The sequence below is a fragment of the Antechinus flavipes genome, chromosome 2 (assembly GCF_016432865.1).
Source record: "Antechinus flavipes isolate AdamAnt ecotype Samford, QLD, Australia chromosome 2, AdamAnt_v2, whole genome shotgun sequence".
Classification (NCBI taxonomy): Eukaryota; Metazoa; Chordata; class Mammalia; order Dasyuromorphia; family Dasyuridae; genus Antechinus; species Antechinus flavipes.
In genome coordinates this window covers 441162204-441223151 of record NC_067399.1, presented here as the reverse complement: position 1 = coordinate 441223151, position 60948 = coordinate 441162204, and the positions used below count along the sequence as shown (strand labels likewise).

The following is a 60948-nucleotide window of genomic DNA, read 5'->3' as shown; positions in this document are numbered from 1 at the left end:
AATGGTATGCTTCAATCTGCATTTAGACTTCAAAGTTCTTTCTCTTTATATGGATAGATTTTCCATCACAAGCCTCTTAGAATTGTCTCAGATCATTATATTGCTGAGAAGAGCAAAGTCTTATCAAAATTGATAATTACACAATGCTTCTGTTACTATGTACTAGTTCTGCTCACTTAACTCAAAATCAGTTCATGTAAGAAAGACTGTCCAGGATTTTCTGAAATGGGCCTGCTCATCATTTCTTAGAGCACAATAGTACTCCATTACATTCATATAACACACCTTGTTCAGCCATTCATTTTTATATACAAGGGTCCTTTTACCTTTTTATGAATATATATATACTTTTTTATTATTTTATATATATGTACATATATATACACACACACACACCTTTGAATGTATATAGCTTTATTTACTGTTATCTCATTTGTTCTATACAACAACTCTTTAATAAAGGTTAGGTGACTTGCCCAGTCTCACAATTAGTAATAGGTCTGAGGTAGAATTTGAATCCAGGGCTCTCTGATTCCAAGAACATCTTTCTCTCCACTATACCACCTAGTTTCCAGTAATACTATATGGTATATACAAGATTTTGAAGGGTGCATGTTGAAAATTATCTTTGCATATATTTTGAAAATAAAAGGCTATTCTTTAAAAAAAAATAGTATATAGACAGGAATAAAAATTATTTTTGTTTTGAGACCTAAAAAGGTTTATATTTTTATTTTATGTTGGCCAAAACTAAAGTCTGGTGTCCCAATTCTTACAATTGTGCTTTTTTCCTTTAGGCAATATTGCTTTCTAGCTTAATTATGTTCTCCTAAAAGAGACTAGTCTAAAATAATGAAATAAGTTGCTTTGGGCTAAGACAAGAATGATGCTTTCTCCTCTAGAACAGGAACTTGTTGGTGCTTTTTACACTGTGTGCTGTCGTCAGAGGAAACCAGTGGTTCTAAGAACCACCAAGTCTGCAATGTCAACTAAAGACTCAAAGGAATCCTCCACCATTTCCTATCATACATCTTGAGAGTTTTAGGGGTTTACACAAGGTCTTGGGCTCCCAGACCAGAAGGATCAGGCTTAAAGGGTCTTCCCAGACTAGATCCACAAGAAGCCATCAGGACACGGGGAGTGCCACAAACTCTCCCAGTGTGGGGCACCCCAGACATGTTCCAGCGGACTAGCAAAATCTGACAATCCAGGGTAGAGACCCTGAAGGTTCACCCAGCCCTGTGGGAGGAACAGGCCCACCCACACCCTCTAGCACCTGGTTGAGAGCTTCTTGACACTCTGACAATGAAATCCTGGTAAGTGCATTTGTTTTGGTCAAAATGAGGAGGGGTGGAAAGGCATTGATTCCCTAGAATAGCCACATTTGATTTAAATAATGGTATCTAGTTTCCTATGGAGGGCTGAAGGAAGAAGTCACTTCTCCAGACTTCAACAGATGGACTAGCCACGGAGTCCCTGCCATGGGGAACACCAGGGAGGTGTGTGATGGAGGTCCCCGAATCCAAGTTCCGAGGTTTCCTAGGGATTATGGTCTAGGACAGCAATCCCCAGGAGGCTTGTGAATTATTTTTTGACAACAGCAAACATTTGAGTGTCCGCTGTGTGTGGGACTGTTTGCATGCTGGGGGAAGTACAAAATTCCCTAAGGCTTGCTCCCTGCCTTCATGGAACTTACAATCTAAAAGGAGCTAAGATAAGCAGTAACAGTAGACAAAATGGCCCAAATGCACCTGTAATTTGCAAAGTAACACACAGTGAGATCTATGGGAAGAGTCATTAATAGAGAGGATCAGGAAAGATTTCTTGAAGGGGGTGGTATAATTTTGATTTCAAATTCAGTCAGAGAGATGAATACATGGAGATTGCCTAGCGGACACAGGGTACAGCGTGAGCAAAAGCTCAGAGGGCCTAGTTAGGAATTAGTTACCTGTTTTGGGTGGGTGGGTGACTAGAAAGGAAACATAACCCCAGATTATGGAGAGTCTCAGTCACAGAAATGTGAAATTTGCTGATAAAATTAATTGTAAGGCAATAGACTAGAAAGAACCACTGACGATTTTTGAGTTTTTTGAACAGATGTATGCATAAGAATGCTTATTCTGGCAGCATTAGCAAATATGGAATAAAGAAGAGAAAAAGAAAAATATTAGTCTGGGCTATGTTGAATCATTCTGGGATACAAGTGGGCTTGGAAGGTATGAATTCAAACTGTAGAATCAACAGGATTTGGTAACTAGATTTGATTCAATTCCGCTAAACATTTATTAAGCACCTACTGTGTGCTGGGTATTGTACCAGGTAGAAGGGTTACAAACAAAAAACAACTACTCCCCGTCCTTAGAAAGTCTATTTGTAACAATACATACAAAAATAAAAATTAAATACTAAAACATGTACAACGTAAATACTCAATGGGTTTTGTTTTTGGAGAGGCAAGTATAGTAGCTGCTAAGAGGCTAAGGAAAGGAACTGACACTTGAGTTAAGCTTTAAAGGGATCTTGGAATTTCAGGAGCCAGGTGAGAAGGAAGCAGCCCGGGCAAAGCCTACCCAGAGACAAGAGGGGCAGTATCATGCACAGGAATAGTTAAGTTCCAGTCTGGTTAAAACATAAATAAAAAAGCTAGAAGGAAACAGCAATCACTCCAGCTTCTCTGGCAGGAAAACCGTTGAAATGGGAGCAAGAGCAGGACACAACTGAAACAACTCTTGAAATAGAAAAATCGGAAGAGGGACGACCAAAGGGACAGGTCCCATGGGAGATTGGAGGGAATGGGATCAAGGATGCACATAAAAAACCACCCCCTCTTCGTAAAGTGGAGGAGAAGAGAGAATGAGGGATGGTAAGGACACGAGGCGGAGAAGGGATAAATCGAGCTAAGCTTCCACTTTGTGGTGGAGAGAGGAGATTTGAAGTAACAGGTATAGGAAGCAATTGGAATACAAACAATCGGGTGAAACAAGGAATCAAAGATAAGCCCGTGGCAATTGTCATGGAAGACCAGGTGAATCATATTGTCTTAAAGAAAAATAGCAAAGTCAAAAGGAAGAGGAATTTCAAGGGGAGAAAGTGAGTTCCATTCTGGATTTCTTGAGTTTGACATTGAGAGACAGCTTGGTTCTTTGGAAAGCATGGTTAAGAGGAAGCTGTGGAGGAAAAGGTATGTGGAGTCAGAGGACCCACATTCAAATTTCAGCTCCTATGTGTCCCTGAAGAAATATAATTATCCCTTCCATATCATGGGAGTTAGGGGCACAGCACCCCCGAGATCTGGAAAATCCAGGTAAAAACTTTGAGCCTCCCTTTATGCCAGAGACAAAGTCTGATATTCTTTTTTTTATGGGATATTTATGGTATCTTAGTGTAAAATTTGGGTTAAGTTATTTGATCATAAGCTTTATGTCATTTCTGGCTTCTATAAACTCCAAAAAAATTCCCATTTAATTTATGATAACCTGCAATGTGGAAAGTCTTGATGTGGAAGCAATAACTGTAGTCATTCTACTTCTCCATGTTTATCTATAAAATGAGAGAACTGAATAAATGGCTTTATAGGACCCATCTACCTCTTAATTTATGATCCTAAAACCCGAGAGATTCAAGTGAAAATAGGAGCACACAAAATATTCCTGACCCTTCTTTAGGGGTCTTAACTTTGAAGAGGTTTGGTGGCAAGAACAGAGGAGCTCAACCTGGCAGCAAAAATGAGTACTCACATTTTGTGTATCCTCCAGAAAAAAATGAATTACTTGTCCCTCCTAAGATCATGAGCAGCCAGGTGGTGCAATGGATAGAACCCTGGGCCTGAGTCATGATTTCAAATCCAGCCTCAGACACTATCTGTGAGACCCCAGGCAAGATACTTTACCTTGTTTGTCTCAATTTCCTCATCTGTAAAATGAGCTGAAAAATGAAATGGCAAACTACTCCAATGTCTTTGCCAAGAAAATAGCAAATGAGGTTATGAAGAGTCAGATATGATTGAATGACTGAACTATAAAATAGCAAAGGATCTTACTTTCTATGAGTCTGAACTCAACTATTTTTAAAAATTATTTTATGTATTATTTATTATGATGATGATATATCATTTTCTTTTTTTTAATTTAAATTTTATTTTATTTAATAATAACTTTGTATTGACAGAATCCATGCCAAGGTAATTTTTTACAATATTATCCCTTGCACTCGCTTATGTTTCGATTTTTCCCCTCCTTCCCTCCACCACCACTCCCCAAAATGGCAAGCAGTCCTATATATGTTAAATATGTTGCAGTATATCCTAGATACAATATATGTTTGCAGAACTGAACAGTTCTCTTGTTGCACAGGGAGAATTGGATTCAGAAGGTATAAATAACCCGGGAAGAAAATCAAAAATGCAGATAGTTCACATTCGTTCCCCAGTGTTCCTTCTTTGGGTGTAGCTGTTTCTGTCCATCATTTATCCATTGAAACTCAGTTAGGTCTCTTTGTCATAGAAATCAACTTCCATCAGAATACATCCTCATACAATATCGTTGTCGAAGTGTATAATGATCTCCTGGTTCTGCCCATTTCACTTAGCATCAGTCCCATGTAGGTCTCTCCAAGCCTCTCTGTATTCATCCTGCTGGTCATTCCTTACAGAGCAATAATATTCCATAACGTTCATATACCACAATTTACCCAGCCATTCTCCAATTGATGGGCATCCATTCATTTTCCAGTTTCTAGCCACTACAAACAGGGCTGCTACAAACATTTTGGCACATACAGGTCCCTTTCCCTTGATATATCATTTTAATACACGCTGTTTTATGAATCATGTTAGGAGAGAAAAATCAGAGCAAAAGGAAAAACCATAGAAGAGGAAAAAAAATCAAAAAGAAGTGAACATAGCATGTATTGATTTACATTGAGTCTCAGTTCTTTTTCTGGATGCAGATGGCATTGTCTGTCCAAAGTCTACTGAGATTGCTTGGGATCACTGAGCCACTGAGAACAACCAAGTCTTTCACCGCTGATCATCTTGCTTTTATTTTGTACAATGTGTTCCTGGTTCTGCTTGTTTCACTCAGTATCAGTTTGTATAAATCTTTCCAGGACTTTATAAAATAATTAATTTGTTCATCACTTTTTAATAGAACAACAATATTCCATTATCTCCATATACTACAACTTGGTCAGCCTTTCCCCAGTTGATGGGCATGGACTCATTTTCCAATTCTTTGCCACCACAAAAAGAGCTGCTACAAACATTTTTGCACATGTGGGTCCTTTCCCTTCCTTTATGATTTCCTTGGGATACACACCCAGTAATAGCACTGCTGGGTCAAAGGGTAGGAACAGTTTTATAGCCCTTTGGGCATATGAATTCAACAATTTTTGAAACTGTCTACATACAACAACACGATAAAACACAAATCCCTACAAAGTATCAGTGTGGATAGAGAAAAGCAAACTGTAAAATAATAAGTTCTAAGGATACTCCATTCTTCTGTACATAAAAGGCTACAGTTGGGGTTGGAGTTGAGGGCTTGTAGGAAGGATAAAAAAGAGGGAAAGAGAGAAGGCAAAGGAAGCGTTTATTGAACACCAACTATGTGCCAGGCTCTGTGCTAAGCCCTTTATCACTATGATCCCCTTTGGAGGGAACTGGTCTCTAAGGTCCTTTCCAGCCCTATGAGTTTTGAATCTTGCTGTTTTCCTAGCCCAATCACTCCACTTTTCTGTGCCCCAGTTTCCTAGAAAGGTCATACATGCAATAATAAGGATTAGGCTGGAACAGGAAGAACTCCCTGACCCAGCCCTGATATGGTTCTGGTGGTTTGTACTTCAAGGTTGCCTCTTCCCCAGCTGACCAACCTTTCTGTCTTAAAAACAAGTTGTTATTGATGTCTGCTGGTTTTTTATATCACCATGATTTCCCCCAGTATTCCCCTCCCTGTCCTAGACTGCCATCCCATATAACAACCACAACAACAAAAATTAAAGAAGGAGAAGGAGGGGAAATCGGCATAACTGATGGAGCAACCATTTTAAGTGCTACAAATTGCTTCTGAAATATGTTTAGTTTGAGAGGAAGGGAGTGAACAGTCTACAAGGAGGACGCAGAGCACATTTAAATTAAATTAAATTTTTTGAGACATGGATCTTTTTGGCAGTCTGAAAAAAATCTATGAAGTCCTCAGAACAACTCTTTAAGAAATCATGATGATGTAGAGTACATGATACAAAAAAGAAGTTTTTTTTATTTTTTTTATTTTTTTACTTTATTGTAAAGTTTGGGTTAAATATTTGATCATAGGCTTTGTGTCATCTGCTGGCCTTTGAGTATCATCTGCGGCTTTCACAAAACTCTCCCAGAATAACCATTTAGCTTCTTATGCTGACCTGCAATATATTGAAATTGCAATGCAGAAAAGTCTTGATAAAAAATCTTTTATTAGCACCCAATATATATACACCCCATGTAGTAAAAAGAGCAACAATAACATAGTGGTCCTAAAGAAAGAGTATGGCAAAATGTTTGTAGCAGCCCTGTTTGTAGTGGCTAGAAACTGGAAAATGAATGGATGCCCATCAATTGGAGAATGGCTGGGTAAATTGTGGTATATGAATGTTATGGAATATTATTGTTCTGTAAGAAATGACCAGCAGGATGAATACAGAGAGGACTGGCGAGACTTACATGAACTGATGCTAAGTGAAATGAGCAGAACCAGGAGATCATTATACACTTCGACAACGATATTGTATGAGGACATATTTTGATGGAAGTGGATTTCTTTGACAAAGAGACCTGAGTTTCAATTGATAAATGACGGACAAAAACAGCTACTCCCAAAGAAAGAACACTGGGAAACGAATGTAAACTATCTGCATTTTTGTTTTTCTTCCCGGGTTATTTATACCTTCTGAATCCAATTCTCCCTAAGCAACAAGAGAACTGTTCGGTTCTGCAAACATATATTGTATCTAGGATATACTGCAACATATCCAACATATAAAGGACTGCTTGCCATCTAGGGGAGGGGGTGGAGAGAGGGAGGGGGGAAAAAAATCGGAACAGAAACGAGTGTCAATATAAAGTAATTATTAAATAAAAAATTAAAAAAAAATAAAACTTATTTTTAAAACATAAAAAAAAAAAAGAAAGAGTATGGCAGAAAATGATCTGTAAGCACAGTTTTATTTTGTTGCTGTTGCTGTCCAGAATAATAATTCTTCTTTAGCCTCCCAGAAATTGGAAGCTAAATATTTAAAGTTTCCTTTTTAAAAAATCATACCTGAAAAGAATATAAAACTTCAGTTAGGCGTTAGTGAAAATAAAGATGTAATTTTTTCCACTTTTAAGTTCAAGGGTTCCCCCGAAATCTACTCTGATCTATGCTATTGCTTCTTCTTTACAAAAGAGAAAACTGAGGCCCTCAGAGGAAAATTATTTGCCCACACACTGTTATTCACAGAATGGGGTCAAGAACTCAAATTTCCTGAAGCTCAGCTCAAGACTCTATGTAAAACAATGTTTTGGGTGTCTCTGTTCCCTTTAGTATTTCTCCAGTCTTATCTCCTTTTCCAAATACTTAAAATCCACCAGTCACCTCTGATCTCTCTGGACAGCTCCTCATGCTTTCTCTCTATCACAACTTAACCATTAACCAATTAACCAAATTAATCATTAACCAACCTTCTCTCCTAACCTAAGTTCCTGTATTTATCAGATACTGAAATCCAAGACAAAATTTAATGAGGTTGAACGTGAAGTCTTGCATTTGGTTTAAAAAACTATCTGTATCTATCTATGCATATTTGTGTGTGTATATATATGCATGTGTATTGTGCATACATATATGCATATACATAAGTATACACACAGATCAAGGAGGTTTGGGTAGGAAGAAATGTGGCCAGATCAGAATGGTGAGGAAAAATACCCCGAGGCTGAGGTTTTAGTGGACTGGAAACTGTGAGTCAACAGAATAAATTGGAAGCCAAAAAAAAAAACAAAAAAAAAAACGTTAATTTCGATTTTCACTTCAGGAGTTCCCCACCTGAGAAACATGTATCCTCAAAGAGTATAAGAATTTTTTCAAAGGGCATGGAGAATATGGGGTAAATAATTATGTTTTTTCAGTTGTGTAATGGTTTGCCATTTTCTTCTCTAATTACTTTTACAACCGAGAAAATTGAGGCAAACAGAGTGAAGTGACTTGTTCAGGGTCACACAGTATTTCAGATCAGGTTTAAACTCAGGAAGATAAATCTTCCTGATTCCAGGGCCAGCACTGTATCCACTGTTACACCTAACTGACCTAAATAACTATATTATCCTATTGAAATATTCCAAAAGTAGTAATGTTAGTGAAAAATATTACGGGCCCAAAAAAGTTTTCTTTATGAAAAATTAATCTATTTTCTTTCTGACAAATAATTTCTAGAATTTGTTTCCTTTAATGTAAAATAGGGGGAGTTTATTAAAAGCCAAGAGATATAGGAACCAAATAAATAAACAAATAAAATAAATAATAGTTGAGAATCCCTGCTATATATAGCACTAATTATCTTTATGCAGATGATTCCAAGATCCATATATGCAGACCTAATGTTTCTGAAGCTGAAGCCTAGTTCTGCAAAATGCCTATTAGATTTTGGTGTCCCAAAACAGAACTAATTATCCTCCCACATTACCACCAAACTTTCCCCTTAACCCTTCTCTATTGTTAAGAGAACCACTGTCATCCCAACCATCCAGTCTTGAAATCTCAATTTCAGCCTTGATTCGTCCCTCTCCCCCACATGCACAATCGTGTCATTCCTTTCATGCCCTTTCTCTTTATTCCCTTCTGGATCTTCACACAGTTACAACCCTGTGTAGACTCTCATCACCTCCAGCCTGGACTGTTGTAATAGCCTCCTAATTGCTTATCTATTCCAAGACTTTCTTCATCCCGATCCATCCTTCACTCTGTTGTCAAAGGGATTTTCCTCAAGAGAAGGCCTGACCCCAACATGCCTCTGCTCAGTAAACTCTATGGCTCCCTATTACCTTCAGGATCAACTACAGCCTTTCTGTTTGATACTCAGCAAATATGGATGCAATAGACATTAACTAAACACTGTGCTTGGGCAAAGGATCAGAAGAGGTTACCAAGTTAATATGAGAATAAGACACCAACAAAGAGCACTACGGTACATCCTTTTACATGATAATTGTGAAACAGAAGTACAAGCAAAGTGCTTTATGAGGTCCAGGGGGGAACAAATTACTGAAAGGGAGAAATGAGAGAAGGCTTCAAAGGGAAGGCAGAATTAAGGATGAGTAGGCACTTGTAGGGAAGGGAAAGAATTCCAGGCATTGCTAATACAGACAGGAGAACACAAGGCGTTTTCAGGAGACATAGAGGAAGGAGGACCTGAATTCAAATCCAGTCTCAGACACTTACTCGTTGTGTGACCCTGGGCAAGTCATTTAAGCCTATTTTCATCAATTTCCTCAATTGTAAAATAGCTAAAGAAGGAAATAGCAAAGCTCAAAACAATCTCTGTCCTGAAGAAGTTTGCTTCCTTCTAGGGTAGAGGAAAGTGATAGTCCCCCTGCTCTTCTCTCCTAGTCACAGCTCATCTAGAGTGTCTTCCCTTCCACAGTCTCATTTTAGAAGTGGCAGAGACCAGCCAGATTGTACTGAAGAGTGCAGAGACTGGAGACTATATAGAAAGGATGCAAAAAACTCAGATATATTTAGCCTGGAGAGAGAGGTTCCAGGTATACATGAAGCTTATTTCCAAATATCAGAAGTTCCCTTCTTCCTGGTGGGATCTCGCTTGTACAAGGCAAATGACTCCCAAGCTAACCCAGGTGGTGGTTGACAGAGGTAAAATTTGAACAAAGGTCTTCTGACCTCAAGTTCAACATTCTTCCACTGTTCCCCACTGCTCTGGCAAAATAATCTCCTCGAGGACTAGACTGGAGGGTTAGGTGGTGGTTGGGGCAGAAGAACAAGCCACGTTAGGAGCTGGATATCGATGATCCAAGTTTCTCTTTCAGATTCCTCCTCATGGCATGTTTCAGAGCCATCTGCCAAAGTACCATGGGAAGTTTGCCCAGCCGAAGGAGAACAAACCTACATCTTCCTGGGCTCTCTGCCAGAGGCCAGAGATCCGGGCTTTTACAGGAAGGTAAAATGCAGTCCTGCTTGGGCATCTCACTCCAGCTCCTCCTTAGTTAGTGGGGCTTTGGAAGGTATGGATCTAGAGGAAATCTCCAAACCTCGTTTTACCCGGTGATTCTCAACAACTTCCCCAGCTTTTTCTGGATTCAGGGTTTGCAATAAGGGGGCAGCTAGGTGCAGTAGTAGATAGAGCAATTGGATCTGGAATCAGCAGGACATGAATTCAAATGTGATCTCAAACACTTAAGGGCTGTGTGACCCTGGACAAAACATTTAAACTTGATTGTAAGTAAGTAAATAAATTTATCAATAAGATCTTTGCCATTTACTAACATCTGTTTGATTTTAGACAAATAATCTGACTTATCTGACCTCAGTAAAATGAAAGGGTTAGCCTCATTCCCTCTCTAGCTCCAAATTAATGATGCTATATTAGGTGCTGAGGAGACAATGACAAACCAAAATAATTCCCTGCCAAGGGATTTATGTTCTATCAAATCTTAGGAGAGCTTCATGTGGATAGTTTACCTCAGTGATTTCTTACACTTTTTTTTAAATAGCTTTTTATTTACAAGTTATATGTATGGATAATCTTACAACATTGACAATTTCCAAACCTTTTGTTCCAATTTTTCCCCTCCTTCCCTCCACCCCCTCCCCTAGATGGCAGGGTGACCAGTAGATGTTAAATATATTAAAGTATAAATTAGATACACAATAAGTATACATGACCAAACCGTTATTTTGCAGTACAAAAAGAATCGGACTCTGAAATATTGTACAATTAGCCTGTGAAGGAAATCCAAAATGCAGGCAGGCAAAAATAGAGGGATTGGGAATTCAATGTAATGGTTCTTAGTCATCTCCTAGAGTTCTTTCGCTGGGTATAGCTGGTTCAGTTCATTACTGCAGTATTGGAACTGATTTGGTTCATCTCACTGCTGAGGATGGCCAGGTCCATCAGAATTGGTCATCATATAGTATTGTTGTTGAAGTATATAATGATCTCCTGGCCCTGCTCGTTTCACTCAGCATCAGTTCGTGTAAGTCTCTCCAGGCCTTTCTGAAATCATTCTGTTTACACTTCTTTTTGTAAATTTTTTTATTTTAAACTTAAATCCAAAGTGAGAAAAATATATATATACAACAGGTCACAGGGATTCCACATAAAACAGTAGATTTCCATTTCAAGAAAACCTATATAATAAATACTACACATTGTTTTCAAATTTGCCCAGATTTTCTTTGCTTTCTTGGTTTTCTTTTGTTTCTGCTGTGTACTTTTTGCTTTATTTTTTCTCCCTCCCTCCCCTTCCTATAAAGAAGGGTACAATTAAGCATGGATAGATACATAGATATCTATTTATACAAATCTATACTCACACTATTTATAAGACCATTCTAGGCTTATTTCCTCCTATCATCATTACTCTGAAAGTGAACGGTATTTTGCTTCATAAGTTCATATCTTTTCATGTTTTTCTAAATCAACTAGGTCATTTCTTATACCACAGTTATGTTCCAACCCAACTGTCTATGAAAGTTTTCTCCCAATTTTCTGCTTTCCTTCTGTTCTTGACTATATAGATTTATCCTTTTTATACTTCAATAATGCTTTCGCCTTACAATATAGCATAACATCTGATACTGCTGGATCTACTTCCTTTACAGTTTTTTCCCCTGGTTTCTTTGAAGTTCCTTTTTTCTTTTGTTCTTCTAAATGAACTTCATTATTATTTTTTCTAATTCAGTAAAATAAATTTTTAGTAATTCAATTTGGATAACAATGAATATTTAGATTGGTTAAGTAAAATTGTCATTGAAAAATATGTTGATTGTATCTACTTATGAACAATAAATATTATTTCAGTGAATTAGAGCTGAGTTTATTTTATAAAAAGTATTTTGTGTTTATGTTCTTACAGTTTCTGTGTCTGTTTTGGCAGGTAAGCATTCAAGTATTTTAAATCTGTCTAGATATTTTAAATGGTCTAAAACAATATCGAACAATATTGCTGACATATTGTGTGGTTTCTCTACTTTTCCCTTTTGATTAAATCTGTTTTAACTTTAACTTTGTCTGAGATCATTATTTCTATCTCTGGTTTTTTTTCATATACTAAATTCTACTCCTGCTCTTTATTTTATTCTTCTGTGTAACTCTCATTTTTATAATGTTTCCTGAAGGCAACATAATTGTTGAATTACAATTTTTAATCTGCTATCCATTTCCATTTTGTGGGTAAATTCATTCCATACACATTCTAAGCAACAATTATTTGTGTATTTTCCTCCTTCCTATTTTTTCTTTCAATGTTTCTCACTCCATTCCTATGCCTCTTCACTCCTCTGCTTTACTTTTACTCCCTCCTCTCCCCACTTATTCCTTAATATATTCACCTCTCTAAGAGTCCTTCATTGTACTTGTGCCCCCAACCTCTTTGTCCTCTTATTTCTTTCTAAATTTAGATGATTTATGCCCTTCTAGTGGTTCCCTCTTTAATCTATTCTTGATAAAAGTAAGGTTCCAGTACTACTTGCCCTCCTCCCTACTAGCTTCTTTTGTATCAATTTTTCCTTTTATGCTTCATTTGTGTAAGATAATTGCCCCTTTTTATCTCTCTCTTTTTTTTTTTAAAGAATCACATAGGTCGGCCCATGGCTTTCTTTCAAACTACTCAAAAAATGCATTCATAAGGGTATTGCTCATCTTTCACATGTATGAATTAAAGTTTGACATTATTGAATTCCTTATAATTGGCCTTTAATATTTACATTATATTTCTTCTGGATGTTATATGTCAAATTTTCCCTTCAGTTCTAAGAGTTTTGTCACAAAAACTTGGATTTTTAACTCTGAGATTGAATTGGCCTCTGGGAAGAACATCCCTCCTCAGTTCAGGATACCCAAAGCACTACTATCCCTGAACTATAGCTTCTAGAGCAGATGTCAAACACAAAGTCTATTAAGTCACATGTAAGTCACAACATTCCCAAGTGCAACCTGAACTAGATTAACCTTTAATCTAGTTTTAGCCAACCTAGATTGTAAAGTGATATCTCAAGGTTATTTTAATTTGCATTTCTTTAAAGAACAATAATTTACAGCATTTTTTTCATATTACTATGTGTAGCTTTGATTTCTTCATCCAGAAACTTCCTGTTCATATCCTTTGCCTATTTATCAATTAGGAAATAACTTGTATTCTTACAAACTTGACAAAATTCTTTCTAACCCTTTACCTGAGAAACTGTCTCTATATAAAATTTCCTCCACGATTTTCTGCTTTCCTTCTTATCTTGGCTACATTGGTTTTATTTGTATAAAAACTTTTAAACTTAATATGATTAAAATTTTCAATTTTTATGCTTCACAATGCTCTCTATTTCTTATTAATTCATGAATTGTTCCCCAGGCATGAGTTTGATAGGCAGCTGTTTTAGTATGTTTTTATAGTAATAAATGTATGGATAATATAGACACAAACATAAACTATATACATATGTGGTTTTCAAATTAGAAGTGCCAAACAAAAAGCTGAACTCCTAAGTTGGCTGAACCAAATAAAAATGTAATTGGGAAAATTTTAACAAAATAAATACAATAGAACTTAGATTACAAGTGGTTTCCTAAGCCAAGATGCGGCTTGCCAGCATCCTTATATATGCTCATGTGCCCTTCCTGGTTTCTCTTTGAATTCTGGAAGACAAACCTTGCAATTATAATAAACTCAGTTCTATAACACAGGGCCTTCAACCTCCTCCCAGACTTCAGGAAGTTGAAGTTCTGGGCACTTTGTTGCTGAGAAATATAGTATTTGTACTTTGAGAACAAAGATTGTTTCATTTTTGTTTGTGCATCTCTAGGGCCTAGTATAGTGCCTGGAGCATAGTAGGACTTAATAAATGCTTCTTCATCGATTGATTGATTGATTGAAGTAGCCCAGATTGAGAAAAAAGGAGAAATAAATTTCTTCATGAATAATTTGGGTCACCACCTTCTAAATAAGAGAGAAAAGGCAGTCTCACTGCACTGAAATCAGTTTCCTAGTGATAAATATTATCTCACACAAAAATTCTGGGAGGTGAGTACTATCCTTATTTTATAGTGAGAAAACTGAGGCAAAAAGAAGTGATTTATCTAGAGCCATGCAGCAAATAAGTCTGAAGCTAGATTTGAAATAAGTTCTTTTTGACTCCAAGCTCAGTCTTCTATTCATATATTAATAATAATAAAGCTGACTTTTAGGGATGGGGTTGGGGATAGGGATTTGACCTGTGATTTTATCAGAGTATGGAGCTCCAATTTAAAAATTCATACTAACACAGGTTGGTAGGGAATAATGTAGGTTGGTATGGAATAATGAAAACCATTACAAACTCACCACCAAAAGAGCAAACACAAAATAATCCATTCTGATATCCAGGACTGGAGCACCACATAGCTCCAAGAGCTTTCCCCTACTCATAAAATTTCAGTTTTTGAAAGAACTTCTCAGGTGAATCTCATCTCTTCAATCACCGGCTCATCAGTTAAAGCTGGAGGAAGCACTCTCAACAGGAGTCATGGCAGCGTACACTGAGTGTGAAGTCACCTAGTCTTGGTGACCAGTTAGAATGAGGCATAAAGTCCCCCAGCACTACACAGCGGGAATAAGAAGGAACGGCAGAATCAAAGCTGGAAGGAGGCTAGTCTAACCATTACCTGAAGAAAAATACCTTTGGAGAAGCTGCCTAATAGAAAGTATTCTAGGCTTAGAAAGAAAAAAGACTCGCTTCAAATCCTCCCTAACTACATTTGTGGGTCATTCCATTTAATATTCCTTCCCTAGATCTTGATTTCCTTACCTGTAACATATTTGTAGTTTTTTGTTTTTGGTTGGTGAGGCACTCAGGATTAAGTGACTTGCCTGGAGTCACACAGCTAGTGTCAAGTGGTTAAGACCAAATTTGAACTCAGGCAGGGCCAGTGCTCTGTTCACTGTACCACCCGGCTGCCCCTCTAGTACCTTCTTCATAGGTTGCCACAAGAATCAGATAGTCCATGTAAAGTGCTTCTCTCCCTGATATCTGCCCACTCATTACTTTTGCAAATATTAAAGTACCACATGAGAAGCTTGGCAAAATGGATTCAGATCCTGACTCTGCTATTTTAGAACCTGTGGTATTTTGAGCAAGTGAGCTCTCAGGAGGGACCTCAATGTCCTCATCTGTGGAGTGAAGTTAAACTGAACGATGTTCAAGTTTCCTTTCTGCTCCAAATCAGTACCTGATAATTTCTTCAATGTCTAAAATGTTCTAGGACTGTGATTTACAACTATCAGTCCTCAGCAATTCCATTTTAAGGATAAGGAAACTGAGATTTATCAGAAGGAAGGGATCAGTCCAAGGTTATACCGTCAATCGATGGCAGGGCTTGGACTAGAATCCAGGTCTCTCTTTTTTCTCTTCCAGAACTCTTGACTGTTCCTGACCCTCCAGATGAAAGCAAGGCTATGGCTGTGGCTTTGGACAGTTTCCCAGCTGGGGAACATGGGGAGCTGGTGCTGAGACTTGGGGAGCCGCTGACCATCATCTCTGAGTAAGTCTGTCGGTAAGACTGGGACACAGAGAGCTAAACCAGCGCCATCCATCCCTGGCTGCCTGGGCCAAGCACAAAGCAAGCCACGCTTTGGACAGCAGATCCCAGGAATCCAGGGTGACTCTGTCGCCCGGCAGAGGCAGCTCACACCAGACCAAGCCCTGACTCCCAGAGCCCGTGCTCCCTCCACTACTTCATTAGGCTGTTCCTTGTTGCTCAGGCGGGATCGATGGGAACCCCCAAACCCTGCCCAGGATCCCTCACCTCCCTGGAGCTTCACACCCTTGAAAAAAGTCTCAAGAGCTAATGAGCGAGTTCTCCACCTCTTGAGATATTTCAACAGAGGCTAGACAGACTCCTTGCTATTAGGGAGGTTGTAGAAGGAGTTTCTGCCCAGAAGAGAGCCAGAATCTGAACAGCAGCATCCTTCTACCATTAGCAACCTGCCCCGCCAGCAGAGCTGGAGCATCAGGAGGCTCCACACAAACTGAGAAGCAGGCAGACGATCTTCAAAATGCCTTTCACCATCTGCTTTCTCATCCCCTCTCCCCAAAGCTAATTCTCCAGCGGGGAGGCACCCTGCCTCCCAGGGACCAAAGTGCTCCACTCTTCGGATGGCTGGGGGCCTTTGGAGGTGACTCCTTTCCTCTCCCCTCAGTAATTTGTGCTCATAGCAAAGAGGGCCTTTCAGAAAGGATGTCTTGATTTTCTGGTTTATCCTCTCAAGGACTGTGATAATAAGTCTGGCCACTCAGCAGTGGCACCGCAGTCAGGCTACTCCTTCCTGTTTCTAAGGCTGTTTGTGTCTGAGAGCCACGGAATCTGGCTAGGAAGAAGACCCGTTGTCACTCATTCCAGCTCGTGCCTGAGCAGGAACTCTCTCTACAACTTCCCTAACAACAAGGGGTCAAACCGGAATCCACTGATGGAGAACTCACTCATTAACTCCTGAGACTTTTTTTCGGGGTGGGGGAGGTGCTAGGGAAGTGAGGTTTGGGGGATTCCCATCAATCTCAATTTAGCAACAAGGAGCAACAGAATGAAGTAGTGGAGGGGACACAAACTCGGAATCAGACACGCGTGGGTTCAAATCCCATCTAAGACACTATGTATGACGCTAGGTCAGTGATTTAATCTCAAAATGAGGAGAATTTGGACTCAAGGGCCTCTGAAGTCTCAGCTCTAGATATATAGTCTTCTTAGCTTTTTTTTTTGCCTCAGTCTCCAAATCTTGCTCAGGCTAACAGAGCATTGGCTACTTACATCAAGTCAGCTGGTATTTATTAAGCTCCCACAATGTCCCAGGTACTGTGCGAATCCCTGGATGCTCTGCTCATCCTCCTACTGATCATCTACTCTGCTTTCATTATGGATCAGTTTGCCTCTCCTTTAGCAACCTGAGGCCCCTCACTCCTGGAGGGATCCCCACTCCTGGAGAGGTTCCCAAATTTAGCTGGCTTAGTGCCCTGTAGCTCAGAACTCCAGACATAAAGCAGTTCACTAATAGCCTAAATTCCAATGTGTGCCCAAACCATGATGTTCTGGTAATGAGGCTGCTCCTACTGCTCTGCGGATCATTCCCACTCTCCACTCCTGGTTCCAAGAAAGGCTTTATGGCCCAGGACACAATGATCCTCTAAGTCTATGCATATCATGAGAAGGACCCATCTTAATCAACAAGCACTTACTAAGTGCCTACTTTATGCCATGTCCCTTGTGTCGGGCACAAAAGGATACCCAAAAAAGAGAAAGAAACAAGTTCCTGTCCTCAGAAAATTTGCATTCTAATCGAAGGAGACAAGAAGTTCACATACAAATTTAGATAGAATAAATATATTTAGCTCTGAACTCTTGAGGAAAGAAGAGCTCGAGGAGTAAAGAAGAGAGAGTTTCAGGGGTCATTTTCCTGCTTTAGCAATTGCCCCTACTTTGGAGAAGGGAGTTTGATGGACTTCTTTGGGTTGCAGCAACGGAGACTGGTGGAGAGTTATGTCTGAAGCCACTAACCAGGAGTTCAGTATTCCCAGCAGCCACGTGGCCAAAATCTCTCATGGGTAAGTTTTTCTCAATCTCTTAGAAAATCCCGTCCTAGAAATTATGCTCACTTTCCTGGGAGGAGAAGACAGGAAATCAAGCTGTAGTTCTGACATCAATGGGACCCTGGGCAAGACCATTCTGCTCCTCGGGGCTGCCATTTCCTGTGTAGGGAGGATGTGGACTAGATGGTCTTTAAAGTATTTCCAGCTTTGAAATTATGTGGTCTAATGTCCCTTCCTGATGTGACATTCTATAGTTCTTTGGTGTCTTCCCCAGAGGTCTTCCCCTTAAGGAAACTTCCAGGGATGGTGATAGAGGTTTAAAATTTACAAAGTCATTTTCTCAATATAACCCTACAAAGCAGATAAGACATATCTTGTCATGATTCAGCTATGATATCAGACCACAAAGAGAAAGCCCAACCCTGCCCCCTCTTTATTTGTGTCTTGGATCTTATCTCCTTCTATCTCCTCCAGGAATTTGTCATTCTCTCATTCTCATTCACCTTCAATCTCTACTTTTCTAATGGCTTACAAATATAGTTAAGTTCCCTACTGATCCTTTAAGAAGCTTCCCTTGAATCTGCCATCTCCTCTAGCCACTGTCATCCATCCTTAGAAATAATCACTATAAGCACTCACTTCACTTCGTCATCACTCACTCAGTCCTTGACCCCTTACAATCTACTCTCCTGAAACTACTCTTTCAAAAATCACCAGTGATTTACTGATCAAGCTGAAGACTTATCTTCCTTGATGTCTACACAGCATTTGATACAGTTGATCGTCCCCTCTTCCTGAATATGCTTTCCTTTCTTGGATATTGCACCATTGTTCTCTCTTGTTTTTCCTCTCTGCCTCCCTCGCTGGGTCTTTCCCCATCTTCTACCCCTTAATAGCTGACATCTCTTTTTTCCTGGATCTTCTCTTCTTTTCTTTGCATTCCCCCTTGGAGTGCCCATAAGTTCTATGGATTCTCCTGTTATCTCTGAATTTGACTTGCACGTTTCTATTGCCAATCATCTTTTTTCTGACTTCTCATCTTACACCTCCAGTTGTTTGATGAATAGCTCCATCTGGATGCCCCATAAGGATAGGGATCTATCCTGTGATCTCATTGGCATTTTTTGATCCATTTTCTATTTATTTTTGCATTAATTGCTAGTTTGAATAGGTCAGGTAGTATTTGCTTTAATTGAACACGATATCTTATCATCTTTAATTTTTCTTCTAATTTGGTACTGATTTTGTTCTCCGTTCTAAGAAAGCAGTAGTCTAAATATCCAAAGACAGCTGATTAGAAATGACTCCCACATTGATATCTAGTTGTTAAATGACAAGATTCTATTAAGTTTGAGTAAGACAACTTTAGGCTCAAAATCCATGATGCTATATGATTAACATCATTTCCAAAAAGGGTATTAGATTTTTCACTACATCCAATGCCCTCTAACTCTTTCTTTTATTTATTTATTTTTAAATTGCCCTTTTTAAATTAAAGCTTTTTATTTTCAAATTATATGCATGAATAATTTTTCAATATTAATCCATGCAAAACCTTGTCTTCCAGTTTTTCCCTCTTTCTCCCCCACTCCCCTTCCCTAGATGGCAAATAATCCAATATATGTTTTATCAACATTGTCAAAATATATGTTAAATCCAATATATGCATACATATTTATACAATTATCTTGCTGCATAAGAAAAATCAAATCAAAAAGGAAAAAAATGAGAAAAAAAATGCAAGCAAACAACAATAAAAAGAGTGAAAATTCTATGTTGCGATCCACACTCAGTTCCCCCAGTCCTCTCTCTGGGTATAGATGGCTTTCTTCATCACAAGATCATTGGAACTGACCTGAATCATCTCACTGCTCCAACTTTCTTTTTAAAGAAAGTATTTATTTTATACAGGTATAAAAGCTTCATTGTGCGTTAGGTATAAATCTGAGTCTCTTCTGCTTACTGGTCCTGAACTGTATGTGTTCCAGCTTATTTTTCACTATATCTCCCTATGGACTTTTGTACTGAAGCCACAGAATTTTATAAGATATATTCATTTCATCTGGAGGGCTTATAGAATTTCTCTCTCACATTATCCTCTGCAACAATTACTAGTGGCCAAAATTGCATTTACTTTCATGGTGGTTTTTTTTTTTTTTTTTTTTTTACTTATCCTCATGATCAATGCAGGATGAGGTAGCTAAGCATCCCATGTTTCTTGTTACCTGTTAGACTTTCAGTGAGACCAGCTCTGCCAACTCCTTTACTTCTCTAAAGAAAATATGCACATTGGATTCAACTTCCTCATTTCTTGGGGTTTCCTATAGTAAGAATATCAGTAAGGATGTGATATAGTTCCTCCAATACCATGTTGACTCATTGGTCAGTGGAAAAGGACCTTTAGAGGGCCAGTGGCTGAATTAATATTTTCTTTTTTTTTTTTAAGATTTTTAATAGTATTTTATTTTTCCAAATACATGTAATACATTGTAACATTCATTTTTACAAAATCTTGTGTTCAAAATTTCTTTCTGTCTCCTTCCCCTTCTCAGCTTCCCAAGACAGCAAGCAATCTGATATAGGTTAAATATACACATGAATTATTATTTTCAGGTGTCTAAAAACTATGTAATTACTAACATTGACTGGCCCTTTTTTTTTAAATCCTCTGTTCATTGTCAGGGCAAAAGTATTAGGGGATGAAGTATTTTTCTTTACTTCTTGGGTTGCCATGATCAAAAATTCATAAAATCATAAATTGATTTTGAGCTGGAAGGCAAGTTAGAGGTCATTGAGTCTAATCATTTTCTTTTTTAAGTGAGGAAAAGAGGCTGAAAAGTTTAGTGACTTGTTCAATGTCATATAAAATAATAATAATAACAATTATAAATATTAACTAATATTTACACAGCATTTACTTTGTACCAGGCACTGTGCTAAGCACTTTACAATTATTATCTCATTCAATCTTTACAACAAACTTAGGAGATAGGTGCAATATTATTTCCATTTTACAGAGAGGGAGCCTAAAGCAAACAGAGCTAAATGATTTACCCAACATCACACAACTAGTAAGCTAGGAAGGAAGGATTTGAATTCCAAGCAGTCCCAACTCAGTGTTCTGTCCATAGCCGTTACCAAGTATCCAGCCTGCTGGCAATGAAGCTCTCCATCCTTAGTCAAGCTATCCTCAGAAAATAGAATTTTGTTAAGACCACAGTGAAATATTTTTTCCAGCATGGCAAAAGCTACTGAATGGGGACATTCAGGTCCTATGAGTGTACAGAAGAATATTTCTTTTGAAATCTATAGTCAACCCTCAACTTTCCCAATCTCGAGAATTCAAATGGTTTTATTAGTAACCTTATTTTCACTTTCCCACTGGTACCATTGCACAATCTTGACTAGTTAAGGTAGAGAAAAGAATGAGGAACATGATGTGTGCAAGTGTGTGGAACAGTTGGTAGTGCTTGGTATCCTATTACTGGTCTTGTTCACCCTCTCCTTGTAAAAAGCTCCCTATGCATTTGTTGCATATTTTCATCTGTTTGCCTTTAAAACTCAACTTTTTTGTTGCAATTGTATTCCCAAAATGTAGTGCAAATTCTTTGAGCTCTAAGTCCAAGTGGGCAAAGTCAGTGATTCAACTTAGAGAGAAAATAGAATAATTTGTTACTCAGAAAATAGGTGTGAACAAATGATTTATTAATCTGCAAAAAGGAAAGTATTTATAATACTAGAGTTCACTTGTTATAAAATGATTATATTGTTTGAAATCAATGTGTTGGGTTTTTTTTTTTTCTTTTTGAAATGTTAACATCAAAAATCCTGGGGAAAAATTCTAGAAAATTCTAGGAAATAAGAACCAAAAAAAATGTTTTCCATGTTACAAGTTTTATTTTGCATAACACATTTATTTCATCATTACTATATTAGGAAAAATGCATATTATCAGAATTAATGTTTTGTTATAACAGTTAAATTAATTAATGTTTTGTTATACAGTTAAAGAACTGTATGCAGAAAAGTATATTTTTAGCAACTTCTAGCAAAAGATTATGGTTTGTTGTGGTTGTAGGAACTTAACCGCCTATTTCCCAAGTTTGATGTATAATATTTGTGTTTTTAACTCTGTTTTCTAGGAATGTTACCCCCAGGAAAATCTAAGATTGACTCTACTTACAATAAGCCCTTTCTAAGCTGAAAGTCATTATCCTAAGGAGTTTATGGCCTAAATAACTAACCCAGATGAACCTAGGGATTCAGGGGTGTCATAGTCCACTTATGAGTTAATTTAGGCTTTCCTTTCTAAAGGCTGTAATTCTCAGAATCATGGAACCGTAGAACATCAGAGCTTTAAAAGGGACCATAGTTCCCTATTTCACAACTCTATTGTAAACCATTTTACAGCTCTGAAAAATGACGCTTGGAAGTGCTATCCCCTGTTCCACATAGATGCCCCACTGGCTCGGATTTGTTGTCCTGGGCCCATATCCTGTGAGGGAAGCAGATAAGGATAGGAAGGGAAAGGGAGCAGGGAAGGCTGCCAAGGTACGCCAAGTATGGTAGACTCACCCTCTGAATGGATATTTGACTTTCCTTCCTCTTTTCCCAGCTGGCTCTATGAAGGCCTGAATCGAGAGAAAGCAGAGGATCTTCTGCTTCTCCCCAGCAACCACGGAGGATCCTTCCTGATCCGGGATAGTCAGACCAGGAGAGGTACAGACTATAGAGACTGGGACTGGGCAGGACGGGTGCCCTAGTGTGGAAGCTGGTTTGGATTGGGCTGCAGGAGCTGAGTTTTTAAAGAAAACTTCCCTAGCGTCCAGAATTTGACAAAGAATTCATTTTGATTTAGTGAACATTTCTTAAGTGCCTACTATGTGCCAGGGATTGTGCTAGACCTTGGGGATATAGCGAACAAATAAAAGAGAAATAACCATTGCCCTCGAAGAAACAATAATTAGAGGGAACAAGAAGTAAACGAAATGATGACAATTCCAGGTTCAATCATTGTGTGGGTCAGTTTTCTTGTCTTTCTTATATGATCATAGATGCTGATCATTACCCTAGTAACCTAAACTTATATGGATTCATAGCTTTGGCTAAAAGAGATCCTGATCACAGGTTATGGATGATTCAATGAAAATCCATCTGACCATAGTGGGGAAGCCATGACATTAGTTCTACTGAGAGTAATTAGTATAGCAACTTTGAAATCAAGATATAAGCATTTATTAAGTGCCTACTGTGTGTCCAACACTGTGCTATAGCTACAACCAATAAAAATGGAAGTATTTCTATCTTCAAGGAGAAAGAGAACATTTACATTAATAAATGTAACCCTGTTTTAAAGAGCCAGTTGTATCGGACTGTCCTCATTGCTTTGCATCTGCAGAAGGGGCAGGACAGACTTGAAGAAGCAGGAGTTAGAGAAAATCTCTTTTAAGTCTCTTCAATTGCTTCTGGCTTCCAGCTTTAAAAAAAAAAAAAAAGATAAAGTAAATGGGGGAAAGGGAAGAAGGAAGGCACTAGTCCTTGAGGAAAAGACGGATTCTAGGAGGCAGAAGTGATGAGGGAATGTATTCCAGTCAGGGATTACAGGCCAAAGATATGGATGGAGATGGGAGATAGAGTGCTGTATTTAGGAGATAGCAAGAAAGTTGTATTAACTACACTAAAGATTGTGAAAAGGAGAATACCTATATAACAAGGGTACAAAAGTAATTGTTTATATTTGATCTAAGATGTTTAGGAGTTTTGGGGGAGAGAACACATGAAGTGATTAGAACACTTTTAGGATCTCCAAGATCTCAGAAAGAAAGCTCAGAAACCTAGCACCATGGTGATAGTAGAAGAAACACTGGACCTAGATTTGAATCTAGGCTATGATTTTGTTGTTGTTGGTATGTTCTGTTTTTCTGTCATCTAGATTTCTTCCTATATCTATTTTTCTTTTCCCTCTTTGAAAGCGCTTTCTAACAAAAGGACTTTTTTTTTAAACAGAGAAAAAAAATCATTAGAACCCATCAACACAATGAAGGAAAAAATATGATATGTGCAGTGTTCCATAATTGTGGATTATTGTGACCAGTAGTCCCCTTTACTCAGCCCCTTTACAATCAGAGGAAGGGTTGTCTTATCTCTTCTTTGGAGCCACTTGGAAACAATCTGTTTTGATCCATTCATATTGCTGTAGATATTGTGTAGCCTGGTTTTTCTTACTTTACATCAGTTCATATGAATCTTTCCATGATTTTCCCTAATCATCATGTTTGTTGTTTCTTATAACAGTAATATTCCATTACATTAATGAACTGTAACTTATTTAGTCATGCCCTGATTGACTTCAGCTTTGATTCCATTTCTTTGCTACAGCAAAAAGTGCTGCTATATTTTGATGTATACTGAGGGAAGGAGGGACAGCTTGCTTTCTTTTTGTCAGTGACCTTCTTGAATATCTAGCTCCGATTTTAATGTCTAATGTGATTTTAAGTCTTTTCATCTTTCTGTTTCTGTTCTCCCATCTGTAGGATAAGAATAGATAAGACTAGATGAGCCTACCCAGATTTAAGGATCTTCTGCTGCAATTGTCCCCACACCACGTCAGTACCAAAGAGCCTGAGCCCAGTTAAGCCACCATGATTTGAGGTTGTAAAGGTCAAATCTCAATTATCCTGGCTCCTTCCTTCTCTCTCATAAGAGAGCAAAGATGAAATTCCGTGTTTCCCTTGGAGTAGTACAGGAGGATGAAGTTGAAGTCCTACCTAATGTGGATTTGAGATTTCATTGTTGATTTTTTTTAAGTGAACCTTTAGAAAGATCCAGAACCATCCCCCCCTTTTTTTTAACAAGTAAACTTTTCACAGGATAAAAAGGAAATCATGAATAGAGGGAAGATACTGGAATTGAGAGCTGGGAAAAGCTTCTAGCAGAAGATAAGATTTTAGTTGGGGAAGCCAGAGGGCAGAGATAAAAAGAGCATTCTAGACATGGGGGACACTAGAGAAAATGCCTGGAGCCAAAGATGGAGTACAGAGAAGAATGGGAATTGGGGGGGGGGGTATAGGAGAGATGCTGCAAAGGTAAAATCAACAGGCCTTGATGGAGGCTAAGAGGCAGTGAGGAGCCCAGAATGACTCTTAGGTTTCAAGCCTGAGAAACTGGAAGGATGATGTCCTCTAGAGTAATAAGAAAAGTGGGGAGGGCTTAGGGAAAATTTAATGAGTTGTTTTGGACATATAGAGTTTAAGGTCTCTGCTGGACAGCTGGATTGAGATGTCTAAAAGGCAATTGGATACGTGAGTTTGGAGACGAGCAGAGAGGTCGGGGCAGGAAAGGTAGATTTGAGAATCATCAGCACAAAGTAAACCCAAGGGGAGCTGAGACCTCCAAGTGAAATAGAATGGCCAGAGAAGAACAGGCCCGTGAAGAACCTCTATGATTAGAGAAGGCTAGGATATAGCCAAGGACACAAAGAAGGAGGAGAACCAGGGGCGGGGGAAGTCCTGAAGACCTAGAAAGGAGAGAGTAAGCAAGGTGTCAAAGGACATCAAAGGGGTCAAGGAGAATGAAGATGGAGAAAACTGGTGGAAGAAGCTTCTACCTACAAAGTTCCCTAGACTAATGAAATCATAGATCCAGCTCCCCTCTCAATCCCCCTAAAAATCATAATGCCTTTTTTATTTTTTAAGCTGCTATATCACTTTAGCTACGCCTAGGGCCTTTTTAACTGGCTATTCTAAACCTGTACTTGTTTGATTTTTTAAATCTATGTGCAAGACATTTATCTTTGCCTCCAGATTTAAAAAGTCTACTTTCCTGAGCTATTTGTATTCTAATGGAGAACTGGAGAGCCTAAAGTTTCCTGACCCAAAAAGAATGATTCTCTAAGAAATCTGAAGTTCCAGGAGAGGATGGGGCAGAAAGAGCTAGTTGGCACTGAGCTTGGAGTCAGGAAGATCTGAATTCAAATCCACCCTCAGACATTGATTAGCCATGTGACCCCTGGCAAAGCATTTAACTTATGTTTGTCCTAATTTTCCCAAGAGTAAAATAGACATAATAGTATGGATTTCCTAAGTTCATTGTTATTATGAGATAATATTTACAAAATGCCCAGTACATAGCAAGCATATAAATGCTAGCTATATTAGTTTTTTATATTTGGGAGTTGGGGCACTTTAGATTACATCACTTACTTTGCCATAGAAAGCCAATCCTTCTTTGATAAATTGACTTTTCTGCTTCAATTCCATCCCTCACCCCACCAGATCTTTTTTTTTTTTTTTAAGCTGCTGTTTTACAGTTCAGGTATAGGAGGAGGATCCTTGTCTATTTAGACATCCACAACAACAACTTTCTTGCCAGGTTAGGGGCCCTGGAGGAGATGGGACTGTGCAGCTAGGGGAGTGGGGGCGGAGGCCGGGGAGAGAAGTAAGAAAGCGTGTGCGCCTGGGGACCAATCACTATACAAACAGGAAACCGCAGGGCTCCTCTAGCTGAGATCCCAGGTGACACTAAAGAGAGATAAGGGCCCACAGATGGTCCCCAGGCAGAGACGGTGCCCCTGGAAGGGGAGATGAGAAACTAGAGAAAGTCCCCTAGCTTGGACACGCACGGAGTTCAGAACCCTGGCTTGCTTCACTTTGTTAGCATGTCAGAAGCGCGTCCTGGGTCCCTGCCTTGGTCCGGGACACTGCGGGGACAATTCCCAGAAGCTTGCCCTTGTCACCCTCTCCCCGGTGACCTCAGAATTTAGAGCCGGCCCCCTGTGCCATCAGTACCACAAGCAGATTCAGCCCAGACTGCTGCAAGGTCCTGCGGGCTATAATCCCGGCCCTCACAAGCTAGAGACAGGAAAGAAACATGAAATCCTATTGGATCTGGGAAAACTTAGATGGAGAATTGCAGAGTGAAGTACACAGAGCTGGGACAATAATGTGTCGTGACCCCTATGATGTAAGTGGAAAAAACAGCAACAGTAAAACAATTAAAACTGGATGCATCTTAAGGGTCAAGCTCAGACCCCTGTCCAACAAAACCATGATCTTTTTGTCCTTTTTGACTTCTTTGTAGCCTTCAGGGACTATGGCTATGGAATATTGCCTGTGATGTTAGATTTTGTTTTAGTGCTTTTCCTTTTGTTTTGTTTTATTCCTTGTTTTAAGGGATGGCTCTCTTGGAGGAAGCAAAAGGGAGTATTAGGAAATGTAAGTGATGAAAGATAGCAATACAAATTCTTTTCTTCTTCTTTCCTTTTTTTTTAAAACATGCCAGGCTCTCCCCAGCATAAATGCCACAGGAATGAAAGGGGAGGGTTGCTTAGAGCTCAGGAAAGGTTTCATGGAAAGGACAGGATTGGGCCTCAAAAGGGGTGGCCACTAAAAGAGTTAATAAGAACTTGAGAGGCAGCCGGTTCAGGAATAAGGAAGTGGTAGACCTCCTGTACTATTTCCTCGTTAGACCACATCTGTTCACAGACCCAGAGCTAAAATGGATCTTAGAGGCTACCTAGTCCAACACTTCTCATTTTACAGATGAAGAATGATGAGGTTTTGTAATACTGCTACGAATGAGTTCAACATGATTGTAGGTGTATAACCTATATCAAGTGGCTTCCTTTCTAAGGCAGTGGGGAGGGGAAGGAGGAAAAGAGGAAAAAATGGAAGTCAAAATCTTACAAAGATAAATTTGGGTCTCCTTGAAATAAATGACCTGCAGGGGGATCTTAGAGTTAAAATATAACTTTAACCAATTTGACTTCAAATTATTGTTATGAGCGATTGGAATAATTCACAACTCCACCAATAATGTATTAGTATATTTGTCTTCCTGAAAATGAATATTTTTAGAAATGAAGGGCTATAGGCAGCTAGATTTTTACAGTGGATAAAGTACCAGCCCTGAAGTCAGGAAGACTTGAGTTCAAAATTGGTCTCAGACACTAGCTGTGTGACCCTGGGCAAATAACTTAACCCTAATTGCCCCTCAAAAATAAATAAGATTGAGAAATGAAAGTACAGCTCTTTTCCAACCACAAGTTACTGTGCCCAATTGATCACCTATTGCTAAAAGAATACTTTTAAAAATTCAAAGTTGTCAATTCAATTTAATCATAGAAAATTAAAAAGTATTTGTTGAATCAAGTTAGCCCTGACAATTTGAAAGTTTAAGCAAGACAAACCAAATTGAAAAAAATCAATTTTTTTCCTAAAATTGAAACCAGTCTTTTACTCAGAATTTTATGAAGCCACACAATGGAAAATCTGAAAGGGCAATCTGAAAATGAAGAGGTAATATATTTTTAAAATAATAGTATTTTTCCTGAATTATTTATCTTTGTAAGATTTTGACTTCCATTTTTTCTCCTTCCTTTCTTCCCCTCCCCATTGCCTTAGAAAGGAAATCATTTGATATAGATTATATACATAAAATCGTGTTAAACTCATTTGGTGTAGTATTACAAAAAAGAATTGTAATGACCAGCACTGGCTCAGGAATAACTCAGAATAGTAACTATAGCTCCCTCTCTGATAGAGAAGTGGTGGACTAGCCTGTCAGAAGAGGGTCACTGTTTTGATTTTTTTGAGTTTTACTAGGTTCATTCAATGGAGAGAGTGTACATCAGAAAGTGAATAAAAACAGAAGGTACGAATAAAACTTTTAAAAGGGGGTTGGGGAGGAAGGAAGCTTTGGTAGGTACTGAATTAACCTTTCAGAAGCTTTACAACCACCAAGTACTTACTGGACCTACTTGAGTGACCATCCCAGATCTATGCTGGGAAAAGCAGGAAAATCTTAAGAACATGGCCTCATTTTCTCCATGGGGGTTGGCGTTAAGCTTTAGGATAATGTTTTCTTCTTTATAATACCACTGGGGAGTTCATTTTGAGGGGCTTCTTATAGAACATAGACTTTCAGAGCTAGGAGAGATCTTAGAGATCAAGTCCAATTCCCTTCACTTTACAAATAAAGCGAGGGCCAAAGAAGTCCAGTGACCACCAAACAATGTTCACAACGCCTAGGACTAGAACACAGGTTTGTCTCCCAGGATAATTTTCTACTTCTTTGTATCATGTAACAAAATTGACAAAGAGAATCTGGACTGAATCATCGTCTTTCCTGCCCTAAAGAAGCACCTTACATTGACCCGGTAGTTAGCACTTGTCAGGATCCAGCTGGGAAGGGAACTACAGACACAGGAAGTGTTCAGGAAGCTTAGGTCTCTGTAAAGATATGACTCCTCCTTGGAGAACAGATGTCTCTTCTCCCAGTTAGCCAGTCTTGGTGGGGATGTTCAATAACTTTCCTCAAAAATACTTTATATCGGAAAGTTTTCCGCAAAAATTTCTTTCATTCAGCAGATTGTTTTTTGTTTTTGCATAGCTTTGTATGCCCAGAACTTAGCACAATCTCTGGCACATAAGGTGCTTAATAAATTCAAGTTGACTAACAAAAGTTTTAGTGCAACCTTTTCCCCATAATGATAACTGATTCTTCATGGTTTTCAACTGGTTCAGGGACCAACCTATGGCTCCTTCCCTGACCCTCGCCTCCTGACCCTCTGTACCCAAAATCAGCAGTCCCTGTGCTATCCATCAGGGGTTGAAGGCATTTTTATGGAGCCTCAGACTCAACCCCAACCCCAAGGACCTCAAGGGTTTCCTCCTTCATCTTCCTTCCTATAGGTGCTTACTCCCTTTCAGTGAGGTTGAGCCGCCCTACCTCTCGGGATGTAGTCAGACACTACAGGATTCATCGCTTGGAGAATGGATGGTTCTACATTTCTCCCCGGTTCACCTTCCCCTCACTCCAAGCACTGGTGGACCATTATACAGGTAAGGGGCTGTATCCAGTGTTTGGTCAAGACATCTTGGGTATAGAAAAGGAGACCTGGGACACCATCCTGACCAGATGGAGTCAGTCCCTCTCTCTTTTTACGGCTTGTCCTCCAGAAAAATATAATGCTGGACAGTCCTAGATTTGGGATTCTAGATACCTTAGTTCTAATCTTGGGTCTGATAGTTAATGGCACCTACAGCTAAGGAATATCTGAGTTCAAATATTATCTTAAGACACTTGGTAGCTTATTTTCTTCATTTATCTCATAGATTTCATTTGTGAACAAGTGAAATTACATAAATCTTTTTTTGTAAAAAAATTTTTTGCAAATCTGAAAGTGCTCTATAGATGCCGTTTATTATTACCTTAATTGATCTTGAGCAATTTTCTTCTCCTTTCCGACTTCAGTTTACTCCTCTGTAGACTGAGAGGTTAGACTGGTAGACCTATAAGGGTCCTACTAATTCACATTCTGTTACTATTGACTTCCCAGCTCTGACCACCCCAATGGCAAGGCGATTTAGTTCCATGGAATTGGTTTTTGCAGACTTCTTTTTCCAGTAGTTACCCATTTCAAAGGAGGATCCCTCTGACACTGCCCTAAATGTTTTTTGTGAGTGCCATCATCCCCTAGGGCAGGAGGAAGACCAGTGAGGTGGTAGTCTAACCCCAAGTTGCCTTAATATATCCAACACGTAAGAGTAATTGATAATAATCATTAGTTTTATTGTCAGATCTGAAAAGGAACCTTTAAAATCAACTTACCTTTCAAATGTCTCACAGTGAAATCAGTGACAAAACCAGAATTACAAACCTGACTCCGAGGCTGGGTCTCTTTCAACACCATTAACATTATTACTCAGATTCCTTATCCTAGGGGACCCGAAAATGATGCCAACAGGCCCAGCTGGTCTGGCCCTGAAAGCAGGAAAGGCTTCTTCCTGGAGTAGGGAGTGGATGGTGGATAGTGGCTAAGCTAGGTGGGGAAGCAGGATCTGAGTGACATGGGATAGCTCTTCCACAGAGATGGCAGATGATCTCTGCTCCTTGCTTAAGGAGCCCTGTGCCTTTTATCGAGTGGACCCGCTTCCTTCAAAGAACATCCCACCACCAGTGTCTGTACAGAAACCAGCTCTCAACTGGGAAGAAGTAGACAGGTAAGAGGCATTCCTGATTGCAAGGCTATCTCTGAGGCTGGAGGAGAGGTGCTAAACCCTGGGAAAATTCAGAATCTAGATGGGGAAATTGAGTTTACATGCAAGAAACTATCCAATAGGATAGAATCAATGCTAAAAACTATGAGGTGCCGGGTTAGGGAAGACTTATTGGAAGTGGGCTTTGACCTGAGCCTTCAGGGGTAGACAGGAATGTAATAGGTAGGGAAGGAAGAATTTCAAATCTGGGACGGCACAAGTAGAGCAAAGTGATGAGACATTGTATAGCTTAAGGAACAAAGTAGGTACTTAGTTAATGCGTGTTGATTAGCCTGAATAAGGGCCAAGTTGAAGAACCAGGGATTAGACTATGTATATATAAAGGGAAGACCAGATAGTGGAAGGCATTTGGACAGTGGGGAACCACAGTAGGTTTCTAAGCTTTAATGAAAAGAACAAAATTTGAGTGACATGAAATGTTAAGCATGTGGAAGACATCAAATGATCTCTGATCTCATTCTGTTCTTCCTCCATACAGCTCACTCTTGTTCTCTGAGGTGTCCGCCTCAGGTGACACAAGTCCCATTAGTGTGGGGCTCCGAGAGGCAATTGGCACCTATATCAGCATGACTGAGGATCCATCACTGGACATCAGCGGCCAGAGAAGACACAAGAAGGGGAATAAGGATAAAGCACTTTGAAGAGATTTTCCTAGTCTTTTCCTCTGCTGACTCTGGGGAGGTGATATGCAAGGACTCTCAGGGCAGATCTTCCTTTAAGGACATTTCCTTCTCCCATTTGTCTTAGGCTGGTAATGCCTCCCAAAATGGGACCTAGGATTTGCCCAGTCAGTACTCTGCAGCCTTTTCCTGGCCATGGTTACTGGAATAGTACCAAAGTCCAAGACAGAAGGGCTTGGGCCTTTCCCTGGGTGGAATAGCCAGTAGCCAGTTCCCCACAGGGTTCCAGACTTGAGACAAATACCAAAAAGGCTGTCTTAAAATCACAGGGGACAAGTCTCAATACAACTTAAAAACTGGCTCTGATGTTAACGGTGAAAATCTTCAGCTTCCTGGCCCTGTAACTTCTCCTACTCTGCATCAGCAGATGGGTGCTTTCCACATCCTCCCTTCTGAGCTGCTCCATCTGGCCTGTCCCTGCCCTTTTGGTCACCGTCCCATCTTTGTGAGTCACCTAGCATCTCTGCCTTGCTTCCTTCTCCCTCTGGGACAGTTTCCACCAGTGTCTTCTGAGATGGGGGAGATGGAGATCTAGCACAGTCTTACCACAGGCTCTTCTGCCATCTTGTGGGTAGAAATGCAATTGCTACTATCTGAACCTTCATCCAGGCTTTTGAAGGTCACTACTTCTAGGACTTCATAACCTGAAGGCAAGAACCTGGCTTCTCATTAATCTATTCTACCCAAAAGCTAGCCTGAAGCTCACATTAGGAATGTGCAGATGAGAAAAAGGCAAGCAAACTGGGTTCCAATCCTCCTCTTCCACTAACTGGCACTATGACCCTAAGCAAGTCATTTGTCTGAACTTCAGTTTCCTCCTGCATAACATGAAGGGCTGGATAAAACAGTGCTTCTGTTCCCACTACATAACACTTCAGAGAGAGGCCCGAATGGAGGCAGAGGTCAAGTCATCTGGGCAATCTTGGGCCAGGAATGCTTCCTGCAGACATAAGTAGACCCCTTCTTGAATAGCTACTTTGGTAGCTCCTCAAACTTTCAATCAAGGCTTAGGAGATCTGTTAATAAGATTCGATTTATTCAAGTTATCTTAAAACATTCTACAATGGAAACTATCATTAGACAAGTACTGTATTATGAACCACATACATTCTGCCATGCTTTGTCCAAGAACAACTCAAAACACCATAAAATGCCATTTATATCTTTAAAATTGTGTGCCTGATGGACAACTGAGGAAGACGAGACAATTTAACATTCATTCAGATCCTAAGTTAAATGAAATTACTAGATCCATTCAGCCAACAGGTATTAGTGATGGGTAGTCGATAAAGGCATGGAAAATGGTCGTGATGGAACAGTTCAGTAATGCTTTCAAAATAGGGATGGCTTGTTTAAAAGTTCCAAGAAACGACACTGGTATAAAACACTGGTGGACCAACACGCGGATTCTCAGTTTAGGAGAATAGGACATCACATTCTCCTTGTGGCCGAAATGCCCCTGACCACTGGCACATTTCTGGCCTGTGATTAGAATGTCCTTTTGAATGAACAGGGCTAGCAAGTGTGGGATGCAGCCTGTCAGTCGTAGTGGATGGCAGTGTAAAAGATGATCCAAACAACCTAAAGGAGACACAAGGAACAGAAATTAACCAACAGAAAATCTTGAGGTCATTTTCAGGAGTGGTGGAAACAGGCTGTAGGCAATCTCCTAGTTCCCTGTAGAGCCTCAGTACCAGTAAGGAAAACTCCTGCGAAGGCTGCTTCTCAGGGATCACAGCAAGACATGCGTCAGGGACTCTAATGTTGCTAAATGGCTAGAGGAAACAGTTTTGCTACACAAATCAAGCTACTGAAAGAAGGTTGTTTGTAATAAGCTCTTGTTGTGTCTGAAAATATCACTTTAAATCATAATCTTCTTACATAGGATTCAAGCCCAGGCTAGCCTCGCTAAGACTTACGCGGAGAAGTGAAGATACTCCCTTGAGCCACATACTTCTAAGTGACCAAGACAGACACCAAAGTGAGATGCTAGGACTCCAAATTCAGCATATCCTTTCCACACATTAAGATAGTTTAAGTGTATAAGAGAGAATTATGAATATGATATGATGAGATAAGAGATACATCGATTCTGACACACTGAAAAAAGCACTGGATTTAGAGTATAAGGCTCACTTCCTGTGTGTTTGAACTCTCTGAACCTTGGGCTTACACCAGAAGATTTAGCACAAAGTCTTTAAGTCTATAATGAGTTTTTAAAGAAATTGTTTTCATTAGATCTCCATCTAATGATGGATAATAATTGTTCTAATGATGCAGATAACCCCCTAAATGACTCTCAATTCTGGAGCCATAGATATCACTGAACCACAAGAACTGGATAGGACAATTAGATCTAGCTTCCTCTAGTCTTCTTTTTCAGATTCACCTTTTAATCATGTGATATTCAGGCAAATTTTAAAAAAATCCTAGTAGCTGATGCAGTATCTAGTAGCAAATTGAGCAAACATCTGGGATCAAAATATCTACTGTAAGTACTATAGATAATCAAATGCTATTAGCATAGTCAGAGAATCACAGGTATCAGCAAACATATTACAAGGGGAGGTCAAGAAGATTGATGGAGACTATCCCCAGAAGCTAACATCTGGGATCCTACAGATTAAAGATGAGGGCAACCCTCAAGTCTAATCTGTGCCAAGCTCATGTCACCAGTATGCTCAAGAGCCAAGATTTGAACCAAGGGCAAAATAGGTCTCTCTAAGAACCTGAAATAGGTGGAAATCAGAAGCACTCAAACAGACAACTTGAATGTAAGCATCTTGAGGAAAGGCTCTCATTTTATATTTGTATCCCAGTATAAATATATTTATATTTATATTTGAGATGGTATATAACTTGTAAATCAGTCCCTATAGTGGGCTCCTACCATAGTAGGATGTGGTATTCCAAACCTGATAGAACCTCAGGTGACAGTAGCAGGAGTTTAATGTTTAGAAAAGATAACACTCCTATTGTTCTCTATTCTAGTCAACTTAATCTGGAATATACTATTTATAAATCTGGGTCTCACTTTAGGATAGACATAGAAAAACTTAAATAATATATGCAGGGGAGGATGATGCTAGAAACCATGTCATTAGAATAAACTCTGCTTGTGGAGTCTGATGAAGAGAAGACCTAGGGGAGATAAGAGCATAAGGTCTTTAGATACTTAAAGAGAAGAGAGATTAACATTGCTGAAGGCAGACTTCATTCTAATATGTAGAGGAAATTTTAAAAACAGCTGGACAATGGAATGAGCTCACTTCTAAGGCAGTGAGTTCACTGGAGGTGTTTAATAAGAAGATGGACCCATTACTTTGGCAAGGACTCCTCTTAGAAGAGTTTTATCCATCAGGAAGGTAGGGTTGGTCTAGATCAGTGCTTCTTTTTAATTTTTTTCACTTGCGAGCCCCAAGAAGTTTGTATCTGATCCTGGGTGTAAATACATATAAAACAGGCATATAAATCAAACATTTAACATAAATCACAATTTCACAACACCTCCCTCCCCCCACAGTCAGTTCCCAGAAACGAATTGGGATAGTGACCACTTAAGAAACCCTGGTCTAGATGACCTTTGAAGTCCTTTCCAAGCTTGAGAATAAAGAATTTTAATTATAACCAGAATCTACTACTGTTTGAAGAAAAAAAATAATTACCATAAACAGTGCAAAAGATGTCATAAAACCTTCTTTTGTGAGCTCCCATGTCCCACCATAATCTTCCTCATCAATTTGTTGGAAGCTGCTGAAGTAGAGGTACAAGATTCCAGCATTGATCAGGCAGAATCTGAAAAGGGGAGATGTATTAAGCCTCATTACAATTTGGAAAATTAAGAACATGCTATAAAATTTAGGGTAAAAAAAAAAAAAGTCCCTTTGTCCCCAGATTAGAGATTGCCTTTACAACAAGACGTGCCACTTGAGGTACAACTCAAGAAGGTCAACTCTTGCTAAGATTCTAGGATTTTACTTACAGAATATGAATAAGAGTAAAACATACCTAGTTAGCTTTTACCATTTTCACCCCTGGGGGCTAATACAAAGAGCACAAGTTCTACACTATAAATCTTGGCACTATTAAAAAGGGCTGATCTTTTCCTTACCAGTGCTGATCAGCGAATGGCCTAATTCTTTTAGAATTTTCCTTGCTGCTCAGCAGCAGCAGGGTAGAAAGTACCTTGACCCCTATCTCTTAGTTCATCCCTCAGAATGACTAATGGAAACAGTGTCTGAAAAGGGTTGTCTAATACCTTCACCAAAACAGACCTGAGGCACCAATGTTGGGTTTTCTGCAGGCTTATGACAAAACCACCAAATACTCAGGTGTCCTATATCATGCATGTCTACTGAAAAAAAAGCAACTGGAGACTATTTAGGGAGTAGAGTCAGGTCATATTTCCTAGATTCAAAATGACTCAAAGCTAAGTTTTATGGCTCCTAGTCCATCTAATTTTTGTTGACTGATCAGGGGCAGGGAATTGCAAGATAGATAAACATTCATGTCTTAATTATTTACCTTAAGTGGAAAATGGGAGAGATTATCCAATCAATCAATAAATGGCTATTAAAAATATTCAAATTCTTTTATAATCTCTCTAGGCTTCAGCAACAGGATGCACTTCAGGTAATTAAGGTTTATTATGTGCCAAGTCCTATGTTATATATGCTATATCCAGAACACATGGAAAATGACAATGTTTCTGCCCTCAAAGAGCTAAATCTGCATGGAAACAGGAATTAAATATATAAAATTGCTAAATAATGAAACAAGGCCAGGATTCATGGAGAGAGGGAAGGGAACTATTCATGAAGGAAGGACAATGGACAATTCCAATGAGAATGAAAATTCAATAATAAATCTAACATGTTCAAGAAGCATAAGGCGACTCTGACTTTGGAATGACTTTTGACTGGTCACTATTTTAAGAGCGACCATTCCAAAAACAAAATCAAGCCCAGCAGAGAAGCTAGAGCTAGAGAGTAACAGCAGCAGTCACTATGCCACTAAACTAAATCTCCAAATTCGGGAAATAGACAAGATCTAACGAGTAGACATACATCCCCCCACAGTAACAGTAGCTCTTAATTGATTAAAGGGAATTGAGATGATTTCCACTTAAAACCATTTTAATGATGTGATGGGTGAGAAATACCAGGAGATTTTGACCTAAAAGGCAATTTTTATGAGCTCAACCCTTCACTTAACCCAAAATTAATCCAGGCAAAGAGGTAAAGTGATAAGCAGGAAGTAAAAGCCAAGCCAAGTATAATTAAAAAAACATTTTTGTATAAACTACAGAACAGTCCCTATAGTCTTTCCTGAGAATTTCAAACAAGGTGCATACCAAAAGAGTGAAAAAGCCTATTCTGGAGGCAAGTCAGTCTTCTGTAAGCTTAGAGTATAGTATACTGGCAGAACAGTGTGGGAGCAAAGACTCAAGGTAAGGCTATCTTGGGTTAAAGCAACACAATATTATTTCATTAGGTCTATCCAAAGTCAAGGAAAGGCCTGTTTTCTACACAGCTAGTTCTTTCCACTCATCAGGGCTATTTCTTATCACTTGTTTGAAAGAAAAAGTAATTGTTCTAGTAGCTAAATTCACTCCTTAAGATATAACACTGGAATCATTAAACATCAGAAGACAAGGTTCTAGTCAGAAGACAGAGTTCCAGTCCTCTGTTTATACTTGCTAACCATGAAACTTCGGTAAAATACTTTATGTCTTGGAGGTGGGGGGTGGTCTGTTTTGTCAAATTTCTATTTAATAGGGATAATAATGTCCGTTCAATAATATTAATCGTTGTACATATCCAACCCATATTAGATTGCTTGCTGTCCTGAGGAGGGGAGGAAAGGAGAAACATTTGGAACTCAAATTTTACAAAGATGAATATTGAAAACATGTAATTGGAAAAAAAAATCCTAACCACATTAATATATGTAGTCCTTTATATTTGCAAAATGCTTTCTGTACACATTGATTTGGTTCTCATAGCAACAGAGCAAAGATTACTATCCCCATTTTACAGATAAGGAAACAAGCTCAGTGACCTCTCTAAGGTAACGGAATAGAAATCAGTGAAGGCAAGACTTAAAGCTAGGTTGTAAGAATATGAGATAATACAAAGTGCCTGTCAGTCAGAAAGTGCTACATAAATATCTGGTGACATTTTTTATACAGAATCTGGATTAACACTAGAGTTATCTCCTTTCCTAGAGACCTGACCTCACACAGCTGAAGATCAGCCACTTCCTCTTGTTCTGAGATTCTCCTTGCTCCTCTCTTCCAAGGCTGGGCTCAGGGCCAATTCACTGCTCATTAGCATTTTCACTCATCTGGTTTTGCTTTCTCTCCCTCAGAAAGCCTAAATGGGGCAAGGAGACTGAAAGTGAGGGGTTGGAGTATTTGAAGAATTAATTTGTACCTTCCATATTTTTTAAAAAGAGTATTTAATACCAACCTCAGACTCGAAAGATGCTATATATATTTACTGGTAACATAAGTTACCAAGCAATATGGCACAACAGATCAAGAATTAGCCTCAGAGTCAAGAAGACCTAGATTCAAGTACTGCCTCTAACACACTGGCTCTGTGATCCTGGTGGTCTTCTGGCCTCTCCTCAGGCAACCCCTTAAGCCTATAAATTGCAGAACAGTTGCAGATGGCCTTGATAGAGAAAATTTCTTCCCTGAGATTTCTTGTATCAATGAAGTCACAAGTCCAAATTCAAAAATAAAATTGTTAGTTCCCTCGGGCAGCAGTCAGTTACTGGGAAGGAAGGCTCTACAATGTAACAAAGCATGGGACTGGGAACACAGTATGTGCTAAGGAAACACTTGCCCTAAGAAGAATGCAAGTTAAAAGAAGGATCTTGATCAACAAGTATCCATAACTGAAAATACACTTTTTTGAGGAAGAGGAAGGGAGCATTTGAAGTTTATCTTCCTTCCCCTCAGCTCCTATTGTGATGCCTCATCTTCACATGGAAGTGCCCTGGGTCCTTGAAGGCAAGGAGACATGCAATAGAGATCGAGTTTGGTCAACTTCTATCAAGCTGGAAAGATTTCAAGAACAGAGAGCAGTAACACTGTACATCTGCTGTCTGGGACCCAACTAACTAGGCTGGCTACAGGGCAATTCATTTTTCTGCCACAGCAATTGTTGAAGACCATCTATCAATCACAGCAGGTTTTTGATCCGCGTCACTGAGAAAATGACAAGATCCTTAACAAATGATACAATGATGACACTGGACTTATCATTCTGATAAGACACCTCTTTCATTTAGTCTGGTGGACTAAATATGTCCACATGGACGTAGTCTTAAAACCTCATGAATTAACTGAGCCACTCACATGAGGACCAGTCCTCTTTATTCACGAGTCCCTTGAGAGGCAGAGGTTGTCATCATCAGGCCTGCCACCAACTTTTCTTCAACTAACAAAGGATGACAACACAGTTATAGACATCCTAAGGGCACAATGTTTTCCACCTAGAGTCCCTTGAGAGGCAAGGACTTAAAGGAACCCTGGCTAAGGCAAAAATTCAGCTGCCCAGAGTTGATACCATAACATAATAACCATAACAAAACTCTATAGAGTTTTAAAATTGACAAACTGCTTTTCTCAAAACAATCCTGTGAGATGTAGTGTGTGTTATTCTCATTTTATAGATTAGGTAAATGAGTCTTGAGGAAATAAGCAGTTTACATGTGATCACAGAGCTACCCCAAGCAGAACAGCTAGGACTCAATCTCAGATCTTCTGACTTTGTGCTTTCACCATACTACCTCTTCTTTCTCTACTCAACAAATACTTTCAGACAGAATTTTGAAACTTCTGAGAGTTCAACTCCCAATGGCAAGGAATTGCTTTAGTGCATTCTTCTATACTCTAAAAGCAAAGCACAAACACTGTAAAATAAAACAATTCTCTGAAGAATCAATGTTCTATGTTTCAGTGGAAGGAAAGATCTTTATTTTACCTTACAATAAGAGAGGTTATGACTTACACTGCTATTCCCACGAAGCCCTTCAGAGGCACCACTCCCCAAATGACGCCCAGGACAACTGCAATGATCTGTCGGAACCAGTAGATCACATCTAAAAACTCATCCTGTAGAAAAGGAAAATAGAGTTAGAGCTTGAATATGCTTGACCTGCAATAAGTCAGATAGGCAGCTTGGAGAGAATGAGAGACAACCTAGCTTCCAATGCTGCCTCTGTAGGTTCCACAACTTGGGGTCAAGAAAGGTACCAGTTTTCTCATCTGTAGTGTAAGAGGACTGCTATATCAGATAGCTTGTTGTCTTGGGGAGGGAAGAGAATGGAAGACAAAAAGTTGGAGCTTAAAATCTTATGAAAATGAATGCTGAAAATTGTATTTGCATGTAATTGGAAAAAAATAAATGCTAATAAGTGCAAAAACAGCCCCCCAAGGTTAAATAAATGAAAATAAACAAAAAACCCAAGGAAGTTGGTCTTTCCAAGTTCTAAATCCTATGAAGATCATATATCTCAAGGCATCCTACTGTGGAGAGGAGGGAACAAATTTCAAACCTGGGAATATTGGGGTTGTATAACTATTCCTCCAAGAGAGTTGGTACAAATGAAAGCAAAAAAATCAAAATTTTAAGTAGTTTATTAAGACTATTTATAAAGTTTACAAAAAGAATGTAGTGAACAGTTCTAGTAGCTGAGGTAAATTTTATAAGGCATATAAGAAACATTTTTAAGGATAGTAGCTAATCTGGATTTCACGGATATATCTCATGCTACTCATTTTACATAAATCAGGAACTGAATGGGGAGATCTAGGTAGATTCAATTCAACATTTATTACTGTCATCTATGTGGAAGGCATTGGGTTACGTATAGGAAATACAAAGATGTCCTGTCCTCAAGGAGCTTACATTCCATAAGTGGAATATAACTATAACTATATATATGTAAATAAAAAGTATATGCAAAATAATTTTGAGATACAGTGTTAATGAGAAAGAGATGTCAAAAGATTAAAAAGGGCCTTGTATAGGAGGTGTTCTCTGAGCTGGAGGATGAGAGAAGCTAAAAATTCTATAAGGCAGAGGTGAGGAGAGAATACCTTCCAGGTATGGGATATCGATTGTGTGAATCTGGGACACCCTTAAGGGGAATGAACACTTAGCAGGCCAATTTGGAGTAGAGTATATGTAAAGAGAGTAATATTAAATAAAATGAGAAAGGCAAGAAGGAGTCAAATTGTGGAGAGCTTTAAGTCAGGCTGATAAATTTATATTCCTGAGACTCATATGTGTGCACTCACTCCAAGGAGACAAGTTTTCCTCAAAACACACATCCACCTACACCCATATCCACGCACACGAATTATTTACTACATTCCTTTTGTGATCTTTATAAGTAGCTTCTATGTATTCTTTCCCCCCTCAATTACATGTAAAAATTATTTTTTATACTTTTTAAAAATTTTGAGTTTTAAATTCTTTCCCTTCCTTGAAAAGACAAGCAATTTGCCATGGATTATACAGATGATTACAGAATACAGAATATGTAGTCATATTTCCATATTAGTCATGTTGTAAAAAAGAGCAGACCAAAAAAAAACCCCTAAAAACCAAAACCCCAAGAAAAATAAAGGAAAAAAGCATGCTTTGCTTGCATTCAGCCTTTACCAGTTCTTTCTGCAGTGAGGGATAGCATTTTTCACTATAAGTCCTTGAGAACTACCTTGGATCATTGTAATACTGAGAAAAGACATTCACAGTTAATCATAGTATAATACTGCTGTTACTAGTAACATTATCTTTTTTTTTTCCTAGTTTATTTGAAGCACTTTTATTTATTTTTACACAATGACAGGTTGAGCATTACAATTCTCAACTCTTAGGATGACTTACAAATTTTGGTATTCTACTGGTCATATGAGAACATTAAGGCAATGTATAAAAATCTTACATAAATTAACCAGATGCAGAAATTTACAGGTTGTAAATGCCAACATTTTTGTAATTCAAGATTGAGTAACAGCCCCATGACTTTGGGGGAAAACAGTGGATTAAGAAAAACAAACAAAACTGGTTCCTAAGGTTTAGATTCAATATAAACTCCTGCTAGGATAGTAGCAACACATTTAATAAACTCTTGCCAGACTTAGGAGAGAAATTCTGCAAGTTAGTTCTTTTAGATGCTGGAAATGTGACTTTTAGATCTCTTGTACATATCTGAAGCTTTATAAAACTAAATTTTACAGCTGAATGTCAAACAACAAGATATTATATTCTCATATTATCGAATTAATTCTCTATAGAAGTTAATTCAACTTTACCTGTCAAAATGAAGTGATTTCCATCAGGGTTTATATCAAAGATATGCACAAGGTAGGCTAAAATATACACCAAAGGAACAACTGTTAAACTTAAATATGAGGTCAAATCAGTAAGGGTTCCACATTATAAAAAGTATTGATATTTGTTTAATATCAGATACAAAATTCCCCAAGGATAAGTTCTTTTTCAAAAAAGGTTTATTCCAGTTTCACGAAGCTAACATGAGGTATGTATTTGCCAGGAAAAATTTTTACTTTTTGAAAATTCATGCAGTAAATGTTATTTTGCCAGCAGTCTATTTAGAAGTAATTGCAGTGGACGATGGATGAGCCAGATTCATCTTTATTCCTGATCATCTTATTACTTCTTAAAAATTTGCTCTTTGGTGCTTTTCACTGATACCAACGAACATTGATATTAAGTAACAATATAATCCCAAATTTCCAAGTTTTAAAATATTTGTTACCTCTCCTCCCCACTCTGAGATGCCCTAGGATATCGGATCATTATAGGATTATAACATTAGAGCTGGAAAGATAGCAATAAGAAGTCGTCACAGATTTTTGAGCAAAGGAGTGAAATGTTCAAATTTGCATTTTAGAAATTTTAATTTGATAACTTCACAGATGCATTAGAGAAGGAAGAGAATAGAAGCTGGAAAACCAATGAGGGGAGACTAATGAAAAAGTATAAAGATAAAGAGGGTAAGCAGAGGATATTCTCAGAGGACTAATTAAAGAAGACGTAACAACTAACTAGTTGGTGCCTAAGATGGAAGCTCTTCCTGGTATATACTCAATCACTCTTTCCCTTGGAAATCATTCTTTCCCTTGGACGATACATACATGTTGAAGAGGAAAGAAAGACACCGGAGAAAGATGCCAGCACATAAATAAAAGGAACTCAACATGTCAAAAGACATGAGAGTTCTGATATAGAAGAATATAAAAATTTCTAGCTTCTTATCTGTACTTGGGTCCAAAAGCCACTTCTTGCATTGAACTAACTAAAAATTTGGCAATGGCTTTACAGAGGTGATAAGAAACAAATGGTTCCTGATTTTGCAAGAGGTGAGCATAATCCTACAAGTTAGTAATGAAAGACTGAACTGCTTGTCACCTCATGTCTAAAAACCAGGGCAAAAGCAGATATACAGCGACTGTGAAACCTAGGCTAGTGGCCAGCATGGCAGGGCTGTGGAGCCCTGGGAGAGTCAGAAATGAAGACTAAACAAAGAAGAGGAACCTGCCATTATTGGAAAATCAAGAGAACATGGATATAAAAATCAAAATGGCACAGCCCAGACCTGAAAGTTCCAGACATAGTAAAGGAAATGAAGTCAGAACATACTCCTGCCCCAATCCTAACCTTGTTAGGTTTGGGGAATGGACAAAGAGAGAAATAGTAACCTAACCTCAACATATTCAACTGCTGATTCTCAATATTGTCTCTAGATCCATCTCTTTCTTTGATGACAAATATGGTCCTGCTCACCTTCTACCTTGGATGATACACAATGTGGGGGGAGAGGGAGATAAAAGGAGGGAGAAAGGTATATGAAATAAAAAGATTAGGGATATATCCTTTGAGATTCTTGTCTCACACATACAGAATCACAAAGTGTCAGAGATTGAAGGGGTTTGTAGAGATTATCTAATTCAGCTCCTGCATTTTACATATTTACTGCAGTTCAGAAATAGCTCTTTCAAGTCACTGATGGACAGGCCTAGACCTAAATTGTCCTGACATCCTCCCTAGCCCAGGAATCATTCCATTATATTATGCCATGCTGCATCTCCTCTCCCACAACTCCTTAGGTTCAGAACCCCTCTTCTTACACTTTCAATCTGCACCCACGCTCCCAAGTCTTCCTATACATACATTATCTTTCACATATTCCTGGACCTTAGACATGAAATAACTCCTCACTGTCAAGGTAACAATCTTCTTTCCCAGTTTCTCCTCCCTCATAAAAATATCTATTCATAATTGGCTCTTTATCTAATGCTTAAAAGCTGATAAAATTCTATCTCTCCTATATCCAATCTCACACTCAAATGTCTCACATACACAAGTATTACAGGTGATACAGTTTAAAGGCACCTAGAGAGTCCAGAGAGCAGGAACCAGGATAGTAAAAGGCTTCAAGTTCATGGCATATGAGGGAAGGAACTAGGGATTTCTTTTTTAACTGAAGGAGAAAAAACGCAGAGAGAGAAAGATAACTGTTCAAGAAAACAGATTAGAATTATTTTGGTTTTGTTCCTTCATCCTGCTCCTTCAAAGAGGCAACTTTAGTCTTAATGTCAGACAAAACCTTCTAACAATTAGTGTTGTCTGATTGGTAGGGAAGGTTGTGAGATTTAACCCCCCCACCCCCATCCCCACTCCCCAGGGCTACAAAATAATTCTAATGCTGAAATTCTGTGAGAAAAGTTGACACATGCAAACACATCCACATTTACCACAGGTAACAAGCATTCTCACCTTCCTCATTCATACAACAGAGAACAGGATGAGAGATTTAGAATTTTAAGAAATGTGAGAGGCCACTTAGTGCTACCTCCACATTTCAAAATGCAAAATCTCCCTCTCCCTTCTCATCTTTCTCACTATCTCCTTCCAAAGCTCTTCCCTTCCTAGCTGTGGGATCCTTGGAAAGTCATTTATCTCTCTTCCCAACTGTCCTTCTCGGTGAAATAGGGATAATAATAGCATCCTTCTCAGGATTGTTGTATGGATAAAATGAAATAATCTATGTAAAGCACTTTACAAACTTTAAGCGCTATAAGAATACTAGCAATTATTAATCGTCAGCCATAATTATCAAGCACAGTCACTTATCCAGGCCTACTTCATTGGACAAAGGGGAAACCGAGGTCCTGAAGAGGGATGTGAGTCGTCCAATAGGAATTTTACTCCCCTTTCTCCCCCACAACATGCAAATAAATAAATCCTTCTACTTTTTCATCAAGGTGACAAGTCACCTCACATAAAGCACACGCGAACTCTGCCGTCGTGTGACAGGTCAGCGTTACACACGTACGTGCACGATGCCCTCACTCCCCCTCGCCTACATATAAACACGCATTAACTCCTTACACAAGCAGAAAAATCTTCCTTCACACAAGCACGTGGGCTCTTCCCCTCCACCTCCAGATGACAGGTTCTCACACCTGCACGCGCGCGCGCGCACACACACATACACGCTTTCTGCCCTGGGCACTAGGGTGACAGACTCCCCATTCATGTGTGCGCACACACGCACACGCGTTCTTAGCCCGGTGTGACAGGCTCCCCCAACGCGCGGACACTCCTACTCCCCCGGCTCCCCGCCGACTCCGCACCTTGTCCTCCCAGGCCGCGTCGCTCCGCAGCGCTTTGCTCCAGGCCGAGCCCTTCGGGGCGCCGTTGGCCAGGTGCGGCTGCGGCGGCTCCTCCTTCCGCCTCCCGCCGCTCATCCTCCCTCAGTCCGTCCTTCCGTCAGTCCGTCCGTCCTTCCGTCCTAACCCTGGGCCGGGCCTGGAGCCAGGGAGCCGAGTCTCCCTCTCACAGCGCCCAACAGCCCAACTTCAGCCAGCCGGCTCCGGGTCCAGCCACCCTACAGCTAAGCAGGCGGTGCGCGCGATCAAGTCCGAGGTGGGGGTTGGGAGGGGGAGGTGTTCAAATGAGAAAAGGGCGGAGAGCGGGCTTAGCGTTGTTCTGCTGGCGTGCTAACGCAACCAATCAGCGACCAGTATGCACCACCGCGTGACATGGCCCCGCCCCCTCTCTCTGAGCGTGAGCACGGCTCACGTGACATTCCTCTTGGGGTGGATTTCACTGCTACGGGAAGAAGTAAGGGCCAATTTGAAGACTCGCCCAGCAAAAAAGATGAATGAAACTGCCTAGTTCGGATCGGACTCTCTTCAGGCCTAGAAGCCTGCAGTGCGTAAATCCCTTTCCTCAAAAACCTTCTCCTCCCCAACCCCCGAACCTTCCTTACTCTGAGCGCAGAAAGCTTTCCTACTGCCTGCCTAACCCGCCAGGAATAATGAGAAACCTCACAGAGGTAGGAAATACTTTACAGAAAATAAGAGTCCAAACCCATTTTACCGATGAGTAATTAGTCTAAGGTCACTTTTTTTTTTTGAAAGCAATTTGTCCATTTAAAAAAAATTTTTTTGAGTACAGTAAACTTTTATTTGCAAAATCTAATTTTTTCCAATTTTTTTTTTAAATAAATTTTTATTGACAGATAAGGTCACTTGTTAAGTGGCCAAAGAAAGTGGATTGTGGAATATGAGAGGTCACCTAGGTCCCAGTTGATTATATTCTGGGCAAGTGGGAGTCACAAAATTATGACTTAATTAGCACGTTTGATTTGCATACCTGTTTTATGTATCATTATACCCGGAGGCATGAAGTTGAGAGAAAAGCGTCTGGAGTGGAAAGTTTTAAGAAGCCCAGATCTAATCCATCCTCCCCCTCCCCTCCCCCTTTCAGTTTTATCAAAGAAATTAGGGAGAAGGGAGGAGAAATACTTGGTCTCTAATACAGGGAATCAAAAGTAAATACTACATCCCAGGGGTCTGATTCTCCTTACTGCACACCCAGAGGAATTTAGTTAAAGTAAGAGGGAGGTGGGGGTGGCAACGGTACAATTTGTGCCTCCCTTATTGAAAAGCTGTCAAATGGAAGGAGTAAGGTTATGGAAAAGCAGGAGAGGCAGCATGGTACTGTGGGGGCACCTCCCCTTTGGAGGTGGGAAAACTGACAGACTAAGGAGAGCCAGTCTCTTAGTGCAGTAAACTTGACCTATCTACACCATCCACCTCGAATGAAATCACTCCTGAACACACAAAAAAGATGACGTGTGGCTTAAATAACTGAAATGGTCTCATTCAGAAGGCCGTGCTTCCGGTTGTGGTGTAACCCTGGGCAAGCCACTAAGCCCCAAATCTCCAATGGAAGTTTTTATACACCGGTACTTCCTCACACCACAAGGCACAGCCACATTCCAAAACAAAATGACACACACAGGCAAAGGCCTGGAGTCAGGAGTTCAGATTATAATCCCAACCTCTGTGCTTTGTTAGGTGTATGGCCATGAATTAGGCCCCTAATCTTTTTCAGCCCCAGTTTAGACAACCACAAATCTACAACTGTTTCCTTATAGGATTATTGTGAAGTAGGCTGGCTCTTGGTGAACCATAAAAGCAGTACTTTTTTCTTAAAACTAGAGCAATTTGCTACCTGAGCTCCTGTTGCCTTTGGAGGTCTCCAGAAAAGGGATAAATATACTAGTCAAACAAACATGTTAGGGGACATTCCAATCAAGTGATATCTCAAAAATCCCTTCTCCATTTGAGAATCTGTGATCACTTTTCTAATTCTCAAGTCTTTAGTTGAGGGATCCAGAGACAAATGATTCTTCATGGGCCCAACCAATACAATGTGATGTACAGATAAGATCTATGTATTTTGTAAATCTTAAAACAACATAAACATTTGAGCAATGGTTATTAAGACACCTTTCACTCTTAGGCTAAGATGTAAAGAGGACCCTCTTTACATCTTAGAGGACTGAGCTCTTCCTTGTCTAATAGTGGGAGTAGACCAAAATGACAGACGCAAAGCTTCCTGGGTTTAGTGTGTTTTTAAAAAAAATCTTTTATTTAACAAAAAAAATTTCCAACAAGTTATTTACAGTAGTTTGGTTTTTTTTGTTCATTTCAATTAGAGGGCTGTTTTTTTCCCCTTCACACTTTTACATATAACCAAATCCAGACACAGTCCAACTTATCCAACCATAAACTTTCCCCATCATCCCAAGAGATGAGTAACAGGGTCCAGCAGCATGACTCCCACACCCATTGTATAGTGCACTGTGGAAGCCATTCTTTCTCTCCCCTTCCCCAAAATCTATCTCAGTGGCCCCAGAACTGGAGTTCTGTGATCTTATTTAAATTTAATCCAGGCTTACAGAAATCGGAGCCAAACTAGAAACTGGGTCTCAGAAAGAGACAAGGAACGGATGGGCGATGGGTAGGGAAGTCTGGCTCAAAAAGTAGGAGAAACAGGGGGACTGACTTTTAGAGGTCTCTTCCCTATTTACTCCTCAATATCTCACTCCACACAAAACATCACCCCATCCATCCCCCATCTATCAAAGGTACAGTGGGTTAAGGAATGCTCCCTCCTATATTTTTCTACTGACATTAATATTCATACAAAAGAATACTCAGTCTAAATCTAGGATTAGTGTTTTTCGATACATATAAACTGGTACCAGTTGCCATTTAACATAGTAAACTATGAAATAGCAATAAAAAAAAATCAAAATGGGGAGGGAAAGAAATCAATAAAACTAATAGTGACCTATTTCAGAGGTGCTCAGAAGGCCAACCTCTTACAGCTAGAATTCAGAAGAGATGCAACAGCCTATCTGTAACCACTCTACCATACAATTTCCAAACTTAACCTCCATCTTAAGCCTGACCCATTCAGCCAGAACTACATTGGGGTATGGAAGAAACAGATCAAATTGGATTCAAAAGAAAGCATTAAGTAGTAATTAGGCCATCCATTAGATGGCCCAGAATTTTTTTTTTTTGAGGGGGGTAAGACAACATTCCACAACTTTTCAGGACAATGACTACTACCTTAAAAGTCAAGGTATTCAATTTTTTAAATGCAAGTTACCCCAATTCAAGAGATTCTTTATCCCTTTTTGCCAAGAAGGAAGGATAAACAATATCCATCAATTCCATAGCCCCATGTCATTTGGATTACTCCAGCTGCCTGGTTCCTGGAAGCTATGTTTTTTTTTACCCTTTGTATCAGCAAAGACACAAGACACAGGAACAAAATAATAATAATAACAACCCAAACAAACAAAAGGTATTTTCTTCAAAACAAACCCTTTGGAATTTTTTTTTCTGAACCTGGTCACTGATATGCTCAAAATAGTATTTTTCCTTCTTTGTATCTCTGTAGACTTGTCAGTTTACTAGCCCTTAGCCGACAGAGATAAAAAAGGGCTGGAGATAGGCTTATCCCAGGCCCTATATAAGGTAGTTCTGTTTGGTGGAATGAATTTAAGAAGAAACTAGAGTGCCCAGAGGCAAAGTAGGAATTCTTCAAGGTGGAAGCATCATGTTTCTCAGAGCCAGAGGTGCAGGAGGTGACCTAGACACATCTCAGTTTTCTTGGTCCAACTTCTAGCCTGCAGATGATTCTAGTGTTGGGAGTGAAGCAGGGGAGATGGAGGAGATTCTGGGTCACAATGTGAAACACTCAAGTGTTCCCACTGGGAGAGGGCAATCCCAACAGGTGGTGGAGACCCCTAAGGTAAAAGGAAAGACCCCAAACAATGAACAACAGTAATAAAAAAACAACACAGAAAAGGAGCAGCTAGCTGTCTCCTACCAAGTTCTGAAGGCCTTTTCAAGGACTACTTAGGGTTAGTGGCTACTAAAGGGAGCTCAGCATGCCATGAAGGAGAAAACAGATCTTTTTTCTGTGATTCAAGCTCAGCTGCTCTCTGTAGGGCCACTTCCACCAGCAATTGAAAGCTGCTAAAGTCCTCTCCATAGTGCTCTGGGGGCGTAGGGGGTGGTGTATTAAAGAGTCCACTGGTTGGGCTTCCAGCCTGTGCCCTGGCCAGCAGGGTGAGTGTGCTGCCAGTGCCTGGGAGGGGCTGTGGCTCCCCACTACCCAAAGGAGGGGGTGGACTTTCATTCTCAGCTCCAGGGCCAGAGAGATGAGCCCCAACTGGGGATGAAGAGGAAGAGAGTGCAGATGAACATACAGACAATGACAACATTTTAGAGGGGGCCGGAGCGGACCCTGGTGCCATCATGCTGGGACTTGAACCCTGCGGCATGGCCACATCAGATGCTTTGCCACCACGGCGGGAAATGGTGTAACGGTTGGGGTCCTTGCCATCCTTTCTCAGCATATCTGGGAGAAGGCGCCGCCGTGCATTGATGAACCAGTTGCAAATCTGAAATGACACAAGAAAAATATTAATCATCTAGTCCCATTGAGAAGATCAAATGTAGTGTGAATTTCAGGAAATAAGAGTTTGGGTTTTTTTACATTACAGCTTAAAAACTGTATATATATTACCTTTATATATGAAACTCAAATCAATAAGTATTCATTAAGGACTGATATATCAGGCACTTAATTAGGTGCTGGAGAGACAAAGAAAAATATAATAGTCCTTGATCTTTTTGAGATACCCACACACAAACATTATTTCCATTGACATTCATATATACCTTCATGAGACAGAGGCAATGAAAGTAAAGTACTAGACCTGAAATAAGGAAAATGTGAGTTCAAATCTAGTTTCAAAACACTTATGTGTCACCTTAGGCAAGTCACTTCATCTCAGTTTCTTCTCTGTAAAAATGGGGATAATACCTACCTGTCAGGGTGATTGTGAGGATGAAATAACACTGATAAAGTACTTTGCCTACTTTAAGTACTATATAAATGTTGTCATTATCACCATCTTATAGATGTGTGAATAAGAAATCTCCTTATTAGTAGTAAGTTCATTTCAAATCATTGTAAGGACGTGACTTTCCCCATATGAACCTAATTCCCATGTAAACCATGAGAACCCAATTGAGGAAGGATGTGACTCCCCCTGTGAGGACTTGACTACTCTCTCACCCCAAGAGCATATATTTTAACTCCTCCTATGAAAACCTGACCGTTCCTTGACCCATAAGAACATATATTTCAACTCTTTCCTTTTTAATTATAAGACAGGCATGTACCACCGGTGTTTTAGCTCCAATTATATGATTCCAGGAACTCGCCACTCCTTGGAACTGTTGCTGTTGATAAGGACTAGCCCCTTTATCAATGCAACATTTGATTATAACCACCTGGAGCCCTAATTGGTGCATCCTTGTCTTAGATGAGGTCTTCATCTGGCCCAAAGCCTTCTTTGTTTGGACCCCTATAAAAAGTGGGCAAAGCATTCTCCACTTTGAAGCCTCACCTATGGAGATGACGATCTGCCTAGGACTTTCCCGATCGAGACTCACAGGCTGAAATATCGGGGCTTCCCAGCCATCCAATTAGAGTTGAAGCTCCCTCGATCGTTCTGAGTAATGTATTCCCTCTCTTTCTCTGCTATCCTAATCATAATCCTTATTATTCTTTGCCTCTTGTGTATTATTTGCTGTATGTGTTATTGCAAGCATTCTATCCCGTGCATTGTATAATTAAATTTTACCTTTACTTTAACTGAGCCTGAGAGCGTCATTTATAAAAGCGGATTCAAACTCCTCTTAAAAATCATATAACATTAATAGAACAATGTGGAAATTAAAAATCTTATCACCAAAACAAGTAACAGAATTGGTATTTCAACCCAGATATTTTGGCCTCTCAAACCAATGCTTCCCTATACTACACCACAGCAAAGAGCTCAGTAAGTTAGGTGGCAGCCTTCAAAACATTCAGTTTCTCTGGGCTTTTAATTTCTCCATCTGTATCATGAAGAGGCTGGACTGCTGATGACCTCTAAGATCCAAACTGGCCCCAAGATCCTATTTCTTCAAAATTCAACAATCTAATCAAACTGAAAAATTTTACACAAACTGATGCTAAATCAAATAAGAAGAACCAGCAATACATTGTATACAATACAGCAAGAATGTGCAATGATGAACTATGAAAGAATTATTTCTCAGTGATTCAGTGAACCAAAGCAATCCCAATAGACTTTGGACAGAAAATGTCATCTACATTTAGAAAAAGCACTATGGAGATTGAATGTAAATCAACATATGCTATGTTCACTTTTTCCCCCTCTCTTTTTCTATTTTGATTTTTCTCTCCCAATATGATTCATAAAGCAATGTGTATATATTAAAATAAATACATTTTTAAAAATTATATTTCAGTGTCCCCACTAAGAATCTCTTTAACATTCCTCCACAATTGTTACCCGTTCTTTTAAGTTCAGTTAATGTGTCCCTTTTCCCAACTATTCCAACCTCTTAACTAAGATCTAATCTTCAGAATTCAAGTGTGTGTGCCTGGCCCTTGAGGTAAGAGACAAACCAGTGAATGCACTTGGTGAGAGCCAAAGTAACCATTATAGGCTACCTCCCAGATTGATAGAATTTCAAGAACTGGAATTTCAGAAAGCAGACCAACTGATACATAGATATCGTCTCCCTATCAAGAAGTGGTCTTGACTGCTTGCCATCTAGGGGAGGGGGTGGAGAGAGGGAGGGAAAAAAAAAAATCGGAACAGAAACGAGTGTCAATATAAAGTAATTATTAAATAAAAATTAAAAAAAAAAAAGAAGTGGTCTTTCAGTCGCTGTTAAAATTGGACTATTCCTATATTTTGGAAAGCTCTAATTGCTAAAATTTTCCTTGAAATGACTTGAAAAAACTACCTTCCTAGAGTTTCCTAACCCATTTTAATGTAGTTCTTAATCTCTGAGGACAAGCAAAACAAATCAATTCAACAAACCTTACTAAGCACCTACTATGTGCCAGTGATTGGGAAGACAATACAAAACCAAAACAAAATACAGTCCCCAGTATCTTCAAGCTGCTTGTGTTCTATGTATAAAAGTACATTAAATACAAAAGATTTACAGTCATTTCTGGAGCAGTGGGAGGGCAATAGCCTTCCTAAAAAAAACAGAGGTTCTTAGCTTTTTTGTTTTGTTTTGTTTTATCATGAACCCCTCCTTTGGCAGTTTGATAAAGTCTATGACCCTTTTCAAGGAAAAAAAGTTTTTAAATGCATAAAATACAAAGGATTACAAAGAAAATAAATTGTATTGAAATAGTTATCTAAATATAGGGAGGAAAAATTAATAGACCCAAGTTAAGAATCCTTACTAAAAGAAATGTCATAAGAGCTGAGCTTTGAAAAGAGTTGAGAATTCTTTGCTAGCAGATAATTAGGAAGGAGTGCATTCTGAGCACAGAGGATAGAAAAAACCCCCAGTGCAAATCAGTCTAATCCCTTTTTTTCATGACAGCCTTTTAAGTATTTAAGACAATGACCATGTTCCCCTCATGGTTTTCTCCAGGCTAAAGATTCCCAGGCTTTCTATCACCATCAGGAGATGTTTTAAAGAGTCTCTCTTGTGTTCCTCACAGACAATTTTCACAACAGGTCCCAGTTTCCAGAAATTAATTGATTCATTTCCTTAAGAAAAAATTTATCCTGTGTCACCTCAAACTGTGTGTAGAAAGTAGGAAAATGATCCCTCAGAGAAAACTACTTTTATACCCCAAGTTAAAAATTTCTTTCACTTAAGGTTTAAAAAAGAGATCCCAGTCCAGCTGTGCTGGACAAACCACTGAACTTTAAAAAAGTTATAAAGGAGGAAAACTGAGGCTCCCAAAAAGGAACTGGTCCATGGTTAACAGCAAAAACACATCAGAAGCTGTGCGTAATTTCACCCCTATGCCCTTTGGATAAAAAAGCAATGCCCACAACTCCCAGGTTCACCCCTCCTTGGCCTCTCAATCAGTTTTGGAGTTACAGAACACCGCTCCTCCCCTCCCCCCAATGCCCCCTGGTCCCTGACCTCCTTCATCTTATCTTTTTGAATCCTAAACTGGGCCTTTTCTCCTAGGGCTAGTCTTACCTCTTAAAATTTCTTAAGCTGAATCATCCATTTCCAACCTAATTCCCAAATAATTCTATTCTTTTCTCTTTCTTTCCTATTATACTGACTATTGGATTAGTTTTCCTAAAATATTGTTCAACCATATACCTCTCTCCCTACTTTAAGGACGCTCTAAGAGTCCCTAACACCTGTTAAATCACTTCAACAAAAATACACTGAGACTTCATAGAGGGAATAATCTGTGTTCTGTGAAAAGGACAACAAATAAGATGGTTCTGGTTTTCAAAACACTGAATCTAACACGGAAATTAAACACCATGTTATTGAATATCTGTTTAAGACGTGTCAGACAATGGGTGAGGGGCTAGCAAATAACAAATTCTTAGAATGAAAAACATCCCTAACAAGCAAGAACCTAACATCTAAATAAAGTCTCATATTTCTGTACTTGTGCATATATGTGAATATACAGTGCAAATATAAAGAAACCCATTAAAAGTAAAGTAGTTAACAAGATAGTCTGGGAGAGAGAGGACTAGAACTGGAGAGGGAAGCAACTTCATGTACAAAATGGTACTTGAACTGTGTTTTCCAGGAAGAGAAATTCTGTGAGGTACAGATAAAGAGGGAGTGCATTTCAGATGTGGAGAATGGCCAACACAAAGGCATGGAGACAATACAAGACAATACAATACATGGAGACAAGAGTGTCATGGGGAAGAAACAGAAGGCTGGTCTGGTTCAAAAAGTTTGGGGAAGAGATGATGCCTAAAGAAGCTGGGAAAATGTCATGGAATCTTATTCTGCATTTAAATGTAAAGTAAGTCCAGGAATATTTTTCCTCATAGATATTTGTAATTTCAGTGCCCAGCACAGTGCTAGTTACATAGGAAGCATTAACAACTGATGAACTTAAAACTTGGGGAACACACATTCATTTAGGACAGGGGTCCTCAAACTTTTTAAATAGGAGGCCAGTTCACTGTCCCTCAGACTGTTGGAGGGCTGGACTATAGTAAAAAACAAAAACTTTGTTTTGTAGGCCTTTAAATAAACTTCATAGCCCTGGGTGAGGGGGATTAAACATCCTCAGCTGCTGCATCTGGCCTGCAGCCATAGTTTGAGGACCCCTGATTTAGGAGATGTATGTGAACAGTTGGTAAAAGAGATATATGCTGACATATCCAACATATAAAGGACTGCTTGCCATCTAGGGGAGGGGGTGGAGGGAGGGAGGGGGAAAAATCGGAACAGAAACGAGTGTCAATATAATGTAATTATTAAATAAAAAATTTAAAAAAAAAAAAAAAGAGATATATGCTGAAAGAATGAATGGCCAAATAATAGAAGGACCAAGATAGAGTTAATTTAATAAAATCTAGAGGAAAATACTTATACTGGGAGAAAAGACTGGTCATTAAGTTAAATACATAGCAAATAAGTTAAGAAGGATGAAAACTGAGAAAAAGACCATCAGATTCAGCAATTAGAAGACTGCTGATTAACTTTAAGGAGAGAAATCTCAGTTGAGTGAAGTTAGAAACAAAATTGCAAATGGCAAGAAAAAGAAGAAAGGTTAGAAAATAAAAGCAAGTATAGACAGGGTAATTTTGGGAACTTCCTGAAAAGGGTAAAGATATAGGAATATGGCTTGAGGAGATAGTGGGTCTCATCAAGATTTTTTAAGGGTGAGAAGGATTTGGGAATGTGTGAAAGTGGAATGGAAGAAACCAGCCAATTTAGTAAAATGTTGAAGATTCAAGAGGTGGGGGGAAGGTTGAGAATGCATTCTCAACCTCCTGGAGAAGACTAGATAAAGTATGAAATCAGGGACTAAGGTTGGCCGTGGCAAAGGTGGCTGCTGTCTCTTTAATCAGAGACTAGGGTAAAGGAAGATGAAGAGTAAGAGTAAGTACATCAGAGGTTTTTATTTTTACCTTTTAAAAAATTCTGCAATTAGCAAAAACCAACTAAAATGAATCCTTCCAAATATATGTACAGAACAGAAAGAAAGTTTTACTTAAAATTGCAAATCTCTATTACTTGCTTTTCTTTTAAAATACACAAATGCAACATGTTTCTTACAAAGTGTCTTGTTTATGATTCTTTATGACTTTCTTGTTCTCTTCTTAAATGTGTTATTTCAAAAACATAATTCCACAATCCTTTTTAGGGGCAACCATATCCTTAAGCTCTTCTTTTTCTCCCTTACTCCCCAAATGAGAAAAGAAACAAACAAAAATGCATAATTAGTCAAGCAAAATTAATTCCCACATTGTCTAGCTCCCAAAATAAGCTTCATTCTACAATTTGAATCCACTGCCTCCCTGATAGGAGGTGGCTCCATGCTTTATCAGTTCTCAGACTGTTCATGGCAATGATCCAAGACTTTTCCAAGTTGTATGTCTTTATAATGTTATTATATAAATGTTCTCCTGAATTTGGTCACTTCACTCTGTATTGATTCATAACTTCCCATCCTTATGCTTATTTTATTAATAGTAAAAAATATCCCATTTCATTCACAAACCATAATTGTTCAGCTATTCCCAAACTGAGGGACACTCCATTTATCTTGTACTTCTTTTGTTATGACAAAGAAGTCTTGTACAAGAAATTGTGTACACATGGGACTTTTTTATCTTTCTTGGATCTCTTGGGATATAGGCCTAGTAGTGATATCACTGGGTCAAAAGGTGTGCACATTCAAATGACTTTTTAAATATAGTTTCAAATTGCTTTCTAGGATGGCTAGGCCAATTCACAGCTACAACAACGCATAAGACCTTCCAATTGTCATTTTATCTTTTTGTTGTCTTTATCAATCAGATGGGTATGAGGTATAACCTTAGTTATTTTAATTTGCATTTCTGTTATTTGGAGCATTTTTTCACATACTTGTTGACAACTTGAGTTTCTTCCTCTGAAAACTTTTGTTTGTAACCTTTGACCCATTATCTACTGGGGACATGGAAATTTAAGATGAAGAGAAAAGGAGGCACCTACTGATTGTATGGAGCAGCTCACCATAACCTTCAGTTGGCTTATGGGATGGTGTAATGGGAGGGGAAAGTGGAGGAAGTACAGAATAAAATGTGAGCAACATCAAAACAAATTATAAATAAAAATCTTCAAAACTCTTCATTTTTTAAAGTTTTTTTTTGTTTTTAATTGTGAATCAAAAATTATAATAATCATTTCAAAGATGAAGAAATAGGCTTAGGGGTTAAAGGCTTTACCTAATCATATACCTAATAAATACTGGGATTTGAATTTAACATTCTTTCTACTCTACCATGATGCTTATTAAGATTATAAGCAAGAAACTATGTTTACATTTGCAAACCTTGAACAATGACGAGACTATAAACCAAAATTTTGGAGATGTAGATAAAATAGTATTCAGAGAAAAAAAATCCTATCTTTAAGATCATATAGTGTATAGTACATTGATGAACTAGACAGAACTAATGAATAGAGTAAGCAATTTAGAAAATAATAACAAGTCCAAGATACTCCCTAAGGAGGAAACCTTGAAAAATCAAGGAAATAACAGATAAATCTGAAACCAGAAAGTCCACAGAAATGATAAGCAAAACTAAAAAAAGACAAATAAAAGTTATAAGCCCTTTGCCAAAATTGTTAAGAATAAGGAGAAAAATTAAATTACTAGAATTAAAAATGAAGAGAATCCCCCAAATAGAGCCTAACACAGAATTATGGTTTTTATTGAATTTAGTGTAGAAATGCCTTTGCTTATTTGGCATCAAAGCCATTAAAAAAAAATCTAAGATTACAGAAGAATTCAAGAAACCAAAAAAAGGAAAGCAAGCAAGCAAGCAATTGAAAAGAAGCTAACTGTGGCCTCTGTCCACTGATAATGATATATACCCATGTACCCAAGGAGAAACTGAGGGGAATACTCTGCAGTTCCACTTCTACATAACAGACTTACAATTTCACATAAAATCTTATTGAAATTCTACAATGCAAATGATATTTCATGTTTGCTAAGTTCAACAAATAAGAAAATATCAAATCTTGTTTCCTTCAAAACTCAAATATCATCTACATGAAACCTTCCTAATCCCTTTCACTCCCTATCAAAAAAAAATCTTTTATTCTGCATACATATAAATCCTTAGTGGACATTTCTGTCTTGGTCTCACCAAAGCCTAGCAAGATATCTGATACAGAACAGACTGCTTAATAAACACTTGTTGACTGTTATTGATCCAGTATAAACACAACTAGACATATGTTCCAAGGATGTCAAAGAGAGAGGAAAGAAGGAGGAAAACACATGCACACATGTGTACATACATATGCATACACACTACATATATGTACAACATACACACCTATTTCTGTAAATCTTTTTAAAAACTATTCACAACAGTCCTTTTTTACAATGGCAAGGAAGTGAGTGCATATGCAAAATGTCACTAAACAGGGCATACTCTTTTAATTCAGCAATTCCATTGGAAAATACACCAAAGGGAAAGGCCATATGAAGAGCTAGGTGGTACAATGAATAGAGCCTTAAGTCAAAGACCCAAATTCAAATATCATTTCAGATACTAGCTGTGTGACCCAGGCAAATCTTAACTCTGTTTCCTTCAGTTATTCTGTAAAACGAGCAGAAAAACGAAAAGGCAAGCCAAATATTTTTGCCAAGAAAACCTCAAATGAGGTCAAAAAGAATCGGGCATGATTGAAAGTGATTGAATACCAGTAAATAAAAATAGCTCACCAGCAATTTTTGGTAGTAAAAAGCTGGAAAATTTAGGCCCATGAATCTGAAACATTTGTGTGCCATAATAATAAAAGATGAATTTGGAGTTACATGGAAATATTCCTTTATACTTTATACAGTGACTAAACAATGTAAAGAAAAATAACTTTGACAGACTTAAGGACTCAGACCAATACAATGACAAAGCATGTTACCCATTTCTCAAATAAGATGTGATGTACAATGAGATCTCCTTTTTCACATACTATATGACATGGATTTTTTGTTTTACTTGATAAGGCTCGTTTGATACTGGGGAGGTTTGAGGGGTTGACTTTTGTTTTTAACTCAGAAGTGGGTTTTTAAGAGTGTCAGTAAAACAATTAAATTTTTTTTTAAACATAGAAGAAAACCTATGTTCAGAGAGGTACAAAAATGAGCAGTATACCTTCGAGAGTATGACATACTGAATTTGTTTATGCTTTACATTAAAGCAATTTCCTTTCTTGTTCTTTAAAAAAGATGCAATAATGCTCATATATTAATTGATTTTGTTAAGTGAAAACAATTTTTAATTATTTTTAAAAAGTGATTAGGGAACAGTTGTGACATACGAGTATACTGGATCATTTATTACTGTGCCTGTCAATATAAGGAAAATAGTTTTACCCATGACATCAAACCAAAGAGGTTTATTTAGAACTAGTCAAAATAATAACAGTATTTGTCTTGAACAAAAGATCAAGAATTCAAAGAAACTAAATAGGAAAATAGGAAAGGAAGTAGAATCTGATACCTAGTGTACACTAATATGGTACAATATCATCAGAATTATTTTGTTCTAATTAAATAATAGTAAAGTTGCACACAACCAAGCTACACAAATTCAAGACAGAGATGCAAGTGAATATAACAATCTAGTGTTCAATGAACTCAAAGATACCAACTCCTGAAGTAAAGTATTTCTATTCAACATCAACTGCTAGGAAAACTGGAAAATAGTCTGACAAATTAGGTGCAGTTTATCATTAATCCACAACAAATGCTACAGTAACAGACAGATGGTCTAAATGTGAAAAGGTGACAACCTTACAAAATTTAAAGCTTATGGGAAATTAAATATAAGGTAGGATTAAAGATAAAATAGACAATGGAAAAGTTTCTGCAGGCACAAATTCAATGCTACTAGAATTAGAAGAGAAGCAGTTACTTGGGGAGAAATCTTCACAAAACATATCTAATTAAAAATTCAATATTCAAAATTTCTAGGGAATTGAAGAGCCATTTTTTGATAGCCATTTGGATAAATGATAAAAGCAGGCAGTCTTCAAAAGAAATTTGATATATCAACTCTAATACAGAGAAACAAAAATTCAGACAAGTCTGAGATTTCATAAAACATACATCCAATTGACAAAAGAGGTCAAAATTAGAGAAACGGGGAGGGGGGGACGACAAACCAGGCACACTTAAGCATTGTTACTGGAGCTATGAATTAATCCAATGGTTCTAGGAAACAATTTGGAATTATACTCAAAAGTAACTAAACTGTACAAACCCTTTGACTCATCAATATCAATCACTAGTAGGTATAAACTCTAAAAGTTTATAAGTCCCATGTATTGAAAATATATATATATATTTGTAGAAGGAGGGAGCTGGACAGTAGGGGTAGGGGGTGCAGAGTTGATCAAAACACCCTTGGATCAAATGATTATTCACCTTTAGTTTTGAAGATGCAAAAGATTAATGTCATTTTCCCTTTAGGTTGTAGGAAAGAAGTACCATTTCTTGAAAAAGAATGGCAGTTTGTTACTGGCAGGCCCAAGACATGTAAAAGGCATCAGCTTTGGGAGATGTTAACAGCATCGAAGAGAGTGATCCTATACAGTGTAGACAAAGTCAGCTATGAAGAATCTAATGCTTTTTTGTTTTTTCTCTTGTAACTCTGAAGGAAAGGGATTTTTTTTTTCTATCAATCCCTGACCATGATCCTTCAGAAAGTCAAAAACAATCAGTTTTTCTAATTTTTCAATGAATGTGACCCAGGCAGTAGAGAAGAAACTATGGAACTATGGAATTAAGGAATTAGTTCTGCCTTTTGGGAATTGAGCTGCAGAAATGAGAATGAGAAGACACTTGGCCCTGTGATGCGAAAGGCATGAATTGTCATAGTTATGTTTTCCTACGTGTACCTTACTATTTGAATAGTCTAGGTATGCATTCTTCCCAACGACCTCTAATTTATTAGGTAACATTCTAAAGCTACTGTTGTAGCTATGTCATCTTAGGAAATGCCTTTGCTTAGAACTAACTGTGGGGGAATATTCCTTAGGCATGATACGTATTTGTAATAGTATTTAACTGGAAATAATCAAGTGGTTCATCAAATGGCAACAAATTGTGACATAAATACTGGACTATTACAACACAGTAAAAAAAAAATATGAAGAATTCAATGAAACGAGATGACTCATACATAAAGAAAAAGAACTATTTATATATAAAAAACTTTAAAATGAATATAACATTGAAAGACTTCCAAAGTCTAATTAGTACAGTGACCCATGATGACTTTAAAGTAATGCAGGTTAAGCATGCGCTTTTCTCAAATGAGAGGTGGGAGACATGAGTGTAGAAAATAAGCCATATATCCCAAAGAAATTTTCAAGAAGGGAAAGGGACCTGTATGTGCCAAAATGTTTGTGGCAGCCCTGTTTGTAGTGGATAGAAACTG

The 60948-nt window shown here is 38.6% G+C and overlaps 3 protein-coding genes across 4 annotated transcripts in view; 1 reads left to right on the top strand and 2 right to left on the bottom strand.

Annotated features, from left to right (window-relative positions):
• The first annotated feature begins 890 nt into the window (after positions 1 to 890).
• Positions 891 to 32704, top strand: SLA2 (Src like adaptor 2). Its single transcript, XM_051979248.1, has 8 exons — positions 891 to 1316; positions 10052 to 10182; positions 15630 to 15756; positions 17724 to 17810; positions 22411 to 22514; positions 29486 to 29635; positions 30664 to 30796; positions 31332 to 32704. The coding sequence occupies exons 2-8, from the start codon at positions 10062 to 10064 to the stop codon at positions 31492 to 31494; spliced, it is 885 nt and encodes a 294-aa protein (XP_051835208.1). The 5' UTR covers positions 891 to 1316; positions 10052 to 10061; the 3' UTR covers positions 31495 to 32704.
• Positions 32549 to 45530, bottom strand: RAB5IF (RAB5 interacting factor). Its single transcript, XM_051979252.1, has 4 exons — positions 45215 to 45530; positions 39555 to 39658; positions 35199 to 35328; positions 32549 to 33114 (listed from the first exon to the last, which is right to left on the bottom strand). The coding sequence occupies exons 1-4, from the start codon at positions 45326 to 45328 to the stop codon at positions 33073 to 33075; spliced, it is 390 nt and encodes a 129-aa protein (XP_051835212.1). The 5' UTR covers positions 45329 to 45530; the 3' UTR covers positions 32549 to 33072.
• Positions 45531 to 49101: 3571 nt separating this feature from the next.
• The window catches only part of TGIF2 (TGFB induced factor homeobox 2), a 31339-nt gene continuing 19492 nt past the window's right edge, over positions 49102 to 60948 (bottom strand). For both annotated transcript variants that reach the window (XM_051979250.1, XM_051979251.1), the window contains exon 3: positions 49102 to 49854. In XM_051979250.1, the coding sequence (XP_051835210.1) occupies positions 49303 to 49854 (552 nt within the window). In that variant the 3' untranslated portion in view covers positions 49102 to 49302. The remainder of the gene's footprint in view (positions 49855 to 60948) is intronic.

Coding starts and splice junctions, on each gene's coding strand:
- RAB5IF (XM_051979252.1), bottom strand. CDS start 45,328: ATGAGCGGCGGGAGGCGGAAGGAGGAGCCGCCGCAGCCGCACCTGGCC. Junction 35,329..39,554: donor GGCTTCGTGGGAATAGCAGT/GTAAGTCATAAC, acceptor TCCCCTTTTCAG/ATTCTGCCTGATCAATGCTG. Junction 33,115..35,198: donor CATCTTTTGCACTGTTTATG/GTAATTATTTTT, acceptor TGTCTCCTTTAG/GTTGTTTGGATCATCTTTTA.
- SLA2 (XM_051979248.1), top strand. CDS start 10,062: ATGGCATGTTTCAGAGCCATCTGCCAAAGTACCATGGGAAGTTTGCCC. Junction 10,183..15,629: donor ATCCGGGCTTTTACAGGAAG/GTAAAATGCAGT, acceptor TTTCTCTTCCAG/AACTCTTGACTGTTCCTGAC. Junction 22,515..29,485: donor GGATAGTCAGACCAGGAGAG/GTACAGACTATA, acceptor TCCTTCCTATAG/GTGCTTACTCCCTTTCAGTG.